General features: G+C 39.2%; 4 protein-coding genes and 1 long non-coding RNA gene across 7 annotated transcripts; 2 read left to right on the top strand and 3 right to left on the bottom strand.

Annotated features, from left to right (window-relative positions):
- Positions 1 to 25,099: 25,099 nt before the first annotated feature.
- On the bottom strand, positions 25,100 to 25,927 carry LOC145422494 (uncharacterized). Its single transcript, XR_013903792.1, has 2 exons — positions 25,675 to 25,927; positions 25,100 to 25,517 (listed from the first exon to the last, which is right to left on the bottom strand). It is a non-coding gene; the product is annotated as an uncharacterized LOC145422494 (long non-coding RNA).
- A 3,762-nt stretch (positions 25,928 to 29,689) lies between these two features.
- Positions 29,690 to 34,711, bottom strand: pcare1 (photoreceptor cilium actin regulator 1). Its single transcript, XM_026153037.2, has 2 exons — positions 31,226 to 34,711; positions 29,690 to 30,279 (listed from the first exon to the last, which is right to left on the bottom strand). The coding sequence occupies exons 1-2, from the start codon at positions 34,555 to 34,557 to the stop codon at positions 30,156 to 30,158; spliced, it is 3,456 nt and encodes a 1,151-aa protein (XP_026008822.2). The 5' UTR covers positions 34,558 to 34,711; the 3' UTR covers positions 29,690 to 30,155.
- Positions 34,712 to 35,635: 924 nt separating this feature from the next.
- spdya (speedy/RINGO cell cycle regulator family member A) lies at positions 35,636 to 38,861 on the top strand. 2 transcript variants are annotated; one of them, XM_026151667.2, is made up of 7 exons: positions 35,636 to 35,814; positions 36,430 to 36,691; positions 36,778 to 36,836; positions 36,917 to 37,002; positions 37,146 to 37,317; positions 37,539 to 37,749; positions 38,359 to 38,861. In XM_026151667.2, the coding sequence occupies exons 2-7, from the start codon at positions 36,478 to 36,480 to the stop codon at positions 38,415 to 38,417; spliced, it is 801 nt and encodes a 266-aa protein (XP_026007452.1). In that variant the 5' UTR covers positions 35,636 to 35,814; positions 36,430 to 36,477; the 3' UTR covers positions 38,418 to 38,861. The 2 variants fall into 2 exon arrangements, with proteins under 2 accessions (XP_026007452.1, XP_026007453.1); XM_026151668.2 differs by having other exon boundaries at positions 35,638 to 35,756.
- Positions 38,852 to 42,521, bottom strand: trmt61b (tRNA methyltransferase 61B). 2 transcript variants are annotated; one of them, XM_026151666.2, is made up of 8 exons: positions 42,412 to 42,521; positions 41,505 to 42,328; positions 41,307 to 41,409; positions 40,185 to 40,375; positions 39,968 to 40,059; positions 39,213 to 39,415; positions 39,066 to 39,137; positions 38,852 to 38,973 (listed from the first exon to the last, which is right to left on the bottom strand). In XM_026151666.2, exons 2-8 carry the CDS (start codon positions 42,255 to 42,257, stop codon positions 38,939 to 38,941), a joined length of 1,449 nt encoding a protein of 482 aa, XP_026007451.1. In that variant the 5' UTR covers positions 42,258 to 42,328; positions 42,412 to 42,521; the 3' UTR covers positions 38,852 to 38,938. The 2 variants fall into 2 exon arrangements, with proteins under 2 accessions (XP_026007451.1, XP_026007450.2); XM_026151665.2 differs by having other exon boundaries at positions 39,066 to 39,134; positions 41,505 to 42,515.
- A 2,257-nt stretch (positions 42,522 to 44,778) lies between these two features.
- On the top strand, positions 44,779 to 62,995 carry wdr43 (WD repeat domain 43). Its single transcript, XM_026151663.2, has 18 exons — positions 44,779 to 45,066; positions 45,965 to 46,099; positions 46,295 to 46,416; positions 48,390 to 48,510; positions 48,704 to 48,822; positions 48,933 to 49,035; positions 49,325 to 49,389; positions 50,953 to 51,112; positions 53,200 to 53,286; positions 53,439 to 53,564; positions 55,133 to 55,279; positions 55,545 to 55,631; positions 56,000 to 56,031; positions 56,637 to 56,700; positions 57,169 to 57,282; positions 59,063 to 59,132; positions 61,667 to 61,725; positions 61,985 to 62,995. The coding sequence occupies exons 1-18, from the start codon at positions 44,860 to 44,862 to the stop codon at positions 62,117 to 62,119; spliced, it is 1,953 nt and encodes a 650-aa protein (XP_026007448.2). The 5' UTR covers positions 44,779 to 44,859; the 3' UTR covers positions 62,120 to 62,995.
- The last annotated feature ends 7,920 nt before the right edge of the window (positions 62,996 to 70,915 follow it).

The raw sequence follows: 70,915 nt of genomic DNA, 5'->3' as shown, positions 1-70,915 counted from the left end.
GCTATAACTTCCTAAAGAAAATCTCCACACACAACCTCACATGACACCCTGAAAGTGGCAGCGAGTGGTGAGGAATGATTCACTCTCCTAAGAATGTTTCATTTGATTAATTAGACCTGGAGGCTCAAAGTGACTCAGTACCAGAGAAAAAGCAAAGCTGATACATGATAATTCGGTGAAGCTAAAATATGATCATTTCTCTTCCGTTACTCATCTCATGACCCCTCGGGCTTATCTTTTAACCCTGCAGGGATTCTTAATCCCCCGCTTGTCTACCAGTGATTTGGATGCTTCCAGCTTTCTTTAGAGGCCCACGCCAAGTGACAGGTCTTTAATTCCAGGTGCCAATTTAGTTCCAATATAGCTAGAAGTCAGCTCTCACTGGGTAAGCAGGAGAACTGGAGGTGAGAAGTGCCGAAGTCTCCACTTTCTGGACTCAAGTAGACTTTACTTAATTTACCTATGCTACATATAGTTATTAGGTCCATTTGTGCACACCACAACAGTGGATTTTAAATCAATCATTAACATTTAATATTCCAGTAGCATTTCAAATATAACATATATACTGTACTGTACTACATACTGTAGCATGCCTACAAGGACAAATATTATTGATTTGATGATTTTTTTTTAATCCTACATTTTGCTAGTGATTGAGTGTGTAGAAGAATTTGAAAACAGAGTAGACACAGTTTAGAGAAACTAACACCTTTTAGAAGCGTTAACAGCTTTGACTACCAAATTACTCTCCATTCAGCTGTTATAGTTGTGGCAGATCAAATGTAGCACCTCGGCTACTTTCAGTGCATATAATTAGCTGTCATTTTAGTTCCAGAAACTTCAGACACAGTCATTCTTAACCTAAAACCAACTACCTACAGAAATTCAACCATTACAATTCTTTCAGTGTTTCATGTTTTCACTTGAACCTTCACTGCTTTTAGCATTTTCGCTTTGCCTTCGAGTTTTATAGCTTATAGAAGGCTGTGAAGTTTATTATTACTGTAATACATGGATGAACAAAACCTATGCTTTACTGACACCCAAAACGATAAAGGAAAACGTCAATATTTCTTCTCCTTTGATGGATGAGCTGCCACTTAATGACTTTCAGAGTGGAAGTGTTGATGGTTCAACTTTATTTCCCTTATGGTTCCATCTTTAGTTATTACTTCAATACAATGACATTTCAAAGTTTCAGAAGCCGCAAAATGTCAAGACATTTCGAGTATATATGTAAAAAACTGTATATATGTAATATGCTGAAGTTAATACACAGTAGATTTCCGTAATACACAGTAATTCACCAAGACTTGAATGAGTTTAACAATATTCTGGTGTATTCTAGATCAGTTTTACAGGCCACTGGATACAACCCGACAGGTCTGTCAAACAAACAGGGCCAAACATACATTTAAAATCTGTATTTATCTGGTGACTTGTTCAAGCAATAGGAGTGGATTTATTGATTCACCACTAGCAAAGCAAAGAATAAGCACAACAAAAACTGCATGCTTGCAAAACCGTGACAACCCTGAAGTAGTGACTTACTTCCGTACTTAAAAAGAATACAAAACATCTGCACACACAGAATAAGTCAGCACAATCAAGTTGTCTCCAGGTGCCCACAATGGATCAACAATGCATCAGTGTTGAGCTAAAAAGCAAATGTCTTAAGTTTGAGTTATTAAAGTAAAATATCCTCACTGGCCATGTTGTTATATACATCCCTTCTGCTAATACTCAGCTCATAATAAAGCAGTTACTTAAAATGCATTTCGGCATGTAGACATGGCCAAGAGCACCTGCTGAAGTTCAAACTGATCATCAAAATGGGGAAGAAAGGTCATTTGAGTGACTTTGAAAGTGGCATGGTTGTTGGTGCCAGGACAGGACGGTGTTTTTAAAAAACTGGTCTACTGGGATTTTCCCACAAAACCATCGTGAGGGTTTGTAGAAAACTGCCTGAAGAAGAGAAAAATGAACAACAGCTCTCTGGACAAAAAAAATATTTAGCTGATATCGAGGTTCGAGCTGTTAGGAAGGCAAAAGTAATTCAACCTCGTTACCTTGTCCGATCAGTTTCGATTTGTGCTGCTACATTCAGATGTTAGGGTCAAAATGTGGTGTCTCAATAGTCAAACCTGTTGGTGGAGGTGTAATGATGTGGAAGATATTTTCTTGGCGCATCTTGCAACCATTAATACGAAATTAGCATTGTTTAAATACCACAGCCTTCCTCTGTATTGTTGCTGATGATGCCCAGCTTTAGAACTATCAGAAGATGGGTAAACATCTTCCAGCAAGATAACACGCCATGTCAGAAAAGTCAGGAATGTTTCCAGAACCCTGTTGAATCTATGCCTTGAAGAGTTAAGACCGTTCTAAAGGAAAAATGATGAACATCCTTTCCAGTGTTTCAATGATCATGGTCTTTAGGCATGTCAGGTCATTGGTTCAATTCCCAAATCCTTCTGAGTGTAACAGTGCATAAGAAAAGGATATACAGTGGAGGGCTTATTCCAGTGAAGTAACAAAGTGTCTGATATCAGTATTGGTGATGTGTTTGTAAGGGGAAATGTGGTGAACATCATCCTTTCTCACCACCTATGATGCTATTGGTAGTCCAAGTGTGTTTGTCCTCATCTTAGTCCCCAAGCATCCTGGATCTCCTTAAAATATTTCTAGGTCAGATGGAAAATGCTTTCTCAGCTGCTTTGACTCTCTGATATTATAAATATCTACCCAATATCTTTCAGATGCATACTGTATAGGAGGATCCAAGGTATCCTAGTCAGCTGCACAAGCCTTTACATCTTTCAAGGTGGCTGTAAAGCAACTTCCTCTCAAATGTTCCTAACTCGGGGGAAGAAAATGTGTCTTTTTTATAATAGGGAGTCTCTGTCTCTGAGCTCATGAGAGCAGGTGTGGGTGTTAAGATCACTTCATTATACACGCACTTGTGAACAAGATCCTGAACATCCTTAGTAATTAATTTGTAATCGTTTTGCTCATATGCTTTGCTAATAGCAATAGACAATTAGAAATGATTTTGCCATTTAATCTGAAAATTGATGTTAATGCCTGGAACATGCATTCTTTCAAATGGAAACTCTCTCATTTTGTAAATTATGAACTTATTTACAGTATAATAAACAATAAAGCAGTGAGTGATAAAGGGTGTGGCTTTTTTTGTGATTGTATAAGCCTGCAGCTTCAGTGGTTTCTCAGTCAGAAACACCCTGTGCTTGTCTGGGTTGCAGAAACTGAGATGGCAACTGCCAAATTGCTCAAATTGAGGCTTTACGAACTAGCGGGTGGCATCCGGGATGCATTGTTGAAGCAGCAATATGCCTTTTTTGTGTTCAGTCAGAAAGTAAGGCTGTCTGTGGAGGTCAGGCTTGTGGATGGGTGTTCTGAGTTTCTTGGAAGAGATCTGCGTTCTCATAGAGATGTCTGCTCTAATGTTCTTGTCTGGCAGCAGGGTCATGTACTGAAGCGTGATTGATATTGGATGATATTTGCTGCTCTGGTAGAAATCTGTGTTTCTTCTAAAAGTCCTGGCTGAAAACTAAAAAAGTTGGAGGTTATGTTGCCTGGGCCCTGATGCCTAAAGTGCTCAAGAAGATAAAGTTTCTGAATCAGTCTTCTTTTAAGACTCTTCTCAAAAAACCTTTTAACTGAGGATTTTTTGGATTAAAGTGCTTTGCGTTGACAAAGAAATCAGGAGAGCTTATCTCATCATCATTATGACTTTAATTACTAGAAAATATTTCACAAGTGGAAGGGCTTGTAATTATAAGAAAAGGTTGAGGTAGTTGCCAATGGGCGGGTGGTGTTGCTGCATGATTTACTGCAACGAATATAAGCTTAAATTAAATATTAGGTGTTTGTTTTTTTCGACACAATACTTTAGATTTTTTTCTTTTGTTAATGCAGTGTGTGTCTGTATTGTTCTAAATTACTTGAGGTTTATTTTCTTAAGCTATCCATCCGTGAGTATATACAAATCTGTCCATCCAGTAAAATCGAAAAACTACGACACTACAACCTTAGCATCATCATCAACTGGCAAAACATCCCCAAAGTGAACACTCTCACTTTCCTTCTGGCTACATAAAGAGTGCTCTACTTCCTCCACTGGCACTGAAAATTGATTTTGGACTGTGAGGTGTGAAAATCCCCAATATGGATGGAATTCCTAGCTGCAGGTCAGTACAGTCGCTATCTTATGTAGAACTGGCTACACAGACATATTTACCCTTTATTCAAACACATCTACTTTTCCCCTGGACCTCAATGATAAAGACAGCCATGGGTACTTGGACATTTGCGATGCTGCTGCAGAGTTGCCATAACTTATCAAGCCTCTAAGAAGATTTTTTGTGCTCCTGCGTTCTGTTCATTAGTCCACTGATGGCCATGGGCTGTGGGTGCAGAAAAGGGAGGGACACACTAGCTTGACAGCTTTGGCAGCACAGAGAAAAAGCTGACTGGAGCTCTGCTATAATGTCTACGTCCTCATTATATACATTTTTCTTTTTAAATGTAATTTGTCCCTATAGTTTTGAAATTGCACGTGGATTTAGTTTTTGGTTGTTTTTTTTTAACTGATACTACATATAGCACTGTTGTGCCATTTTGGTGTTTGTCTCAGTCAGCTTTTATGCATTCCAAATGCATTTCAATGCTGTATGCCACCCTCTGAGTCGGATCTCTCCAGAGTTGATTGGAAGAATACAGAGTTCATCTTAACTGGGATCGCACTGAGGAAAGACAAAACATTAAGGGGCAGCATGTAGTTTATAATTCTGTGTTAATCTGCTTCATGCTTAATCGATCATTCAACCAGGGCTTCAAATTGAGAACATTTACTGTTTGCTCTGCATGTATCTGTTATTATTATTATTGTTATTCTGGTAAGAAAAAAAAGTAGAGAAAAAGTAAAGTTCAAACAGGTTTTTAGAGGTTTTAATAAAGTCAACATGTGTCAGCAATTTTACACATATAAAGAGCATCAAGGGTCAAGCCCTCATTATAAATAACTTACTCATTTGTGATTCATTACTATTTATTAACGTAATATGTAATGTTTAAGTTTATTTTGCCCTCAATTCATTGGCAACATCTAGGTTTCCACTTGGAGCTAGTGTCAAATACTAGCACCTTAAGGCTGGGGCCAAAAAGTCATTCCTCTTGGACTCACATCTTACAGTGCCCAGCTTATTAAAGAATAAACAGCCTGGTACAGAAAATAGTTTGCTGTGTATAGCTAATTCATAACAACTCTAGCGTGCTTGCTAGCTGGCATTGGCATATTGCAAAAATCAAGGTTTCATGATGAACTCCATAGAAATCTTTGGGTGACATCACAGTGGCTGCAACCATCTTTTGTATGCATATATGTTTTTGATATTGAACTGAAGCCAAAGCAAACTGCTGAATCTTGAATAAATAACATTTAAAGCGAACATTTAGAGCTATGTAACTGTGTTATTAGCCTGTATCTGCTGATGCCTCTATTGCTATTGCTATTGCTGCCTCCACTACCCTTCTTGAGCCTTGGGTTTGGTAGCAGTTGTTTGTCTCACATAGTGAGGTCACATGGGAAGTCATTTTGGCAGCTCCTGCCATCAGAGCGTGCCAGTCCTTTTCTCTCAGCCATCGGTACATGGTGCCAAACTGAGAAATGAAGCATGTTATCTGTAACTAATACAGTCCATCTCAGCTATGGGATTATCTGACATCTATGACTGGGCTTTCTGCTGTATTGCATCCACAGGCAGGGTGAAACTCTGCTCATTAGTGATGCGTGGGTCAGCCCATAACTTGCAGGTCTCAAGGGTTATGGGTTATAAAAAACAGAAAACATTGGAATACTCTAGGCTGTGACTACTAGTCCACCTTCACCCTGCCCTCCCCTCTGTTTCAAACACACACAACTACACACACATTTACGCACAGTATACTGCAAATCCTTTTGTGCCGTGGCTGTCAGTAATCTGCATTACTGAACCACAAAGCATCCCAGTGTTAGCTGGGAGTGAAGCAACAGCAGCATATGAGTGAGGAAATTAACCTACACTGACAGCACTGTGCTCAGCAGTTACATTTGTACATGATTTGAGGTCATGTAACGTAAAATGCCCCTGCTTGTAGTGTACAGTGAGAGGTATGACAAAATCCTGCCCGAGTAAAAATGAGGCACATTTCAAATGTTTTTAGAAATTATTTGAATTTATAGAGTTACAAAAAGACTGTGCAGGGGGTCACAAGTTGTTACAGGCTGCGTTTGTTATAGTGGTGTAACTAACTTAAGTGTGGATGTTAAAACATTTGGACCTGAAACAGCACTGCAAGAGGAATAACGTCAAAGCTAGTACATGCAAGACAATGCTTTTTGATGACAGCAGCTCGAGGAGAGATCCCAGGTATTTTTGCTTCTGTCAAAGTGTGTTCTAAATGTCATATTTAAAATGTAAATGAATACAAATATTAATCCCAGTGTTTGTTCTCACTTACTCTTTGATTCCAATTTTCATCTAAGATTTCAAGCCTTCTTTCATCTGCAAACTACCACTTACTCACAGGCGGCTGCACCAACACAAGTAATATCCCTATGGACAGCAAACAAACAGCAAATGCTTATATCTTCCAGGCATGTAGTTGACAAAACTGCAGAACAGTAGGTGTCAATTCATTGACCAAACACATCTAAGTTAAGCTTCGAGTCAAATAGAGCTTCAAAACTTCCACTGTGTTGACGTGTGTGTTCCACAACGCTGTGCCCTGGGGAAGGCTACACCGCCCTCTGTCATTCCTGCTTATATGGTGGCTCTTTCAGAGCTGAAGACAAGCTGAGAAGAACGCACTAAAGATGGTCTACTTTCACAGTATTATGCTTTAAAATTCTTTGCAACTCATGGAAAAAAAAAACCCCAAAACAACTATGACCTAAAATTAAAACAGAATCGTTTGCTTGACGCTGATAAACTGCACATCAACTGAACTGAAAACAAATCTGCTTGTATTGTGATGCAAATATCCAAACAATAATCTCTTGTGAATACACACCAGGAGTTGGGTCATTTGAGCAGTTTACTGCCAAAAACAAACCAAATAAAAATCACATTTAAACACTGATTAAATGCGTGGCATACTTTTTAAATTCCATAAGCACAATCTGCATAATTATTGTATAATCAATATTCTGATTTAATTTGCTGCTGTTAATCTTACTTTACGTTTAAGTTTTCGATTTAATGAATTCTTTTATTTACAAAATATTCTAAGATAATGCATGATATGCAGTTAAGGCCATTTTTTACTTTTTACTTTTAAGTAGCTCCACTCCTGTTTGTTTTGAAAACATTTGTATGCTTGACAGATCATGTTTTATATAAAGACCTTCCAAGACGTTATAATTGAAGAGATATTTGAAAGGAGATAATTCTTAAGGATCTGGGAACAAAGATGAAGATGATGGCAGGATTTACAATACCACAATACATGTAATTAAAACACTTTATTACCAGACACTGGTTTACAAACAGCATGATTCACTGCCACCATGTTGCTCTAGCTAAAATAGCAGTTCAACACAATAATTAGTTAATACAGTTAAAGACAGGCCACTTGGGGAGGCAACCTACAGGGTGGAGTGCTACCAGTTTCTCACCCTGGACGTCACAATGCAATTCTCACTGCAGCTTAAATGGTGCTTTATACTCATATCATGGTGTTTACACCCATATGCATAAGAGGGAATCTCACCAAACATACCTCACCAGACTGTGTAAAACAGGGAGGTATTTAAATTCATTTTTATATTGATTTTTGGCTGACTTTTTGTGTTTCCTGAAGTTATTTGGCTGCAGAATTACCAAAAATATCAAGAAATGGACTGTAACTTGTTCCCTTATCATGTTTTACATTTTCTTTCATGTGATCTTCAACATCCAACATTTAATAGTTTGATTATTAAAATCTGACAATTCTACATTTTTCCATTCATCCAATAATCTCAACAATATTTGATGTCGATGCCAATAGTAGTTCTTGACACTGGTTAGAAATATGATAGGCTTGCCTACAGGGAATTGTTTATTCTGTCAATGTTCATCTGCAAACATGTTCTTTAAAGTTTTCTTAAAACACTTTTTTTCCCTTTTTATTTTGGGGTCTACAGGGACGTATTGTTTCAGACTTGCGCTTGCATACGTAGAACAAAGAAAGGGCTGTTTTCCAGGCAAATATCAATCTCTGGGGAAATTGCAATGTTGCCAAAATGATTGATGAAAAATAAAGAAAAACAACACCATAGAATGTATTTAAGGCACAGCACTTAGTACTTCACTGCAGTGTATTATACAGTAATCCAATTCTAATTAAAAGTTTTGGTTCAGTCAGAGAAAGGTTTGAAGGTGCGGTGGGGTCAGATCACTGACCTCTGGATAGAAACAAAGCTTTGGGAGTGGAAAGAGAATGTGAAGTTAATCCTTTTCTTAAATATGTTGAAGTCATGAGCATAATGGTAACATAACTGAAAAGCAGCTATAGGATATTAATTTTATTTTTTAAGCATAAATACAAAAACCCTTCCAGTCATTTCAAAGTCTATAGGAAAATGGCTTTCTGTCTTCCTGCTGAGTTCATGGGCTCACTCACACATTATGGGTCATACTGACTCATTTATTTTTGGTATGAAACTGCATGCTCATTGGATAACGACGTGTTAATCACGCGCCTTTAGCCAATAAGCGCGTGGTTTCACAGTCAGGCCTGCTCATCTCTCATCACATCTTTTTTTTTTTAACTAAATGGCAACGATTGCAAAAAAAATCTTGAGCCTTCAGCAGCTTCAGAAACCAGTGGGTGATGTCACAATGACTGTGTCCATCATTTATGCTGCCTGTGGTAACTAGGCTCTCTTGTCCATGACAGTAGGTTGCTTTCCATCCAGATTAACTGTATGTAGTGAAAGCAACTGACAGTGTATGCCTTGCAGCTATCGTCGATTATTACCACACAGAGTGCACACTTGACAATGAAGGCTGTATACCTCCCAACAGATTTGTATTAATTAAATGCCCTGAGGGTAGGTACCACCACAGTGTTATTCCTTTTTATTTTCCTACTTACACATTTTTATCTCTCTTTCACCTACCTAGAGATATCCAGTCCTTAAAGTAGACTTGGTTTAAATGGATACCATCGAATCTGCCTAGGGAATGCAGGGGGGACAAAGAAGCGAAGTCATGTAGTGGAACATTGTTTTAATAGAGCCACTACAGACAAGAGGAAGCAAAAGAAGCACAAAGGGTCAAGAGCTACAGCAAGGCTAAAAAAAGACAAGCTGAAGGAGGAGGAGGAGGGAAAAATAGGATATGCTGACTTCATTAACGCAATCTGCAAATGTACACCAGAGGCCATTGAAACTCTATTCGAATCTATAATAATGAAATTCTTTGTAGCATCAGGTCTTTCAGTGGGTAACTCTCTGGATTACATGGGGGAAATGTAAGATTACAGATATGCAGATTTAAGCTTTTGTGTTTTGCTACATGTTGAATTTCATTTGCAATTCTGCTTAAATGTTTAGTTTTTAATGTAATTAACATATCTCGTTTGATTTTAGTATGTACTTGGTCAAACCTGATGTATTCACAAAAATGTGTATTAGGAGAAGCTGTTAACATGAACAGATATTCACTCATTCCATCTTTAAGTCTGAGATTATCTGGCTTCACTGATTCTTGTGAAGCTGCTTGTAAACTCTGGGTGTATTGATTGGGTTTTGAGCATTTTCATGTTAATGTGGAGGAGTTGTTGGAAAGCATGAAGAGTCAACATCAGAACCATGAGTGATAGTACAGGTTAATTAAGCTTGACTTTAGTTATATTGAAAGTGATACTCCAGGAGGAGAGCTGTTGGCTCAGACAGTAGTCTTTCTTGTTAGTTATTTTGTTTAATAAAGTCTGTTTTATTTAAATAAATCTTTTGGGTCAGCTCCTTTTTGTCACTTTCTTTGAGCAAGTTTGTTGCAAATTTCACATAATGAGAACAGAAGAAGATGCAGAAACCGGAGACCTAATTTCCGAATATTTAGGATATAAATAGAGTGCTAGAGTTATTAGAAAAGGCTAATAATGAACAAATGTGATTTACTGAAAAGAAAAAAATGTCATGTCAGACTGTTTCTGCTGCCAAAACCCAAAGTAGAGGAGGAGGAGAAAAGTAGTTAATACCAGACCTTGTAATCCTGGGATAATACAAGACAACCATTTCCAGTTATCATCACAAAGACTCCTGGTCTTATTCTGAGCTTTCTCTGAAGAAATAAGAATGTAAATGCTTCAACATTGACAGGTACAGAATTAAAGTAACTGAGCCTAGAAGACTGGAACAACAAAAGAGTTTAGCTGATGAATGAAAAAGTCACTTTATAAACTCCTGTTTCCTGTCAGGGTATTTTTGAAATGATGAATTTGTATTTGAGGGTGAGTTGTTGAGCTTTATAGATGTTTTAATGGGATCTTCTAAAGATAGCTGCACAGCACGGGTCAAAATGAAGATCTGTACCAAAAGTGTGAGTGAAAGTTAACCTGAATAACCTGATTGGGTTCGTATAATCGTAAAGTTCCAATTTCAAGCTATACGTTGAATACTGCAGGAGGCACAGTGGTGCACTGTTGCCTCACAGCAAGCAGGTCTGTAAGAAGGCTGTATGAATGGTGGTCTGTCTCTGTGTTAGCCCTGTGACAGAATGCCAGCCCGTCCAGGCTGTACATTGTTTCGCACCCACAGAGATAAGCTCCAGCCCTCCCGCAAAACTGAATTTGATAAGCAGAAGGAAATAGGTGGATGGAAATTGTAGACGTATTGTAGACATCATCATCTTGTTTCTATAACACTCAGACAAGAATGAAAATGTGTTGTGGTTTTGACTGACAGACTAAGGATACTGCAATTTGTCATTAACAGCCAGGCCCTGAAGCATAGTTTAGAAGATGGCTTTAAATCCCAGATCCATGGAGTTATGTCCATCCTTTATATATGTCCAAAAATAGTTGAATAGCCCACTGACTCTTTGTGCTGCTTCTGTCAGACAGACACAACGAGTCAGACATTAACAACATATATTCCTCCTTCATACTTCCATATTAACATCACTTGTCACTCTGCAAAGACTAGAAGCTAGTTAGCATATACTCTGCATGGGCTTTAATGTTCCCCACATTGGGCTCGCTGGAAAAATGGTAATGTATTAGTGTTTCTGTCTAACTCGTAGACATCTCCTACAAAGTAGGAGCTTTCCATCAATATCTCTTAGACTGCAGTTCAAATTTACTAAAGAAGTATGCCACCAACTTGAGGCTATGTTTAGTCCATACTTCTCTAGATCCTGTTATCTCTCACTCCAGGACCAATGACCCTTGCCCAGTCCTCCACCACTAGTGGCATTATCCCACCAGATAAGGTCCTCTGTCAGTCGCATCAACCTGTGCGACATTGTGACATTTGGCGAGACGATCAGTGCCGCCGCTTTTTTGCTGACCTTTCACAAAGGCTTCAGCAACACTGTGTCACAGGAGTTGCCCTCGACTGCATTTGTGGCCGACACAATCCTGAACTCAATTTGCGCTCTTGCTAAAGGGTGTAATGATTTTGCAGGTCTAAGAGATGTGCTTCTTTAATTCTCCACTTGCAGACAGGTGCATTCTAATCTTCAACTATAAACATGGATGAGTGAAGGTATTATATATAAACAAGCAAAATATCCATCTTCACATCTCTAGCATTAGATTAAATTGTGCCTCTTATTGCAGCATAACAACAGCGATGGTAAATTTGAGCTTCCTGTAAATAATTGCAAACCTTTATGAGACGTAAGGTATCGCGACAAGAATGCCTTTGGTAACACTGCCACCCAGTGTGCAGAAGAACAGCTGCAGCTATTTACTGCTATTTTTCTCAGTATCAGTGCCTAAATGCTAATGCAGCTCCTTCATAGTGCCAAACTGAAGTGACTTTATTCATTCCTTATATGAGAGCTACTGCAAACATTACACAATAAAAGACTTTTAACTGCATTTATCTAATCAAGTCTGCTCCTAGTTTGTTGATATTCTCAGTCCAGCAGAGTTTACAGACCTTGAATGCTAATGGTACTATTAGAATGCAGTGCATGTCCGCACTGTGCAGGGACTCCAGCCTTCTTGCAGTGAGCAAAGCCCTGACATGTATACACACGCGCTGAACTCATAGTTCTTTCTATAACATATAAACCCACTATTTGTCTTAAGAGATGCTTGGGCATCTTGAAGCTTAAAGATCTATATTTCCTTCTTTGCTCACCCAATCCCTATAACAGTGACCTGTTTGCCCTTCTCTTTCTCCTCTATGTCTTATTTTTATTATTTTATTTTCATTATTGCTTGTTATTACAACGACATCTGATTGAACCTGTTCCTGTTAATCATCAGTTTTCATCCAATCATCGCTCAGACACTTAAGCAATCTGAAAATTCTAACTCTCACATTGTTGCAGATCTTTGATTGCGCTATCTATATGCAAATGATGTGTGAAATTCGACCACAGCTCGTATTTTGCAGGCTTTTGTTGGGAACCTGTGTAACTCAATATCATCTATTAAAAAACCAAGTCACATATTCGGTAAGTTATAAAGAAGCTTTGTGGGGGGGGGGTATTTATTTGCAGCAGCCTTGGATAACTGTAATAACAATTTTCAGCACCAATCCATTCAACACATAGTGTGTATGTGTGTTTACAGTTGCCTAGTTGCTGAATGTGCACAGCCTCGCGTTCTCTCCCAGCAGCTGCGTGTTTCCCAAGGCTATCGATTTTCTTATACAGCACATAGCAGAACAGCATGCAAATCTTCCACATGATCAACTCTCAAATAGGAATGAGGTAAGTAACGTTTAATGGAGTTTAGTGTTCTGATTTCAAACTTTCATGAGGCTTCATAAAAGCAATTATGTTAGATGTCGGATACAAATGCAGAAGATTCAAGAGAATCAAATTCATATAACAGGATAACATGTGCTCACATAGACTTAATTCAAAATGGTTTAGTGTCATCATCATGTTTGAGATTTGTGTATTTGGAACCAGGATGTATCTTTATTAAAATGCAAACCAAGCTATTTTTAGAAGACTACTTTGATTTAATAGAGTGATTGTCTAGCGCTGGTGTGATTATACCAGCTTCAGTTATTCTAGAGGATCAGATTAAGTAGTAGTAGCCAGTATAGTGTAGTATATTACAGCTTCAGAAGTAAAACAGCAACCCTCATCCTGGTGCTCTGATGATGTGGACAAGGAAAGGAAACGTGGTTTTTTGTTTTGTTTTGTTTTGTTGCTTTTGCTTGTTTGTTTGTTTTCTGACTTTTCCTTATCCATACAGCCCAGATTTGTTCATTTTGGCTTTACAGTGATGGAGCTTTCTTAATGGACTTGAGGATAAATTGTTCAGAATGAAAACTCTAAAGTGGCCCAGTGCAGTTAAGGGACTGTACAAACTCATTTGAGTGGAGTCAAGTATAAGACATTTTAATGTTGTATCTGGTACAGAAAGAGAAAGCTAATTAAGACAGTAAGATTTTTTTCTGTATTCTGTCAACTAATATCCCAAACCCAGATTACAGGGTATATAAGTAACATAGTTCCAAATTTTAATTGCAAATGCCTTATGTCTCCAAATCTAGCTACTGTTTACCACAATATTCTCTAATATAAACAGTAATAAGTTAATCAAGTTAATGTTTGCACCCTAGGCACCAATATGTACATTAGTAAGATTAGAAATGTCCAAATATATGGTCAACACTGAAAAGTTATGCATATTCCAGTCAGTCTAATAACTTGTTTTTGCTTTCCAACACTATTAAAACTCTCATTTGCTCTGCCTTTTTCTGACACCTGGTCCTTGCAAGAAATAAATCTGATAATGAAGGTATTTACATAAATGTCAACATGTGGAAACTGATGATGAAGAAATGAACATTGCGAGACTTGCTGTAAGTGCCACTGTTGATCAGTGAAAAAGAATCAGTCTGAGGCGACACAGATTAGATAGGAAGGAGCAGCTGATGTACAGTAGCTACAGTAGCTTCTCTCTTGTGTCTTTTTTACATTGCAAAGCTAACAGCAGCCAATATGTCAACAATGTAATGCTCATGTTCAAATAGATACCCATTCAGGTAACTCTAATAATGTGTATATATATATATGGCTTATACCACTAATCTTGAGCATACATATGGTTTCCTCCAACTTTGAGGAATAATCTAAGGATAAATGCAGTACTATAGTGGCTTTTAGCAGTGTAACAGGCCCTTATAATCATATGATTATGTAACTACAGTTTAGCAAGAGTGAAATTTAGAAGAAAGAAAATTTAAACTAACATGTCTCATCTGCTTAATCAAATTATAAATGGTTTAGTAATTACAATGCCTAACATAACAATGCTACATCCATGTCAGTCAGGTGGTGCTACACGGGCTTGTAAAGAAATCTCAAAAGATTTAGAAAAATATTTAATCTGTTCAAAACCTCTTAATTAGTTCACTTGCACTTCCAAGCAGTTCAAAAAAACAAAGTGTAAAGGTAAGGTGATTTTTATTTTAGGAGGTTAACAGCTATTATTTATCATACAGCAACATTTTTATGCAATAACATATCCGTGAAATAGGCTGGAGATGACATCATATACAACCATATATCATAGTCTGACTAGTTGCATTGTGCAGCAAGTGCAGATACTCAAGTATATATAGGAGTTATTTTTCAGCTGGAGCTGCATTTTTGCAGAACGTATATTTGCATCCGTTTGCCTAAAATGTGAGAAACCACATTCATCTTTCTTAAAATGCCAATAACAGCAGCAACATTGCCTGTGCCTGCTATTAGTCAGTGATTCAGGCATGCAGATGAGATGTCTCAGTGAGCCGTCTTGCCACAAATCTCTGCACGCTTGTCACGCTCATGCTCTCCCATTAGACCATGTTTTCTACATCTCTGCATCTGCATCGGTGCGTCGCAGCTTGATCTAACCTTCAGGTTAAGGCCGTTTGACACAGACGGTTATCAGATAGTATTATCATGGAATTGCCATGTCCAGACGAGCACTGAGCACATACAAGGTCTGATAAGAGGCATCCATGGCAGTTGGTGGGTCGTGTTTTTTCTTGAGCCCCACCGGACCAGAGTGTTCTGTAGTTGTAAGCCAGGTGGAGGAGGCAGCCTGTGTAAACTGGATAAAGAGAAACTCTGTTGACCTATGTATTTGCTTTGGTCTAGAATTTTGTATAATGATTAGGCTCTGAGGCCAGTTCAGCAAGATAGTAAGAGCTTTAAATCATGATAGTGGGTTTGCTGGTACAACAGCTGGTGCCATCTTGGAGTACTAATGTGTCATGAGTGTAGAGTTGCCTGGCAGGACTGTATGTGACATTAAAACTAAATTAAAAGTAAAAAATACCATTCATTTTTGTTTGTTATTCGTTCAACAAACCTCCAATAGCAGATGGATTACAGAAATACTTGTAGTTTCAAATATTTTACAGTTATAATTGTTTTAAAAATTCCTGTTTTGACTGTTTTTGTACCACACTGTATTGTATTGGTCCCACAATCTGGAAGGTTCTCATTCTTTAGCCTACATCTGAGCTATGATTTTGTAGCAGTTGGCAAATTTTGCTTGTGTGCGAGCATTCATTTCCATTAGTATTCATTTCAACCCATGTTTCAAGCTACTAAATTGATATAGCTCCGACTCCGAAAGTTCAGCTCTATCCGTGCTAAATTCCTCGTTGTTCACTAGCTAGCAGATGTATAGCTGTGTGTGTTAGGATGCCTGGGTCGTTGACCCAGGGTTTTTGAGTTTATTATATTATTTATAATTTCTAGTCTTTGGGTTTTTGTTAGAGTCATGTCTTATGGTTTGTCTCTGTGTAATCCTTAGTTGCTGTCTCCCCTGTCCGTTATATCCCCGTGTCCAGTCAGTGTTTGTGTCTGCCCTGGTCCCACGTCTCTGTTCCCTCTGTTGTAGTGCCTGCATGTGAGTCTGTGTCTTTGTTCAGTCTGTGTTATGTGTTTCCTGTTTTACTTTGAAGGTCTCTGTCTTATCTCAGTGTGTTCAGTTTATGCTTCCTTGTCTCGTCAGTTCTGATTTTCCCCAGCTGTGTTTCCCTCCTGTTGTCCATTCCCTGATTGCTCCCTCTATGTATTTAAGCCCTGTGTTGCAGTTTGTCATTGTCGTGATCTACCCTTATCTTGTTGTGTGTTCTGTGTAAGGTTATTTTGTAGTCTCAGTTTTGTTACCCTTTTTAAGTTGAGCATTAAAGCTGTTTTGAGTTCAAGTTTTGTTTCTGGAGTCTGCACCTTGGGTCCTTTTCCTGCCTGCACACAGCCGTCACATAACAGTGTGTGTCTGTTGCTTTGTTTGGCAACTGGCACTGATGGGTTTTTTTTAGAACTTTTATGCTCGATCAAAGCTGCTGAAAGCAAGCAAACGATATTAAAAAAATGTGCAGTCTGTAAATATTCAGGTTGAAACTACAACTACTGTAACAGTCAGAAAATGGACCTGCTCGCCCATGTGACCAGACGTTCGACGGATACTGCAAGTCCTGTCTTATAACACTCGTGGCTATTTTCACTATTGCAAAAACTGTTAACTGATATAAAAATTACCAAAAAAAAAAAAAAAAACCTATTATATAAACTAAAGACTAATATTTTAATCATGTATAATATTTGATATTTAATATTTAATCTAATATTTTTAGGCATCAAGCCATTAAGTGATGTAAAATTAGAAATACCAAGGGTGGGTGGAGGAGCTAGAAAGGATACGAAAGGGGAAGCCAACAGTAATAATTGGAGCCCTCGGGGCTGAACTGGTAGAGTGACTCCAGCAGGTTCCAGGAACGACATCCGAGAACTCTGTCCAGAAGAGTGCAGTCCTAGGAACAGCTAAGACACTGCAAACTCCCAGACCTCTGGCAGAGGAGGAAACAGGGATCAAAATACTGACGGTCTCATCTTCTCACAGTTCCTTCATTCTCTTGCTCTCCAGTATTTTTTACTGTTCTCCTCCCTAATCCCCATCCCAGATTCTCTATTCCACAGATAAAGACTGACTCTCCATCCCTCACATTAAATTTTGGGGGACAAAGATGTCAGTGCTGTTGTCCTGACTCTCTAGAAAAGGCTTTCCTCTGAGATCACCAGAACTCGATCTGTGGACATTTTCCAAAAAGTAGTTGAAATAATAGTTATTCAAGCTTTGGGGCTTTGACTTGTTACTTTGTCATTATTATTATTATTATTGTTGTTGTTGTTGTTGTTGTTGTTGTTGTTGTTCATATTCGACAACACATTCTACCTCCTAGAACACAGCCGCCATGAAAAGACTTGGATTGCCAACTGATAAAGAGGGCAGGACTTCCAGATATCTGCATGTGCAAAAACCTCTCTGAAAAACTTGTCCATAATTATACTGAGTTTATTTATCGAAATGTACATTTTATAAAGATATAAAGCTTCTCCATCACCTAGTGACCCTGAATTGAATAAACAGCTAAGGGGATGGATGGATGGATATGTTTTATAAAACTACTTTAATTGTGTGGTGCCTGTATGTAAAGTAATTAACCAAGAATAACCTCAGGCAAGGTTGTACTTTTCCATCTTAGGGGAACTATGAAGCTGCACCCACCAATTATCTTTAATATGAAGTGATTTTTAATTCAGGTACCTGAACGTAAGGAGGGGAAATAAAACTCAGCATAGATTGTAAAGTTCACAGACAGATGGTTAAATAATCAATTAGAAAAGATGCAGCATATTGGAGAGCAAAGAAAAGTAATGTGCCTCATTTTAAACATAAGTTTTATGTTATATTTTAAGAAGTTGCAAATGATGAAGAAGAAAGTTTCAGAGCTGATGGGCACTGACTGAAAAAAGCCTGCTCACCTCTAGCTAAAAGAGACATCGCTGTCCTCAAACACACCTAGCCTTTTGGCTGCTGGGCTGAGATTTTATAGACAGGGACCCGAGTTGTTTTGCAGAGAGGATATGGGCAGAGGGCAGGAAATAATTGTATCAGATTTATTTCCATTTTGCTGGAGGGAGCTGTGGGACATCTAGTACTTGATTTCTGAAAGAGCAGACATTAGCTCCTGGAGGTTGCTTTAATCACTGTTTTCCAGTGGGACATAGATCTGGGTGCTGTATGCATAACAGAGATGATAAGAAAAAACTGTGCTTGCATATAATGTGTTCTAATACTTATAGGCCTGGAAAGGTGCTTTGAGCTGCATCGCATGCTAATTTAAAATGAACCAACTACAGCATGTTAATGGTGTTAATAATTGATTATCTTAATCAAAGCTGTGTATGTGCTGTTCAGAGATACATCAAACATTAAAGATACAATTTATTTTTCTAAACTTTTGCTAAAAGCAGTCATTTGAAATTCAATCAGTTGAAGAATGAAGAATAGCACTGGAAGAGGTCATAGAGGTCATTTTGCAAAGTAGTAATAGACTTATTGTTTAGGTTGGAGGGCTCATTCTCATGATGGATTCAGTAGAACTGCACCTTATTAGCCATTTACATTCATGAACCATCTTACACAATGGTTGCCAGAAGGCATTTAATCCCCCAACAGCTTTCTTGTTTTACATATTAATTGTATAACTGTTTAGTTCTACAGCTATCAGAATTAATTTTCAGCTAGATGACATCATTAATGGATATTTCTGAGTGTGTCTACTTACTGTCTGTCCTCTACTTGTTTAGCCAGCGTGGGTGCAGCCCTATGTGAGGTGATGTGAGCCAGTCAGATGAAGACATCAAATGCCATTGCTGGAACCGTGACACCCACTGAAGAGCTGGAGAGCAGGGCAAATGTTGATTTCCCTTCCTGACGGGCTGAGCAAACATGCAATAACAATATGGAGTAGGTAATTATGATGGGAACTCATTCAGTAAATATCACTTTAGCTCCATCTCATTAACAGAGGAATAAACCACAATGTTGAACAACATTAATAGATTGTTTAACTCATCATTAACCTCCAGTGCTTAACTTGCCAGATTCCACATTGTTTTTGCGCTGGAAGGAGAACCGGCGTGTCGGTCTTTCAACACAGCAGCTTCAGCAGCAAAAGGTACTGTCTGTACCTGGTTTTCTCAGCAGAGGAAAGCTGCCCACACATTTATTTTCAGATCTAGAAAACACCGGGTGCACTGGCAGTGTGTGTTTAACATCCCCTCTCTGTCATCGCCCACAAGAGATAAGAACTGTTAAACATTCAGGTGCTCATTTGAGTCTTCCAGGCTAGCTAAAAAGAACAGCTTTGTAACAGCGCATTGCCTATTTGCTAAATATACTGCTGTGACATTTGTTGTCATGGATTTTCTCATTACGTGTGATAGCACGTGAACAGAATGCAAATCCACTTTGTCTACAGTATATTTATTTATATATGATTTCTAAACTTGTGGGGATAGGTTAATTGGATAATCCAAATTGCCACTAGGTGTGAATGTGCGAGTGAATGTGAGTGTGAATGGTTGTCTGTCCCTATGTGTTAGCCCTGCGACAGACTGGCGACCTGTCCAGGATGTACCCCGCCTCTCGCCCTATGACAGCTGGGATAGGCTCCAGCGCCCCCCGCGACCCTGAAAAGGATAAGCGGAAGCGAATGGATGGATGGATTTCTAATATTCTATATAACTTTAATTTATAGTTACAACACTGGAGCTCATTGTGTATACAATATGTTATTTAAAACAAGTTTCACTGCATGCAGGTGGAATGTACTTACTGTACTCTTACTGTAAATCTATGTGCATGAAGCAATCAATTTGATGCTGGTGAAAATTATACATCAACCCATGCCTTCATCGATTGTTGGGGGGAGGTAATTTTCTCTAATAAAAAGTTAAAATCAGTTAAAATAAAAAATTCATAGCACAAATTAAAGCCAGTGATTAAAAATGTCTTGTTGATTAGAGGAGAATAGCCAGACTGTTTTGAGCTGATAGGAAGCCAATGGCAACTGAAATAACCACTCATTATAACTAAGGTATGAAGAAAGGAGTCTCTTGAAACACAGCATGCTTAACCTTGAAAGCAACAGAAGACCTGCATTGGGGCTTCTGAACACCATCTCCAGCGTCTTGTTGAATCTACGCCATGAAGACTTAAGGCACTTGTGAAGGCAAAAGAGGGACTACAAGCGAGGTGTAACTAACAAAGTGGCCAGTGAGTGTATTTGATTTTGACAAATTCATACTCTATGCCTGGCTTCTTCGCAGAACAGTTGTTTTTGTCCCTACATTTACATTAACCATTGTTAACTTTGCAGGTGATGCAACAGTAACTGGGCTTATGTCCAAAATAAATGAGTCAGCCTACAGAGCGGAGGTACAGAACATGAAGAGCTGGTGCTTGGAGAACAACATGTTCTTTATTAAAACAAATGCCAAGTGGCTTATATTAACTATAGAATGTCAGAGAAGGCCTTTTCGTCAGAAGAGACAGTGTAAAGAGAATGCCTAACACATCTCACAGGGTCTCACGCAGTCTACCAACACTGTTTCAGTCTAGAAACTACCACACATGAGCTACTACTCCTGTAACTATACTGAGGACAGCTTACTTCATAGACACATGTTTACTACAGCATCACAGTAGTTCTATGGTATGAATTCTCAACTCGTCTCAATATCTAGATCTATAACACAGTGACAAACACTGTTATCATTATACCACAGTGTACAAGAGCTAACACATTTTATAATATTTACTTATTTTTTTACTATTACCAAATACTATTTTTTTGCTAGTTATTTTACAACAATTGCTTGGCAAACTTAATGTTGCTGAACGTGTGCAAGATTATTGAACTTTCTGTAACAAAGCTATGCTAGTCCCTTCTATCTTTATGTTCACTTCTATATGGAAATCCCTGAAACATGAATCATGGCACACACCAAATCATTTGTGCTCTAAGCAAATTTGCAATGTCTGTTGTTGTATTGTAAAACTCAGAATCTAAGATAACGAGTGAGAGAGACATGAGTTTGAATTATGCTGCTGAACTGTAACTAATATAAGCCAGCTGAGTGGAAACAAACAAAATAGTTCTCCCATTGTTAACTGTATTTCTACATGAAAATCTGTCCCATGACTGTAACTATGGTGAGTCAACATGTTCTTTAAGACTTGTTGTTAAAGAAAGTGTTGCACTTTTACTTTGACCTGTCATTTCAGGTTCTTGCATATAGGCCCACTGTCCCAGTAAGTAACTTCCCTTCTTCTGTATTCATAAGCCATGAAACAAAATGGATACTCCTTTCAATCAACTTATGGATTCTTGATGTTCACATTGTACTGGTCTAGATATTGTTATTTCTCTTGTGAGTCTTTTGTTTTTTTTGCCTGTCCCGTTTGGCTCTTTTGACATCAGAATTATTGTCTAAAGGCGAAGAAAGATGCCCAACGTATTTGCTTTACCAAATTTTTACTTGTTAAATACGGGACAGACTGTGGAAAAGAAAGGGGAGAAAGAAAGAGGGAAAGAAAAACAGCGGAGAAGAGGGATGGGGATAAAGGGCAAAAAACAAAAAAAACAGCAAAATAAGCAGACAAAAAATACATATATCAATCACCTGGATCACCTGTTGAGAAAGAAAAAAGAAAACAAGCAGACGAAAGAAAAAAAAGAGCAAGATAATAAACAACATCACGATGATCTATGGGAATGTAACAGTAAATGCTAAATATTAAACATTATTGTGCAGCACGTAAGATCGACAGCGCAGTGTGGTTTGAGGTAGGAGCCAAAAAGGGTGTAGTTTGTGTGTGTGAGTCCCCGTGTGTACACCTGTGAGCATGAGCGCACTTGTATTTAAAAGGTTCCTTCATGTAATGATCTGCTAGAGGGTGTGGGGGAGCCACTGCCCCGTCCTCCAGGGCATGAAGCAGGTATGGAGGAGATCAAAACTCCAGACATCCAGAGGCCCCCAGAACACAAGAGACCAAGGAAGACCAACAGAGGGGCAGCCGCGCCACTGTCCCAGAAAGAGCTGATGAGAGCCCCAGATGAGGGGTCACTCAGTGGCCGCGGAGCAGAGGCCAGTGAGCTCTGCCGGCTCGGTCACTCTGGCAGCCAGCTGTGCCAGAGTGACCGAGCCCCAGGCCGAGAGGCCGAGGGCATCCCACCCCCAAAGTGGCCCGAGCGAGCCCCAGGCTCCAGGCCCCGATAAGCAGCCACCAAGGAGTGAGCCGGTGTGTACCTGGACGCCCATCCCCGGACACAAAGAACCACCGGCAGGGGAAGTGGTGGGGGAGATAGGCCTCCAAACCTTGGAGGGCCTGAGATGTCCCTAGAGAGGTGGCGTCTGACACCCAAACTGACATATAGACACAGACATACAAGCACACACAGATACAAACATCCATTCCCACCCTCGTGCTCTCATATGCAATTACTCAACACTCTCCCAACGCGGAGACAGACATAAAGAGACACTGTACACACAATCACACTCCCCAAGCGTACTCTAAGAGAGAAGCAGACCGCCCCGACTCGGCAGCAGCAGGGAGGCCCCACATTCCAGACCCCATTCGGCCAACTTCTCCTCCCAGCCCCCCCCCCCCGCTCCAGCAGGCCGCAGAGAACGGGGGGGTGTGAAGACTCCAAACTTGTGAGTTTTCCTAAGTTGTGTTCTTACACAATGGCAGCATTTGTTATTTTTCCATAACTAATAATTATGCTTTTAATGGATGCTGTTTAGCTACGGCTTCATTATTTACATTTATACTGTTCAAAAGCTATAAGGAAATTAATAAACTTCATTTTGTATCCCTGACATGAACTTAAATGGTAAATTTACTGTGTTTAAAGAAAATTTACCAGGGTTTCTTAAAGGTCTAGTGTATTCTTCATCTCTTGACTTTGAGATACTATTTAGGAATTGTTAAAATGTATCATATCAACTGATATAACACCATCCTGAGAGTCTGGAACCAGCTAATCAGGTATAGCCTGAAGCTTATCCCAGCTATTATAGGGCGAGAGACAGACAACCATTCACACCTATGGGCATTTTGGAATCACCAATTAACATATCCCCATTAAGTGCACTGTGGACTGTGGGAGGAAGCTAGAGTACGTGAAGACAACCTGGGCAGACACTGGAAGAACATGCAAATTCCACATAGAAAGGCTCTGGACAAGTAGTGCAGTCAAACTAAGGACCTTGCTGTGAGCTAAAAGTGCTAACCACTGCACCACTGCGTTGTCATTTCCTTAAATCTACATTCATTTTTATGCGCAGCAGAAGGCAATGACTCTGCGAAAAGAAGCCGCTGGATGACAAAATGACCTAAAGACCTTAGCAGAAACATCTGGTTAGTTTATATTTTTAGTCACTAGTTTTAAATCTTATTGAATGCAAAATGGTGTTTATTATGTAAATTCTGATTTCTTTTAGAATCTAAAGAAGGAGTAACTACAGGGCTTTGGAGTTGACGTCACACCGCAATGCATTATGGGAGCGCAGCGCCATTTTCGGGGTCTACGAATCAAACCAAACACACTGTGTTGGAACGACGACTACAAGAAAGATGCTTAAAAGCAGCTCAAAAGAGAATGAACTGTATAGAGACCGATTTCATTCAGAGGCGAAGCGGCGGTACTTGCAGAAAATAGCGTGCATTGGAAATGTGGACCCGTATGAAATAAGGCCGTGGAGTAGAAACCCTGAAGACCAACCGCTATTGACGTAGCCTGACATATTCTCGTACCTTGTCTGTGGAGTCAGCGCGTACAAGTCGTCATTCAAGCAAAGGTAAGTCAGCTTGAGTACTGCGAGTGAAATGCGTTTGATTTCCCTGCAAACATTCAGATTAGTGCAGCATAAAGTCATTCATGAGGGGAAATGACAGTGAGAACATGTGGAGGCTGTTAGGTGGATAACATAATGAGTTCAGTGCACTGATGTGACACTGTCCTGAAGGATTGTTATTCTTTATGGTTAAAGAAATTGCACTAATTTATTAATGTTTATTATAAATAATCCTTATTATACATCTTGCTTCCATGTTTGTATCTTGTGTCACTAAAAATACATTTTATTTTAATTTTATATATTGATCAATGATCTGCAGAATCTCCTTATCATATTAAGTGATTCATAATTGTCACTTTATGCTTTCTCCATCTCTAAAGTGATGACATCCTTGCATTACATCCTTTAGGTTCATTTTCTGCAGGCAGGTTTCTGACAGAGAACAGGCAGATTTAGAATATAACATGCAGCGTTCTATAGATGGATACATAAAAAAAATGAAAAATTACATGTATGTGCTAACTTTCTAAACACTTTGTTACATTTATGATAAAGTAGATAAAACACATTTACGTCGGCCTTGGCTCATTAGTTCTTGTCTTTAAATGAACTTTGTCTGTGTGTGTTTCAGGTCCTGCACTCTCAAAGACTGAATGAACCAGCATTGCAGCCATGGGTCACTGTGAGCATCACAGGGAAGGTTGAAGTCGCCCACTGCAGCTGTATGGCCGGAGTCGCAGAGAACTGCAGCCATGTCGCTGCTCTTCTGTTTAATGTAGAAGCAACAGTGTTGATCCGTGGCACAAGGACTGTTACAGATGAACCTGCATACTGGGTTTTGCTGGGTAATATGACCAAGATACAGCCAGAGGTTGGCCATAAGATAGACGACTTCTCTTCAGCTGCCCAAAAAAAAGGCTCTTGATCAAAACATAAACAGACCATCTGTAGTGACAGGTAAAAGGAGGGGTCCTCAAAACAGAAAAATCCCACCTGCTACTGTGGAGGAGTTGTCACTGCTATTGGATACTTTGCTGGAACACAGTAAAGCTGTGGGTTGTGGGAATGACCCATAATGTTTTATCTAGGGGTCTAGATTTATGCCTGTAGTGCACTGTCATGTAAATAATTTGCATTTACTGAATATATACTGACTGAGTCCCACTGTTCAAAAGTTGAATAAAGAAACAAACTAATTTTTGCCTCTTTTTTTTTTTATTGAAACCACCTTATAGAACATCACATCAGTTACAATGTAGAATCCATGTCATTTATAGTTTACAAATGACAAAATGTTTACACAAAATCATGAGTGTTTACATGACATCACCCACTACTAACATTATTTACTGTATCTTTTGAAAAAATACAGCTATTTTAACAGCACAATACTTAAGAATATTTAACAGGAGCAGGTTTCATTCTTCCCTGGTTTTATTATCACACTGTTCATCAAAACGGCAGCAAACCTTCACCATCTTATCCAGAAGGGTCACCTCTTCACCCTCACATGGAAGAAGTAATCTGATTGGCATGGTGGTATGTTTGCAGCAGGTCCCTTGTGTAGCGCTGGAACCCAGTCACGATGTTTCATCCATTTCATCGGCTGGTTTGCTGCAATAATGCCAAATAATTAGCATCTGTATAGATAGAAGGTAGTTCTGCAAAATCACTCAGTAGGATGTTTGTTCTAATTTGCTATGACCTCAGAGCGCATCGAAAATAAAACTAATAGGCTATAAAGAGAGATATGAACATATTTAGAACTTACCGGAATGAAAATGTCTGGAGCACCAACAGATATTTGGAGATGGAAGAGAACTGCACGTCAGCTCGTCTCACAGCTGCTATCCAGGCTAGACGCCTTCGTTTGGTAACATCAATACACGAGCTGCCTCATGTTGCTTCCAGGTTGGGAAAGAATGAAAAGATAAACCATTTTCAACCTTATTCTCTTGCCGGTGTTGTGTGTGACTTCGCTCCCTTTTCACTTGCGCTAGACCCCCAAAATGGCGGATCGGGCCAAAATCCTTTCCACGCCCACCCCCGTGACATCACGCCCCAAAGCCCTACTGACTGAGCGTTCAGTGTTTCTCAGCCAGATTCACCCAAGACAGCAAAATCATTCAACACAAGGTGTACAGAGTGGATCTACAAACCACTGAATGGTATTTTAGATTTTTTTTATATACAGAGTATGTTCACAGAGTTCCTGATAGTAGTTTTAAGGAAAGTGGGTGTCTTGGTTGCATGAGGAGATTTATTCATTTTGCATGTTGATTTCAAAAGCTGTCTTTAAAGAAAGAAAAATCAGAGTGGGATTATTATTCATAATTCACACAGACATTAGGACAGTTAGACTCCCACCACTTGTTTTATATCATCCTCCTTCAGCATTATTTTTTGGCAATAAGCAATAAGTCAAGGCCACATGAGGTCGTTTTATGACAATGCTTCACTGTAAAAGCCATGTAAAATGTAAAAGCCAGGGAATACACAATAGTATACATCAAATCAACAGCAGTATTAAACTATACCATATTTTCACTGATCCCTATTGTCTTATCGGATATTAGTTTATTTGTATTATTAGGCATCATTTATACACAAAGCTGGTGGGTGCATTGCTACATTATTTGAAATAAATCTTACATAAAAGAGTAACACAGCATATATCTAAAAGCACTGTGTCTCACTTTCTGAGGGATTACTGAAAGATTCATTGGAGTAGGACAATGAAGACTAAGAGGATATAAACAACACCATTATGAATAAATCAACTATTCTTATGTCAGTGTTTGCTTATCAACATGAAGATTGTTTTATTTAGTCTATATCCTTTGGTATAATCTGCAAGTTTGTATTCAAGTTCCTTCAGAGAGGCGGGAATGAATTGGATGTAGCACATTTATCACAGTCCTCTGTGTTCTCTGTATATTTTCTCTACTGGGAAATTATGCTTCAGAGACTGTATAAGTCATTCATTGTATTGTCTAACACATTAGAGCATTCACTGATAACTCATAATCTAAGCAAAACAAACAATGGGGAGATTATGCTTCCATCTGTGTCTTTGAATCATAACCAGTTTCCACTTGATTGCACAGGAAGTGCAGCCTGATGGGAGACAGATTGTGAGGCGAGATGCTCCTCTGGTGGAGAACAGATGTCATTGCAGGCATGACTTCATGTAGCCTGTCCTTGATAGCAAGTGAGAGGACAGAGCGCTACTAATCCACCAATCAGATTACTGCAGCTCGTTAAAGAGAACATTTCCTTTAGTAAAGTGTAAAGAAAATGATTATTACACAGACATATGCAGTGGCCCTTTGTACTGTTTAAACATAACTTTAATTTGGATATTTTACATCAGTTATTTTCTATATCTACTAAAGAAAAAACAGAATTGTAGATTTTGTGTTACTGCCCAAGATTTTATAAAACAGTAAAAAAAATGTACATCCTATAACAATGTTTGAGAATAATTGATCTTAGTAATATAGCAATATATTATAATACAGTAATTCAATTTTATAGATATTCTATTTTATACTGTGCTGTAAAATCAAACGTCTCTAATGTATATTCCCCACTCACCCTGTAACCATTCGTTTACGCTTTTTGCCAATTTTCAAACAAACAAGTCATTACGTTAGCCTTGAAGACCTTCGTGGATGTAAGATGAATATTAATGGATTGTTGACATGACCCCACGTTACACCCCTTCAAAGTCTTATCAGAAAATTGTAAAAATCTTAAAATGTTTCAATCATGAAAAAAAAACATACATGGAATTGCACTCAACAGCCATTTCATTAGTTAAGTCCTGATTAAACCCTTTTTTGGTCTCAGTTCTTTGTGGCATAAAATCACCAAGAGACCAGAGACATTCTGCTGATTTGCTGGCTGCACATCCATGAGTTTCCACCACATTCTAAGGTTGCTCTGTTATATTGAGATCTGGTGAGGCCATTTGAGTACAGTGAGCTCATTGTCATGTTGAAGAAAACAGCTTGAGAATATCTGAGCTTTGTGACATGCTGCAATATCCTGCTATAAACACCCATCACTGTGGTAATCATGATCGGATGTGCAACAACAATACTTGGGAAAGCTATGGTGTTTAAACAATGCTCAGTTGGTACTAAGGATATAATATAATATAATATAATATAATATAATATAATATAATATAATATAATATAATATAATATAATATAATATAATATAATATAATAAAGAAAACATCTCAACCTCAATTTTCTGTTCTAAGCTGTTCGATGTATTGTGCATTCAGAGATGCTCTTCCATATACCTTGATTGCAGTGAGTGGTTATTTGAACTACTGCCTCCTCTACTTTAATTTACAAGGCATTTCTCCCCCTCGCTGAACTCAAAGCAAGATCAGTTTTCTTGGGTACATACTGACATATATACATATACATTACATACATATACAGTATGTAACTTTTATACCATCTCTACTTACATTTTAGCAATTTTATGCTGTGCTGTACAAGTCAAGCCTGTTTACTGTGTATAGCATTGCAAATCAACACTGAAGATAACAAAGCCTAAATAAGAAAACATATTGAAAAAAAGAAAGATTTCTGAAAGAAGTCACAGTTTCACTTGAGGTTGGTTTTAAGAAAATCGTGACATTATTTTAACCAGATTCATGAGGTCATTACCTGGATTACTTTCCCTTGTTGCACTTTGCTCATGCTTGTTTCAGTCCAGTTAGATTGTGGAGGCTGGATGAAGCACACAAATACGACAAGGACAATATTTTCTTAAAAGATCATTAAAAGACCATTTCTACAGGATGCTTGTATGCTAAATGTAAATGAAATGAACGTGTTGCAATGAAAGAAAAAACAACAAAAAAACCCTTCTGACTCATGGATGGAAAAATAAATGTCTATACATTTTTTTTCTTGTGGTTCCCATCTGTGTTTTTTCCCTCAACATTAAAATAGGCTGTTTTTTTCCTGATGAGATATGATTACAAAAGTATACAAAAAGTATTCTTTCCCTATTCTCTTTTCTTTTATCCTTACATGAAAGCTTTACTTAATTATCAGTTAAGAAAACAGAGGATTTTTTTCAGTAAAGGTATATGTTCCATTTCTAGCCAGGATTATGGAAAAAGAGAAAAACGTGTAGGGGAAAATAGGACATTTTTAATAGCTAATTTGGCATTTTTAGTTTTCTAAAGTGTTAACATACATAGAAGAAAAACTAAATATACATTGTAGTTACAATGTAACTACAATGTATATTTAGTATATAGTTACTGGGGAAGAAATATGTAGCATTCGATTTGTCTTTTTTCTCATTATTTTGAGAACTTGATTTAACATTCTTTAATAATAAAAATATGAAACTGGAACCTTGAAATCTCCTTATAATTAGAAAGTAATTCATAACTATAAGAAAAGATTTGTAACTTGTTGATCTTTTCTGAATACAGTGAGGATTAATGTAATAGATGCCGAGAGTGTAAGACGCTGTAACGTTAGGTCCAACCATTTCTCTTATTCTTAGTTGCATTCCCATTAAGTTCACCAGGTCGCAACTTCTACTTTTCCATTAATTACAGGACATTAATTTCAAATTACACATAAACATAATTTGCCCCCTAAAGATAAAATGCTGGCATCACCACTGTGAGCATAATAGCATAATGATGTTAGCAAGAAATACAGTATCCTAAGTCATTTTCAGGGATCATGAAACACCTAAATGCAGCATTATGACAGTTGTTATTGATAGTACATGCAAAGTTGGGATGGAATTATTTTTATTACAAAACAATAAAAAATAAAAGACAGAATAATAATACTACAGTTTAAAAAAAACATGAACATACTTTTTATTTATGAATTTTGATGCCGAAATGAACTTAAGGTCAATTTGTGAATACTTTGTGATTAAATACCAAAAACTTAGTCATTAGTGGGAAGACAATCTATAAAAAAAGAGGAAGACTAAATTGTGATGTAAACATGAAGCTCAGGAGCATGTTTTTTTTTTTTCAGATACAGTGCAGACATGAATGCAGTGAAAAACACCAATGAAAGAATTACAACTAATAAAACCTGAAATACATATAATTATAAACACTGTGGAGGTATGTTACAGCAGAAGAGTGGATAGAATTAGCTCTTCCTCTCTTCCAAGTGCAGCATCGACTTAAATCCTCAGTAAGGCCTGCTAATCCATAATCCTCCTGGCTCTGCATTGGCCCCTTTAGTCCTTGTGCAAGGCACGTCCAACAACACACAGGTCTGGGTGTGATGCAGAGCGTGTTGTCGTTCTGAGGTCTGATTGGCTACCCCATGAGTCATCATCTCTGGTTGGTTCATAGTTTAGCCTAAAAGAAAGAACAGAAAATGTTGTCATTAGCAATTAGGTAACTGGGCCAGGTGAGTCCGAGTCACTTGGTGCAATACTGACTCGTGAAGTACGAGAGATTAAATGTTTTATATAAATCTAACGTAATACAGTAATAACAGCAGGGGAAAATCAGTGGGAGGTTTGAGCGTAGCATTAAGTACAGAGAGTTATTTGTTGCATAATGTATCGCGAGAATGAGCTTCTGTTTGAGAGACACCTACAATGTAAGCATTTTTTATATTTAATATAATTACTCTTTGAGTGATAATGTGGCCTAAGAGTGGCATCACTTCATATCAGAAAATCTCTATGAACTGAAAAATAAGTCTACCAAAAAAGACAAAAACTCTGTCATTATATATGTTGCTGCTTAATTTTCTTTGTAGCAGTTTCTATCTGAATCACCAAAATCTGCAACGCTTGTGAATCTTTGGTCATGTCTAACTTTTCCTGACGGTTACAGAATTAGACAGACCATCATTTAACTTGAATAAAAAGCTGTCCCTTTACATGGATTAGGTAAAAGCCATGATTTAGAAAAGTGCATAACCTCCAAAAACATTCAAAATAGGGAACATTGTTTCAAGGTGTGGGACAGGAGGACAAAGAAAAGAAATCCTGTGCAAGGAAATCTTGTCACCCTGCTTTTATTATATTGTGATATTCAAAAATCTTTTAATTGCTTCCCAAGTGGACCCCATGCCACTTAATTGTTATGTATGTTATTAATACTGTTTTCTTTCCAAAACCATAACCAAGTAGGTGTTTTTAAAATAAAATAGGGTAGCTCCTACCAAAGAGGGGCATTTGTCCAGAATTTCTCTCAGAACGTTATATAAATTTAAGGTAAAAAAACAAACAAAAAAACAAACAAAAGTCATGAATAATCATTTAAGAGAAGTACAAATGTGGTAAAATCTCACCCCTGTGAATATATCGCTGGTTCACTCCCACAAGTCTCAGCCACTGAGGTGCGTTGTGATTGTTGTGGTAGACTTAGACTCTGCCTCCGGTCTGAATGGCTACGTCTGATAAAGGGTCGTGGCCCATGGACAGATGCAGGAGTCCTCCCACGTGTCTCAAAAGTATGTAAGAGGAATGAAACTTTGGTTGAGGTCCATGCTTGCGGGGGCTTGCTTACTGAACAAGGCTGGGCTTCAAACATGGACAGAGAAACGGGACAGAAGACTGAACGTGCATTACTAATTGTCCTAGCACTTGATGAGTCTTCACTGCTATTTTCCCTTGACCATCTTTGTACTTTTGGCGAAGCTGGGGGAGATGGTGCTTTGAAAGGGTATGAAGCGACTGAGTTTGAGCTCGAAATGTTCTGCTTTGATACGGGTGGGCTGGGGAGTCTCCTCTGAAGAGCAGGTGGTGTAGGAAGTGTTCTGTTAAGAGAGGGGCTAGATGAAGAGGGTGGAGTAGGCTGATTTTTGAAATTGTGGGGACTGGGAAGTCTTCGATGTAAGCTGCTTGGAGTAGAAGGTGTGGAAGGCAACATTCGCCCTCTAGACACAGGTGGGGTGGCAGGTGTTTGGCTAGTCTCTACCGAAGCAGGCACAGAAGATGCTGTGGTGTTGAATCCAGGCACTGAAATGTTACCACCATCTTGTATGTCTCTCAATTCTGTTTGAGTGACACACGGTCCTACGTAACTTGTTGACAATTTCTCTGACTGAGAGTTTGAAGAGGGTTTTAGTTGTATGTTCTTTCTGAGTTGCTGATATAAGGAATCCTTTTTGATTTCCGAATCTGGTTGATTGACCTTAGACAGAGGAAATGTCTCTTGTTGTTCCACTCTAACAGGGGAAATGTGTTTGGAGGTTTGTGGTAAGCCTCCTTTGCTTGGCAGTACCGTCACTGACTGAACTGAGGCCTTCAATCGTTGTGATATTAAACCCCTTTTCAACAAAGGTGATCTTCCTACTTTTGTTGCACCATCTGCTGCTACACTAGTTGATGTACTCTGAGCGCTTTCAAAGGAATTGTCCAATAATACTTCCATTGCTGGTGGAGGAAGACTATCCAGGTCTAAATCTGTTTTCTCACATGTTGTAGATTCAGACCTACAGCTAGTTATCCCAGCAGTCAGCACAGCTTCTACATTTCCTAAACCGGGTAACACTGGAACACCACATTTTCGCACACCTTTGAGAGGCCCCAGGACTTTGGGACCTTCTAGTTCCTCTATTCCTTGACTGAATGTATCAATCAGTTTTTTGACTGAATTCCTACCTCTGTGAAGGCCAGAAGATGGTTGGGGTGATAAAGGGGGGCTAGGAGGTGGAGTGGCTTTTATAAGACCCTTGGGTATATTCTTGTCTTTTTGTTTATCATCATCAACTTCACTGGTTGCCTCCTGTTTTTTACTATTGGACTTTGTAGGACTTGCCTTGTCTTTAGGTGGTTGGGGGTTGTTTTTCTTTTCTAATGAAGGCTGTCTCTGATTTATTGCTGGAGATTGTGCTGGTGAGTTTCCTTGGTTTCGTTTTAAAGGATCAGTCCTTGTTTTTCTTTCTTCTTTGCTTTTATTTATGCTCTGCAATCTCCGGTTTAAATCTTTCTGGGTCCTTTCTAGTTCAAGAAGAGTAGGATCTTCCCCTTTGCTCCGAAGGGAATCTGCTGACCGGGAACGCTGACCCCTGTTCACCGGGGTCTTTTTCACTTGTGCCTTTCGTACAGCTGCTGCTGTTTGAGGCCTCCTTGGAGATCGTACCTCATCATCTGTCCAATCCTGTGTGCTAGTTTTTGTGCTCGTTGATGCCTTTGTTTTAGAACTAGGGTTTTGTGACGATACAAACTGTATCCTACCACTTATTGCATTTTTCATTTTCATAGTCATTTCTAGATTTTGAGGATTTTCTATCCTCTTTGGGGGTAAACGTCGAGGTTCTTGTAGCTTACAGTCTACAGGAGAACAATTAAATTGCTTTTGAACTGCTTCTTGGATATCTCCTATATCTCTGTCCACCTCATCATAATCATTGACATCCTCTTCCCCGTACTCTGTGGAGACAGATCCGAGCAATGAGTCTCTTTGGTCATTAGCCATTATGGTACATGTAGAACCTAGAGAGTTGAGTGAGGTAAGGGACACACTAGGACTTATTTGACCCCGAAGCTTTCTCCTTGACACTCTTCGCAGAGGACTGACAGGAGTAGCTCTATTTGTCCCGGTAGACTCACAACTCTCTCGTCTTTGGCGTCTCTCAGATCCAGCAAGGGATTCATTCTCAGCCCCAATTCCACTGTCCTCACTAAAGAGAGCTGAATCCTCTGGGCCAGGCTTGTGCAGAGAGGCCATTTCAATGCGGGATAAGAGTTGCATTAACCTACTCTCTGTTGCACGTTTGACTTTAAGTTTCTCCTCTAAAAGCTCTGAAACGGAGGCAAAATACTCCACTGCCTCTTCTAAAGCACAGTCCCCAATTCTTCCAACAGTCTGGCTCACATTTCTCATTCTCTGTGTGGTGTACTGAAGCAGCTGCTGCAACAAATCCGGTGGGGGTTCGATATTGGGAGAGCCAGACTTCAGAGGGGTAGAGGATGAGAGATTTTTCATTTGGCTTGGCCAAGCAAGATGTTCGCCATTTTCTTTTAAAATTTTTTCTCCCTCCTCCACCATGTCTTCTAGTCCCTGAATTATTTCCTCGTAACGTAGAGCCATGAAGGCAACCATAGGCTGAACAGAAACCTGAGTTTCAGCTGCTTGTTCTAAGAGTCCAAGCAAAACATCATATTTGTTTATGCTAGGATTCAAAAAGGCATACGCAGCTTGGTGAGCTTTTACCAAGGGTTCTGGAAAGTCCACTTTGTGCTCTTCAGATAGCTTGTCTTTGTCCTTCTTTTTAAGAACTTTTGCACCTTTGGCATTTTTCTTTGGTTTCCTGTTAAGCCTTTTGTCTGCCACATCCTGTTTGTCATTGTGTTTCTCTTTCCTCTGTGATACTGTGCTTTTTTCTGTTGCTTGATTCCCCAGCTTATCTATGTTAACTGCTTCCATATTCACTTGCTCAGTATCAAGCCTCTTTTTCTGTGGTGTCATGTGTGACTCTTTCTGAAGTACCTGGGTTTGTCCACCTGTCTTCTTTTCCTTTGTAGCTCCATTTGTAGCTCCAGATGAAACATGATTTTCCTCATCTTCAAACTGTGGATCTCTGGGGTTGTCTTGAGGTGCAGGGGGTAGCATTCTCCCCTTCCTCATAGCACCCAGAGTGCCAAAATTGTTACCTTTAGATGGTGAGCAACCCATTTCTGCTGTACAGGGTGTTTTTTCTCTCTTCTCCCTAGATAACACTAATACAGACAGTGCAGTCAATTGTGTAAAAAAATAGCAAAGATTCTTAGCCACCAGCTGTCATTTTCAGATGGCTAATGTCGTTGACTCGTTGAGTAAGATCCCTTTCCGCAAGTAGACTGCCAAAACAAAACGTGGATAAATCCATTTTACGAATTGCTTCCAACTGTCACAGACAGACAGAATAAATCCACAGTTTGGTGGCCATGTTTAATAAAATTTCCTTGGAGCATGTTCGGAAAAAAAACATCCCTCTGCACCTTATGAAGGACAAGCAGCTGAAAGGATTAGTGAGTCTTTCAGTGAACTCCTCAGCCTGCACATATGTCACGTTAAGTCATATAAAACTCACCTACTTCTAAGAACTTAAGCTCATTTGGGTAATGAAGGCTGGCTTCAGGTGGGTTTTTTATAACCTGCAAAACAATACATCCTAACTTAGCCAATAGAAAAAAACTGAAAGAAAAACACAGCATTTTGTTTTCATCAGAATTAGAAAATGTGCTACACTGATTCTATTTTATCCACATTTGACAACATTAAATCAAATATAGTTGCGTATTACACATCTTTCCTTCAGCCACTTTCTTAAACAATCAAATGAAGTGAGAACAAACCACCAAAACTAACTACTACACTAAATAAATAAAGTAAGAGTAAATAAAGTTCATGATTTACTCCTTTGTGATTTTGCCTCCTACAAATTAACTTGCAAAAGTTTCCCTTATATAAGATCAGTTATCCCCAACGTAAAATAATCATTTGTTACAGCACCTTGAATGTAACTCAAACACAATAAACAACCACAATACACAGAAAAATAGCATAAATAAGTAGATTGGTAGCCTTTGTTGTCTATTTCAACAAAATAAAATGAAATATAACAAAACAAATATCTCATTAAGAGAAAAAGTCATTAGAAACTGATATGTGATTTTTACACTCTAAGTGCTTGGTGTGTTTTTAATATAGTATTCTTCATATTTAAATTGTTTGGCTTGTTAATAATAACTCCACACAGAGATCGCCATAAGCAAAGAAAACGTGGCGCCAGTGCGTGCTCGTCCTCGTGCGCAGGTGCACCGCTGGCACAGATCTCGAAGCGCGCTCCAGAAACTGCCAGAGCTGCCAACAGCAAACTACTATCTCGTCTGGTCAGCGTCCTGAAGCGACTGCTTTATACTCACTTTCATCCTATAAAACGTGTTGCTGGTTAGTATGAGAGTTAAGCTTCTCATAAGAACAATACTTATTTAATTTTTTAGCGTCTCTTTGTGCCGCTAAAAACAGTCGTCACTTAAATTGAGTGATTTTTTTTTTTTAGTCAGTTTTCTAGCTAGCTGATAGCTCGTGTTGCTGAAGAGCTGCGGGCTTTCTCTTTCTTTTACTGCCTATTGTTAATGACGTACCTGCCTAACTTTAAACACTTTAAACTCTTTAAACTTATTCGGAAAAATTCATTATTAAATAATGTTCCCATTTTTCTACGCGGTAATCCAAATCATTTAGGGAAATTAAGCATACGTGTCATTCTAGTTTTGCTTTAGTCACGCTCGTGAAAGTTCGTATTGATAGAGACACTATAGCAGACCCCTCCCCAAGGCCTTAGTTAAAGTAATTTTTGAGATAATTTAATTTTTACATTGCCTCTTGAAAAATGTCTGAAAAGAGAGAAACATTTAGCTCTTTAAATGTGTCTTGAGGGCAAATGATGGTAAGAAACTCGAATTTGGCACAATTTAGTGGACCCCTTTGACCCCCCCTCCAAAAAAAGTGACAGTCTATAGTGATGATGCTCACTGCTCATACTTTTTCTCTCATTTGCAGTGATAACATACCAGAGGACTCCTTTCTGCAGATGATTCAAGCTGAAGCATGATGAAAACTCCTCCCTCTGTTACCCTTCGGGTCAAACGCAAAAATGTTCGCCCAATCAGAAGAAACCTCAGCCTCAGCAGACACCGTGGTCAGAACACCCGGGGTGTGGTGTGGAGTATCCAGTCAAACCAGGGTGACCTGTATTTTACCAAAGTGCCTCAGTCAACTGTTGTCCAGCGGCAGGAAATGGCAGCATATTTCCATCTTTTTGGTAGATAGATCTAACAAGAAAGCAGGATGCGCTCAAGAAAATGTGAAATTTGGTTTAAATTCTCATATATTAACATCTGTCTACAGAGGATGACCTGATAAAAGACTTTCTAAGGGTGGATGGTTGCTATAAATTGACAGACAAGGTAAAGTTATTACTTTGATGAAAGCTACAAAACTTTGTTATGCTTTAAAGTGACACCATCTTTTCCCTCTATTTCATCAGTACCTCCTAGCCATGACCTTTGTGTACTTCAAAAGGGCCTGCTTCACTAGTACTGAATACACCAGAAAGAATTTTTTCATTGCACTGTAAGTTCAGAGAAAAGCCTGAAAATCCTGCTTCTGTATTATATTCTGTCATGAAAAGGAAACTTTGTTTGCTTCTGCTTTTATATGTGATATTTCTTGGCAAACCTACAGCCCTGAACTCGGCTTTCGCTCTCCTCCTGTAGGTATCTTGCCAACACCATGGAGGAGGATGAGGAGGAGAGCAAGTATGAAATTTTTCCGTGGGCACTGGGCAAGAACTGGAAAAAACTGTTTCCCCGCTTCCTTGAGCAGCGAGACAAGCTGTGGGCTCGCATAGAGTACAGAGCTGCTGTCAGCAGGCGCTGCTGTGAAGAGGTACACACAAGTATAATTGCCTGAGGAGACTGATAAATGGTGCTTCTCTGGGAATTTTTAAGGGTCTTGTTTTTGCTGCGCAGTGCCATTTTTATTGCTTGGGTTTAATGCCAGACATTCCATCTCTAGTGTCTGTGAGTGTGTTTTGCAGTGATGTGATTTATTTATTTTGTTATTTTTTTCTGTTTGAGCTGTATTTATTTCTTCGACCTGTCTTCCAGGTGATGGCCATTGTGTCCTCTCATTTCGTGTGGCAGCGGCAGCGTTCCGATCACCATGGCGGTGCCCAGCGGCAGTATAATGATGGCGACCGTGTCCGTTTTCCCCGTGGGCCCTATGCCTCACCTGTGTCCTGTTCCCTATGTAAGCGTGACACCAGAATAGGCCACACCTCCTCCCTCCAGAGGCTCAGCTGTGCAAATCCCAAAGGAGGTACCAAGTATATATAACTAATGCTGGTGTCTCTGTTTACTGTGTGGTTTATAGTGTAAAGAGCTGGTCAGTATAGGATGCCCAGTTAAGTTTAAAACCAACGTTCAAGAAGCCCTGCAATCCAAACTGCAGAAATAATTTCCTCTTCAACAAAAACGCATAATGTTAGTATTTTTTGCACTTGAACCTATTGTCCCACTAAGTGGATTAGTGGGATCATTCACTCACTCATCCAAATAACTGAATTCAGATGTTCCAATCACTTCTATTGCTACAGCTGCATAAAATCAATAGCCCCAGGCATGCAGACTGCTTCTATAAACATTTGTGAAAGAATGGGTCACTCTCAGGAGCTCAGTGAAGTAGTACTGTGATAGGATGCCACCTGTGCAACAAGTCCAGCTGTGAAGTTTCCTCGCTACTAAATATTATATAGTCAACTTTTAGTGGCTTTATAACAAAGTGGAAACGACTGGGAACGACAGCAACTCAGCCACAATATAAGGAACACAGGACACGTATTTACAGTGCTCATATGTATACAGATAAAGCTCTGCAGTTAAGATTTAAACTCATACCTAACTACATGTTTCCATCTTTTTTTCTTAGGGAATGACTCTTCCTGCAAGTCGACATTGAACACCTTCATGGACTGGATTAATGAGTAGAGCATCAGCGACTTCCTGTTTAAATCAACCAAGCAGTTAATGCTTCCTTTACTGGATTTAATAGCACTTTACTCTGAAGTAAAAGTCTGAATCCCCAGTTTGTCAGTCGCCTCAAAAGTCGCCCTGTGTTGGTATTTATTTATTTATTTAACTTATTGTGGACTCTGTCACATACTATTTTTCACAGATGTAAATGAGTTAAGCACTGGATGCTGTCAGTTACACAGAAGGGTTTGTTTGTAGTTTGTATTGGTGTTGTGTTGCCAGTGTGCTGTTTGATGATCCAAGACTTTTGAATTTTCATAGTCTTCATTGCAACCTGCTTCAGTACACTAAACTGTTCTGTTGCTCTTTACTCACACACAGATTCTGTATATTCACTATGCCACAGAGCCATTTTCACTAAGAAGGCAAATTTTGCATTAAAGGACAAATCAGTTTTGACTTTTTATTATCTTCTTTAAGACAGTTTATTTGATGTGTAACAATCTGTGTTCAGGGTTTCCCCACAGGTAGAAATGTTACTGCACACACTTCCTCAGTTTCACCAGGAAAGCTGAAAAAAGGCAAAAATTACACATTTAATATTTTTAATTATATCATCATACAATAACTGATACTGGGACTAGATGCGTGGTAACATCTGACCTGTGTGGCTCATTTGTTCAGGGTGAGGTCGAGCAATGTAAGGGATACTCCCAAAAGGTGGGTCGGGGTCTTCTGAAATGACAATCAAACTTGAGTGGAAATACTCAAGGGGACTCTGTGAGACTCTGCCGTGTTACTTTTAATCACCTTTGTCACTCTCCTCCGATGCCTCGCCGTCCTGACTTAGGTTTTCATCCAGGATTTGGGCTTTCTTGTTGCAGTATCGTCCATCCTTCTGAAGGGCTGGAGCCACCACCCATTCCCGGAGTGGAAGCTCTATGACGCGTTCACACAGTAAAGGGAGTGTTGAACATCGAACTCCTTCCAGCAGGTCGGTGACTTGAGTTATGCTGTGGTATATAGACACAGTTAACAGAGCAGAAAAGACCAATATTTTTAATTTCTGAAAGGTTATTTTTTCCTCATGGCACAGAAGCTGTAGCGTATTTGGTCTCCAATAAATTAGCTAATGTGTGCTGGAAATACTAGCAGGTTAGCTTTGGTACCTTCAGACAGATCAAGGCGGGCTGTTTTCTCCTGTGTCTATTCTTTGTGCCAAGCTAACATTCTCCTGGTTCTGACTTGATATGAAACATACCGATATAACAATAGTAGTATTGTCTTCATCTAATTTCAGCCAAGAGAAAAGTGTTTCGCTTCAGAAAGCAAATAGCTGTTTCCAATGGGCCCTTCTTGTGCTAAGGCCAGTTTCACAGCTAAACTATAGAAATCTGGATCTACAACAAATTTTTCTTCTTTTGCAAGTTTTCCACTTCTCTAGAAAATGTAACCAAGCAGGTAATATTACATAGTGACGAAAAAAAATGTCTAAATCTGCTGGGGTGAGAGGAATAAACTACATTTAGTTTATAAGTAGAAAATGACACGGTCGAGCTTCATACTTGGCGAGGTAGACGGCACACACAGCTCCGGGGTGGAGATGTGGAATCACAGTGGGTAAAACCAGGTGAGGGTTGATCAGATCAAGAGCAACCTGCAGTAGAAATTATCCACTTGATAATCAGATCTACGTCTAACCAATGATGTGTTCAGGTGGTGTTGTACTGATAGAAGGACAAAAAATGTTACAAATGAGGAACATTTCAACCCGACACTGACCGCATGAAATCCCCGACCAGCAAGGAGCGAAGAGGCTGTGCAGAGGTCAGCCTTGTGAAACTGGACGTTATCGGGCCACTCCTCCCCTCGTCGCAGACTCCATGATGTCCTCCAGCGGTTGTAGTTAAGCACAGCTCTCCTGTGATGATCCTCCCTGACTTCTACGCTCAGCACGCTGCCCTTAGAGCCGACTGGGGAAAACAAAAACATAATCAGGCTCCACAGCAAGCAGTTACACTTTGTCTAAATGATTTTTTCCCTGAGGAAATGTGACATCCACCACTTTCCTTCACATCACAGATTTGACTTTTATTGGTTTTCATAAAGATTAATGAGGACAGTCAGCACTTGAGAAGTTGAGTCGTTCCCTGGACAGCAGTTCAAATGGAAATTTGATCCACGCTGTCACCCTTCATCTTTGCCTTATTATAAAATCAGTTCACATAAAACTGTTCATTTAATATGTGCTTTGTGTTCATTTAATGTGTCAGTCTGCTGTAAATCTTCTATTAATTTTTACCTTATGGAAGCACAAGGCCATTGTGTTTACTTTTTTTCTACTTTTTTTAAATTTTTTTTATTTTGGGGTTTTGAGCAGAAATGTACAGTTTATATCCTCTTGTGATTAGTGTAATGAATGGGCTTATTTTGCTTAAATTTGAGATGTAGCTAAATTATTTAACCATTTGAACATTTAGTCTGTTTATGTGGGGGGGATAAAAGAATTTGAATAATAACTGTAGCTTATGTTGTTGATTTATTTTAAGTAAAGCCACTTTGAATTTATAAAAACAGACACTTTTGGGAGATCATTAATTCACATTCCGGTTTGCTTTCATTTCCAAATCCCACCCTCCCCACGCCTTTCTTAGTTTTCACCTTCTCTTATCGGAACCAGACCCTCACTGAGTTCTTTGCTCACTCCAACTTCCATTCTCTTTCAAAAAATTTTGCCCAATCATATTTGAGGGTGTGGTCCCGGCTAGTGAAATTGAGTGAAATTCTTTCATTTTATCACCTGCCTGCATATCCAGATATGTCAAATGGAAGAGAAAAACAATCTGCTATCAACTTCTGTGTGTAGCGAAACTGGTGATCGTGCTTCCATATACGAGTTCAAACCTGCTTTTGACAGGAATAGAGACATGGCCCCCGATCCAGATCCTGACTCCAGGACACAGTCTCCCGCTGTGACGTCCATCATCATTAACATAGAAGCTGCATCCTGAGGAAAGAAAAACATTCAATAGATTATCTGTCAGAAAACTCTGAAGCTGAAAGGCAACTGTGTACATATATCATTCATTTACTGCTCTCTACCTTAGGGTAGGCAATTGCAGGTCCCCGCTTCATACACAGCACATAATCCTCCAAACTAGCTCGCCTTATAAAGATGGGGACCCCCCGGTGGGTCTTCAGAAACAGCCCTGCTGGCTGCCCTGCAATGTCATTGTGCAGTATGACCCCCCAGCTGCTCTCCAGACGGGCCCCTGTCTGCAGCTGGAACATCTTCCTGAATTCCACGCGCTTCTTTCTGCGATACTCTGCAACAAGCAGCTCTCCACAGGTAAGCAACCTTTCCCCGGGCAGAGCCGCCCACACCTGCTTTTCCCGGTGATGAACTGAGCCGGTGTCCAACTCTTCTGCTCCAACAGGTGGACTGTGAGCCTCATGTTCAGACTTTTTAACGATATCCTCATCCCCAACTTCTACCTGCGTGCGATTTGGGACTGATCCTTGGATCTCTGCCCCCTTATCTGACTCATGCTCTCTCAGCTGCATCACCTCAGGGCTCAATGCGTCCTGGGGCAGCAGGCCACTGATCCTCTCCAGCGGGGACAGAGGTCTCCTCTTCCTGGATGTCACCTTGGTACTCAGGCGTGAATAGTCGGAGGTGCCCTCCTTATTATCGTTACGCTTCACAGCAGCACCTGAAAAAGTTCTTGTGTCTCTGACACTTTCACTGAGATTCACAAGTAAATCCCTGTGCCGGCTGTGTCTCTGACTGGATGCCCAAATTGTCAGCGTTCTGTGCGTAAACACAAGTCTGTGGAGCGCGACTTTCAAAGCCATTGCGACATTCAAAAAAGTGACAAGGTGGAAGCTGTGGTGTCGATCCCATCCAGTAAAGAAAGCAGAAAAACCTAGAATGACACAAACAGCGTGTAGACCTGCGGATTAAAAGCCAGAGCAAAGAAACATTAAAGGCTGCTTAAATGGAACTTACGCTGTAAAAGCTTTCAATCAGTTTACATCCGTTTCTCGATAACCAGGCTGTTTACAGACTCAAGGAGGACACCATGCTGGACACTGACATGTGTACAACGTCACAATTAGGCGACTGCTGTAATGATTAAAATCTACCGGCAGAGGGCGATGTTGTAACTTATATGCCTCATTCAACTATGATTTAAAAATGTAAAATAAAATGTAATTTTGTATCATCACACCTAATTTAATATTCCAAACTTTTCGATGAATAGACTTTTTATTACGGTGTGACTTTGAACTCTTTGGATTATCTTTCAAACCGTTTCCATCGACAGTTTTCGCTCTACTTTACAAGCATAATTAATTTCACACTAAATTTCACAATAAAAATGTTTTCAACAACAGGAGATTTATTTAAATGGAGAACGAGAATCATTTTAATGAATAGAAAAGTTGAACTTACGTTAACAATTTTGTTTTATTTGGAAAAAAAATAATTCACAAATGTAGGTTTGTCAATGATGTGTATAGTATGGAAATTTGTTTCTGCCACGAGGGGATGCAATCCATAACTTGATATTTGGAGTTGGGTATCTCAAAATTTCAAGTTTATAAGTCACACAGATGCGTGATCAGCACTACTTGATAAGTTATTTAAAGCTGTTTAGTCTAAAATGAAGCATCCCACAAATTATTCTCTTAAAAACGAATTAAAAATGTATTTTTAGTTTAGCTCTGACCCCTTTTACTGGTTTATTGCTTTGTACAAGTTGAATCTATTTTGGGTTTTTATCTTTGAATTTACTTATTATATATTAGCCTGTGTTATTGGTCGGTGCGAAATAATCTGCCATTTGTTGTTAATTTTTGAATACACATGATGTTCAGCACAATAAAAGGAGGAAAAATGGGCAAACAATGAAACTTAAAATAATTATTTAATGAAAATACAACGCTTGACTTTAGTATTTTAGTACTCATAAGAAAAAATTAAAAGACGTAAGTTAGTAATTTAATGTTTTAAGTAATAACCTAAAACATTAACATCATTGGACAGCCTGTTCTACAGCTGAGAATATAAAACTGAGTGCTTGAGAGCTGTCAGTTGTAGAATTTGCAAATTTGGAACAACTTTTAAGGTGAAAATAACTTCAAACAGTAACACGTCTAAAAGGAAAATTTCTGTCTTCTTGACATTTAATTTCATATGACATTAATATTTTGAAAATTTGTGTTGAGTTTGTGTTATTTACAGCAAAAAAAGCTGTATCATTATTATTATTTATGAACTTGCATATATAAACCTGAATGTGGACATGTACACTGGATGAGTTCATTTGTTGGTGATGCATTCAAGAGCCTTGGGAGAAATTTACAGTGTGGGGATATGAGGATCCTATAGGATGATACAGAGATAAGTACCCTACAAATTGTGTTATTTATAGGTAGTTGTAAAATAAATGGGAACACCCAAGTTACGACCTATTTTGTCAGTACAAGTAAATGCATTGACCGATTTAATTCTATTTTTTTTATACTTTTTCAACATGTTCAAAATAAAGATTCAATCAATCAATCAATCAATCAATTGTATAGGCTGATATTTACAACTAAGGATATGCTTGCTTTGGAGGGAAACATGAACACAGCATAAATCAACCTGCTTGTTGTCTGGAAGGAACAAGATTTCTGTATTTACGCTGCCCTACAGATATGTGGTGGCTAAAAAAAAAGAAAGAGCTATTATTTAAAATCATACATTTAATTCATTTTTATTCTATTTACCATTGATTAAAAAAGGAAGAGATATATTCTTTTTTTAATTATAAACTGAAACAAAATAGTTATCCCAGTGTATATATATGTCACTTTTTTTAATGTTGAACATGCTGTATTAATAATACAGCACAATGCTACCGTGGTTTGTCTCACAGCAACATTTCTGTTTTATCTTTGATCATTTTATACGCACGAAATCGAAAAAAATACTTGATTAGTACCACTAAGACACATGAAATACAAAATAAAGAGTAGTAAGAGGAAACAGGAAACCGACACGAAACAGCAAGGAATTCTAGCGGATAGATCCTGACTATTGCTGGCTCTTGCACTGATATTTGGCAAGAGAAATGACTGTTGAACAGAGCAGTGGTTAGCTGCAAAGATTAGGTCGATAAGAACAGGGTTAAAGGTCTACTTGACTGTGGAGACTCGGCTGATGAGAAGTGTTTTTTCGGGCTAATTGCTGCACTGTAAGAAATCATAAAGTGTGAACAGTTAGTTATTGACGACTAGGAGGCAGTAACGCAACCTGAAATGTTACCTGCTGCCGGGAAAACCCAAAGAAGAACGTAATACGAAGCGAGTGGGAGGTGCTGGGACAAAGTGCGCATGTGCTCAGAGGGCCACACGTGGGTTGTGTACACCACGGCGCACGCACGCAGACGCAAGTAGCGCTTCAGAAATGGCGGCTGACGGTGGCAGTTCTTCGCTGCAGCTACCCTGCGTTTTTTCACCTAAATCACGACAGTTCTTAGCGCTGTGTGCCCAGGATGGCAGACTTCGAATTTGGAACACAGATAGTAAAACACTTCACCAGGAATACGTGCCTTCAGCTCATCTGAGTGCCACCTGTACGTGCATAGCCTGGGGACCATGCCGGACAGTCAAGGTACGTGAGGCTGTTGTTAGCGTCAGCAGCTAGCGAGGCCCGAATAAAGCCGCATTTGACAACGTGATATAAAGGAGCAGTTGTTAAATCGAGAGAAGTGTTACTTTTCAAAGAGTGAAGTTTTTACTCAGCGCGGAAGGCCCTGGCGTTTGCCGTTTGAAATGCTTTACGGAGCTGACAGACGTGGTTAGCGGCGGAGCCACGTTAGCAGCTCGCTAGTTTTCCACAGCTGCGAAGAACGCACATGTTAGTCCCACATGGTGGTCCAAGCAAATGACGAACATGTCTTAATTTCGTATATTATGGCGAAGTTAGTCTGAAAAACTCTGAAAGTGGCGACTTTAACTAAAAAAGATGTTTTTCTTTGTTTTTAAATGGTTATTATGGTGAATTAACGAGTTATTGAAGTTAGCATCAGCTCAGCGGAGCGTGCCACCATGACACTTCTAGAAGCAGGGTCCGCTAGCTGTACCTCAGTTTATCGAGGGGTAGTTTGTTAAAAGTTTGTTACGAGGCCAAAGTAAACATAAATTGGGCGCTGAAAGTACTGCAGTTTTAAATCCACGGATGATAACTGAGATTAGAAAACTAGTTTTCTGTTCTCGGATTCAGTTTTATGATTCTTTTAAATGTCATTAAGACGAGAAATTGTTTGCAGTTATTCTTTTAGCAGTCACTGTGCTGCCGTAGAATTGGTTTAATATGTGGAACGTTAGTACTAGGCACTAATGCCGCCGTATTCAGTGATGCACTGGTCCTGTTTTCAGTCCCCATACAGATTCCTGGCTTTGATTATATGTTAGTGTTGACTTGATACCAGGACCTGAAAGAAATTCTATTAATTCTAATTGCTTTACATTATGTATAATATCATCACCTTAAATATGCTTTGTGTCAGGAGGGGCCTCAGAGGAAGAAGAGGAAATCGGAGGCGGTGCAGGTGGAGGAGAAGGCAGACCTGTTGGCCATGGGCACAGCAGCTGGAACTGTGCTCATCTATAGTACAGCAAAGGGAGCATTGCATTGCACCCTGGTAAGTTTGGGACCTTACATGGTTTGCAAAGAATCGCTTCTTTGCAACCTTATGCAGGATGAAAAATGTTATGTTTTTCTTTGTATTTTTGTCTTTTGTCAGAGTTAATTTTTTTTTAGTGTTACACTCACTTTTTTTTCCCAATATAATAGGACTAGTTGTTTACAGTTGCTAACTGTGCAATTTGTGTGCCAGGATGGAGCCCACAGTGGAGGAGTGAACTGTGTCCAGTGGCACCCTGAAGAAAGCTTATTATACAGTGGTTCAGATGACACAAACATTGTAGAGTGGGACTTGCAGACTGGCAAGACAAGAAGGTCAGTAACTACTTTCTCTTTGGGATAGTTTGTTTAAACCAAGAACAAATGACCAATCACTGATCAATACATTTCCTGTAATGATAACTGGTTAAAAACTGGTTTGTTAGCCTGAAAATTATTTCTGATATTTGCTATTTAGGCTCTCTTTATTTGTTCATGCTGCAACACAGTTTTTTCAGCTATAATACAATTAGTTGCCATTGTTTTATAAAAACCTGTTTTAGGTTGTTTAATAGATATCCCTTTAAAGTCACACAATGTTATCTAGTAATGTATTTGTCAGAAATTGTCTTTGTGCAGCCAGAACTGTTAGAAAAGAACAGTCCAACACGGTGGTGGACGGTGTCATGCTCACTGTCACAGGCTTCTTTAACACATTTGGACTTGAAGTGCTTCCTACATTTAAACAAGACAGTACTTTAGAAGCATAAAAAGACATCTGTAAACACTTGAATGTTAAGAGAAGTTCTAAATACATCTATGTGACATTGCAAGTTTGTTTGTGAGAAACACTTGAAGAGTTCACACCTGAAAATCTGTTTTTCAAAAAGGATGTCACATTCTGGGTATAAATCATGTCCTTCTTAAAGTGTTTATATTTTTGACACTAAACTATCCTTCACATAGAGCGTATATTGTAATATTACCTCTTAAAATTGCACTGTTTCCAAAAGGACATTGTTTTCTTGTTTTTCTACCTGTAGAAACAACACTGGTGGTGAGAAAAGTAAGAATGTGGTTCCAGCTTAAGCATGCCTGTCTTTCACAGACCCACCAAGGCCTAAAATACACCAGCATCATTGAACGTTATACCATCAGACATTTACTATCACTATATTTCATCATGAAAGCCTCTTGTCTGGTGACAGATATATTAGCTACACAGGCACAGTCAGCAGCAACAATCATGAGCACTAATGCCACCATGAATCTTCACTTGATGCTCAGTAAAGCCCATTCGAGGTGCACAAAGTGGGTTGGAGAGTGTTTGTTTCTTGCTGTTATTAGGAGAGAGCACCAGTAAATAGTATGCTGTTGGCCATAAACTTTTTAGGTTCATCACTTCAGTAGGAGAAAGAATAATGCAGTGATAGAAAACACCAAGGTGTTTCTCACACATCACACTTCACAAGTCATTATCTTCTTTTTGTTGGTGCAGTTAGTGGAGCATTTCGTTTAACTGCTTGCATCAACCAAACGAGTTCTACTTTGGTTGTTGTGTGGCCAGCTGTCTGAAGGTTGTCAAAGTGGTGCAAGTGCCATTCAGGTCCAGCTTTCCACATCGATCTTTGCTAACCTTAAAAAGACTTCAATTTCATTCAGACTTAAATGGTTTTTCACTCTGTGCTCACTAGAGCAGTTTGTGATTTAAGGGATAAGAAAAGGGTGTTGTTGTTTTTTTCTTGCTGTTTTTAAAAGGTTGAATGGGCTGCTGATATTTAAAGCTGATCACGAGGAAAGAGGAGAGGAAAGTGCTTTAATGTGGTTTCTATGACATCAAAAAGAAAGCATGAAAAAAACTTAAACTTAGGAGATGTAGTCAGCTGCCTCTCCAATGAGTCTTTCACCCTGCAGATGAGCTCAAGCTTCACTGCCTTGGACTGCAGTTGGTCTTGTTCTTCTCTTCAGCGAGCTTCACATACTCACACATGACAGTACTCTGCCTCATGCAGGTTCTGGTTAGTGGCCTTGCTCACAGTGGCTCTCCAGAGTGGATTGAGAACTAGAAGATGTAGTCCTAAATACGGGACTTGAAATATGTATGACTGCAGGACAAGATTCTCTCTGGAGAAGCAGCTGAATGAGGACAGCTACAAAACAAAAAGTCTAAGAAATGGAGGGGGGAGTGCCAAAATGAGCCACTAGATGTGTGTGGTAGATGTTAATATATCATGGAAGCCTGCCCCGATTAAGTTGTTTTATGGGAAAAGCTAGTAGTGAACCTAAAATTGTCATCGTCTCTCTCACAGTAAGTGGAAGGCAGACCATGCAGCGGTGACCAGTTTGTGTGTGAGCCCTGATGGTAAACTGCTGCTGTCAGCTGGACACATAATAAAGATGTGGGACTTGGACACCAAGGAAGTTTACAGGGTGAGCTAAATTCCAGATTCTTTAAAAAAAAAAAAAAATTATTATTAGACATAAGTCACCTAATAAACTTGGTTTTAATGCAGATATGTTAGTCACACTCCAGAAGAGTCAGTATTGTATTATAGTGTTATAATAGTGCTTTACTTAGACCTGAACTCAGCTGTTTTTTTTGTTTTTGTCTTTTTCTTTGCAGAAGTTCACAGGCCACTCCACGGCTGTGACGACCCTGCGCTTTGCCACCACACGACCCCCTGACAGCAATGGCCTCTACTTTCTGTCAGGTGCTGCCCATGATCGACTGCTCAGTGTATGGTAAGTGCAGAGTTGATTTTAGTATGTTTGATGTTGTGTAATTAAGTGCATGTATGAAAATGCACTGCAGTCAGATTTGCATGACTTAATTCAAAGCTATCTTACTGAAGGCAAGTACGAGAAGATGGAAAAGACAAGAACTCAGTGGTGTCCTTCACACTGACGGATGAGCCGCAGCACATTGACCTCGTTACATCCAACAGCAAGGAAGAGGTAATGCATTACTTCTCCTGTATGTTAAATTACTTGCAGTCGGTCTTTAACAGGGTAAAAGATAATAACTTGAAACAGAGTCGTAGGCTCTATGTTGATAATTTTCTTAATTAGGAAATGAGAAAATATTCATACGTTTTTTTTAGCAAACGCTTAGAATTTAATGATTCAAAGCATTTGCTAAAACGTGTCTTCTGTACTGCGTTTCTGTTAGAACTTTTGTTCTTAAATATTTTTTCATGTTAGTTCTCGTGTGTGAACATTTTGGGCTTTTTTGTGTGTTTTACAGGCAGTGAGGCTGGCAGTGGTGTGTAAGGATGGGCAGTTGCACCTCTTTGAGCACTTTTTAAATGGGTAGGTTTCTAAAACACTAGTTTTATACAAGACAATGTACGGCAGTGCAGGGTAATGGGATGAAATATTTCGGCAATAAGCATTCATCTTCTGCTCAAGAGAGGCTGTGTTGCACTTTTCATTGTTTATAACATTGTTTATTACATCCAAGTGGCTTCCTACAATCTTTGATCTTATACAAATGCAAAGTGGACAGGTTAAAAAAAAATCCTGACTGCATTTATCAAACCATAGACTGCAGTAGAGCCATGGGTAGGCAGGAAAGTATGGACTGACTGCAGCGTAATAAGACCAACATTTGCATGTGCATTAACACTAGCACTGAGATTAAAAAGCTAGTAAAAGTGAGACAGCCAAAAATAAAATGATCCAAAATGATGCAGAGAAAGCAAGAGAGAACAGGGTGAAACGGAAGGGCAGCATGAAAAATTAATAAATAAATGTGTGTTTTGACACGAGCAGGTAGCAGAGTGTCCTTGGCTGAAAGCAATAAAGAGAAGAATGAGTTGCACTGCACAAATAGTGCAAACTGGAGAGCTGCCAAGCAAAATTTAAGCATAAAAAACATTAAATTCTACTCTTTAGAAAGATGTGTTTTAAATGTTTCCGATCAGAAATTCTTAAACGATACAATACATGCATTTGTTCAGTTTTTCCTTCTGGCCATCACAGGAGAGCTCACATTGTCTCGGCCCCCTTTCTGCTAATAGTCATCAAAAAAGCAGTTAGTCACTCCGTGGTGGATGAACTTGACTTTTACTTTCAAGGATCTATCAAGGATCCACCAGCCCACAAGGTGTCAGTTTTACAAGAGCTTTTATTGTTCACTAAAACGAGCACAACAATGAATGGATTTACTGTAATCTCAACATTAAGTGTCCAAGTAACCCTCCAAAAGCCGGTTGCTTTCTTGCAGCTTGTTGTTGTCCAAGTCATTGGTTGTGATGTTTGAGAGAAGACTGGCTCACAGAGGACTTTGTGTAACTTCTGTTGCTAATTGTTCAATTACACCCGTCGGCGTCAATCTCCACCCTGCAGTTTTTCAAGGTCCCTCAAAAGGACCACTTCTAAAAGAGATCCTACAGCAAGCAAGCCAGACTGCCTAAATGGCCCTTTCAATAGAAAACAGACTGCTGTTCCACTTTATCTAGACTTTGTGGCACCAGTGCCATCCTTTTGAAAAATTAGTCTAGAACCCTGAAAATTGGTGCATTTGTAGCTGAGGAGCCCCTTTTCCATTAGTACCTACTTGCCAAGGTTTTCAGGGTTTTCCATTAGGTCATAATACCTGTACCAGGTACTAAAATAGTACCTGCTCGGCCAGGGTTCCAAGTGACCTGAGCAGGTACTAAAATGTGACGTCGTCAGACAGCACGCCAACGATTGGTTGGTCATTGGCACCCCTCAATGAGTCGGGAGAGTTCACAAAAAAATCTAATCGCAGTACTACAAAATTTAAAATGTATGTCACATGGATTTCAGGTTGTATATATTAAATACCACCAAGTACATGTTCAGCAATTTTGTATGCTGTCTATGCTAATGGTTGGTTTGTCCCCTCAGCCCCTGTAAGAAGCCCTTGTCACCATCATGTACGGTGCAGATGTCAGACACAAAGGAGTCCCCGATCCCAATCCCACTGCTAGCAGCGGTGCTTGGAGCGGATACTCGAACTGTGATGCTGGCGTACGGCAGCCACCTACAGCCAGTAATGGAGAAAGTGGTGAGTCTTCTGAAGGAAACCGAAATACACAATGTTATATAATAAGTAACCTGGACAGTCATGTGTTTTCTTTTTGTGTGTGTTTATGTTTGTTTGTTTTAATAGCCAATAGGACAGTTCTTTCCTCTTATACAGGAAAAATTTCAACTAATTTACAGTCTTTATTTAATCTGGGAAATTTAATGAAGTAAGTAGATGTCCTGGTATATCATCTTGTACAGTATAATTAATAAAAGATACTTTTTTTTTTTTTAAATCTACACTGGGTGCCCTTCCTGGCACAGCCCCAAAGAGATTTGTGTCTCCTCTAAGGATCAAGTTGGGGATCTCTCGTTTATTAGGCAAACACGTAAACCACTATACAGAAACTGGCAAAACATCTGAAGTGGAATTCATGCTCACATTAACACCACAGTCATGCGTGGGCTACCAGTAACCTGATAGGAGCTGCATGTTTTAATGAGCACCTTGATCACTTGAACAAGAGTCATGGTAGCATTCTTATTGGACCCCATTAAACTATATTAAAATATTACTTTAAAGACTACATCAGTATGAATACATGTACTAGAATTAACAGATACACACATGTCAGTACCTGCCTAGTGTCTCTACAACAAAGTTTCTTTAACACTAAAAACGGTGCTTGTTTTGAATAGGGCCATTAAGACCAATAACCTCTACAAATACCATTATATGTTGACAGCTCTGTTTCTAATTTGCACTGTGATGCATTTCATTAATTCCAAGTTTGGTCCTTCACTTTCATAAAGTGTATGTGAGGGACATGGGTAGGTCAAGCTTGGTGTCTATACCTTCTAAAGCCGTAGTCTCAAGATTGGCCAAATTCTCATTGGTCAGACAATCACTAGGATTAGTTTCAGAACAAGAAAAGCATGGCATCATTAGCCTTACAGGGTTGGTCAATAATTCTTTGGCAGCGCAAGAACGGAGCACCTGTGGAAACAGATTTGGGCTTTGTCCATCAACAGGAGACTGCTAGGGCTGATTTGGTTCATTTGAACATTTACTACACATTTGTCCAACGACGAGGAGGTTAACTGTCTCACAGAGTAGTGTAGTGAAAGATAAACTTATGCTGAATAGCCCTAAGACTAAATATGTCATTGTGCCCTTAAGATCTGCAAAGGCCACAAAATCCACACTTTACATAACACGATTTTCACCTCTTCATCATTTATCAAATATTTGTGTGTTTACATCCAACTGTTCTCTCTGAGGAAGCTGCATCAGGCTGTGCACTCACCGGGTGAATTTCTTTAGGAGCACAGTAGAGAGCTTTTTGTCGTGATTTTATAGTTGCCTTTCTTATTACCATTTTTTGTTTCTTTTAGAACTACTTTTATCCTTTGCTGTTGGTTGATCCTCTCCAAACAGAATTTCATTGCGTCTTTCTACAAATAGAGAATGTTAATTCTTAAGTAGTGAGCTCAAATTACAAACGCCGTCATCTTCAAAGAGAACATCTGTGTGGCTGGCCAAACAGCTGGAGTAAACTTTGCAAAAAGGCAGCAAGGCACATCTCGTCCGGCTCTAGGGTCCAATGAAAGTATTAGTTATGGCAACATTAAGCTGGATGATCAGTGTTCCCTCATTTAAAATAAAAAAATGATTTATTGATTAGAATTGTTTATTTTTGTTCATGACATGAAGTCCATAAGTTATTCATTAATATTTCATGTGCTGCTATCACCATTTGATGTAATTATAGGCGGGTGCACACATGTCTCTGGTTATCATTTCATTCTAAAATGTGATGTTCAAATGATTTAATACAATCCAAGTAATTGCCTTTTATCTTTGTTTATAAGTCCTTTAGGCTGATAAGGCTGCCGGTAGCATGTACCTCATACACTGGCACATTTTGTTAATTAAGAGATAACATATAAATGACAGACCACTGATTTAACAGATTACTGCATATCTCACGTCTGAAAAAAGGACTTGGAGGTGATGAGCGCCTGACAGTGTACAGCTGATAAATAATACAGTGTTGTTTTTGTCCGTAATATTCATCAGGTTTGCTCACACTTACCTGTCAACCTTCTTTCCTCTCATCTGTGCAGGAGATCAACACAGCAGAGAGACATGTGTGTTTGACCCGGGATGTTCAGACCACTTTGTCCCTTTCCATGGAAACCACAGTCTCCAAGGTAACAATCAAGTCTTCATTTTCTTCACTATGTCAAGAAGACTGGTCTGGACAGGTTATTTGCCAGTCCATGTGCACTCTAGATAAACTCCCAACAGTTCGAGCCACAGAAGTGGAGGGTGAAAAAAAAAATTATGAAATTGCTTCTTCCAGGTGAAAACTCCAATTGTGAATGCCAAGAGCAAAGTGCTGGTCCCAGGACTTCCTGGTCACAAAGCCCCACTTAAAGGAACCTCACAGGGATCAGAGAAGAGGAAAAAAGACACAGACACCAAAGAGGTAGGCTCAGCCTCCGGATGAGTGCATCTGTCAGTCTCTCTGATTCTGACAGCTTTTTGGCTTCGGCCCCAAAACGACTAAATGAGCATAAATGTCTCCACCACATTGTTGGCTCAGTGATTAGTCACACACCAATCAGTCAAGAGAGGCTGTTAATATGGGCTCAAATTGTGGTCATAAATATTTTGTACTTGTAAATCAGTTTTGTACTTGTGAATCAGGATTTGTATGTGTAAAAAGAATTTGTGTGCATAAAAAAGATTTGTGTGTGGACTTAGCCAAAACATACGTGTGAAACTCTGCTCTCAAGTTTCAAGTTACAAGTACAAATTTTGACATTGGTCAATGTCATGTCAATCACAAATTTAACTGTCCAATCAGAGAACAGATGGGTTTGGCTGTCGATGGGGCGCTTTTTTGAACTGCAGGTCCTTGAAGGGTAATACAGTTTGAAGCTGGATGATCCCTGTATAAATATCCGATAGCAGCTAGGTCCCCTAACTTTCAGTAGCTGTTGAAAGGATAAAGTTGTGGTATATCAGTGGTTAGAAATACCATTATTACTTTAGGATTAGTTTAACACAAAGTCAGGGCTGACCCGCGACCATTGCTGTGAGTCACAGTACGCAGCATAAAGGTACTTTCACATCGGACGCAGCATGTGCTGCTAATGCTAACTGCTAACTAAAAGCCAAGGATCCAGAATTTGTTGCGCTGGCTGCTGGGCTCTGTGGGTTTTTGCGGCAGCGCTACCTGTACTACATGCACCTGCTCCTTGTCGTTTCTATCTCTGACTTTATGTCCTCTACAAGAGTTTGTGGGAGGGTTTTTTTTTTTTTTTTTTTTTTTTTTAACCTTCAAATGTTCAATAAAAATAAAAACTCAGACCACCACAGACTGTTTTCCTTCGTGGTGATGAAGGAAAACGCTGGGCTGGGATGTAAAAGGGCATTTATTCCCTCAGGACCTGAAGCTCCATAAAGCACCCCTCCAATAGCCAAACCCATCTGTTCTCTGATTGGATTGTTAAATTTGTGATTGACATGACATTGGCCAATCAGAAGAAAGGAAGAAAAATAGTGTCAAAATTTGTACTTGAAACAACGTTTCACACGTATTTTTTGGCTAAGTCCACACACAAATCTTTTTTTTTACGCACACACAAATTCTTTTTACACATACAAATCCTGATTCACAAGTACAAAATATTTATGACCACAATTTGAGCCCATATGTTACCAGGTGATTTATTATGAGAAGGACATTGTTACAGTGAAAGTGCATACATCCTCATCCAACCCACTCAAAAGCCTGTTTGCATCTGATCATTTATCATTCTGCAGTAGAGGGTTTCTTTGTTTTTTCTTAAAGTTTTGCTTCCTCATTCGACATTGTTCATTCATTTGAAAGGTTCAGAAACTCTCTCAAAGATTAATCACACTAAAATTTATGCATATGTGGTATTTTAAGTGTTATAGATGTTTCTGTTTTTGATGTAGTTTTGGTACTAAACTCTGTTTTGAAGTTTGCAACCCCCCTGGCTAAAAGATAACTCTGCTTCTCTGCAGATGTCAATAGCAGAGCGACTTGGTGAAATTGATCTGTCTACAGTCTCTGAGAAAGGAGCATCTAAAGGGACGGCTTCGTTAACGACAGACAATTTTGCAGTTCTGCTGGTGCAGGGCCTGGAGAGCAATGATGCTAGCATCCTGAACGTAAGTTCTCCTTACAGAGTCTGATGAAAGGCTTAAAACTTTGAGGTTGAAAACAATCTCAGTTGATTCCGGTGATAAAATTCAATATCAATCCCCAAAACATCTTTCAAAAAAATCTTTGAAACCATCTGTGAAAGTGTTGACTTTGATCAACTTCCCACAGTAATGCGAGGTGAAAATAAATGGAGCCAATTCTTCTGGCACGTCTTGGGTTTTACATTAACTTGTTCTGTGCAAACTTCTTTTCCCCCCTTTGCTCCTAAAGAAAGTTTTCCAGACTCGCAAAGAGATGGTAATAAAGAAGACGGTGGCTCGGTTACCCCTCTCTGCAGTTCTACCATTAGTGGAAGAAGTAAGTGTCCCCTTTATGGTCAAAAAGCAACATTTTGTGTTCCTGTGAAGGGATGGGATGGTCAGGATTTTTCAGCTTTCATCAACTTTTTAACATTTATATCAGCACCAACATATTAGGCTCCACAATCAAAATACAAAAACTAGACAAATGTTGCACAACCTGTGTGGCATATTAGAAGTTTTTGGCTCTCAGTTTGTTTGTTTTTTAATCTTTGTGCCGTAGCATCTAAGAGCTAAGAGTCTTGAACTTCCCATTCCTACTACAAAGCTACATTAACCTGCATCTATGTTTTGTCCTGTTGTCAGGATTTGTAAGTAAACTCATGTTAACTGGAGTTTTTAATAAACCCCGTATCTCCTCTGCAGCTCACGAAGAGGCTCCAAGGGCACCCGTTTACGTAAGTGAAAGCTTGACGGATCAGCTCGGCATTTAATTAGCTTGAGTTCAGTGTTTGTCCACATCAGACATTAGTCACTGATGCAGTTATTTGTACCGCTGCTTTTTATTCTGCGTGCCTCTGGCATATGGCATCATAGTGAGTGCTGCAAGAATGAGGCCAAAACTAAGAAGTGAGCTAACATCTTGGAACTATGTTGGTCTCATTAAACATTTCATTAGATGATCAACACAAGCTTAAGACATTTTTGCTTTTGTGCTACAATACACAGAATGCACAAGTAATTCCTCCCATGTGAATTTTAAAGTTAAGGTGTAATACATTAAAGGTGTTTGCTATCAAACATCTAAATGAAACTATGGAAAACTGTTGGGAGAGTTATATGGAGGTTGAAGTATTTTGATTATAGCATAACATTGGCATTTTACATTTGATTATCCTGCTGAACAAAATATTCAAGTGAAACCTTAGTATCCCACAGAGCTTGTGGAAGAATTGCTAACTAACTGAAAGGTGAACAAAAATCACTGTCCCTGCCTCACTCCGAGTATGAAGCTGGCCTGCTCCCTTTGCTTGACAGCATATACATTTGTTCTTTCTTACAGGGCAGCCTTAATGGTACGGTGGCTCAAGGCTGTACTTATGCACCACACATCATACCTAGCATCGGTGAGTTCACTCTGCCTGCACTCGCTTTAATTCCTGCACTGTCATTTGTGTAGTGACACACGCCAACAGTGCTTATTGATGCATAAGGCCAGAAAGCAGCCATTCATATTTAATGAATGCATATTGGGATGTAGATTCGTGTTGTCTGACCATCAGTGTGGCTCTGACTAAAAATATCCTCACAAGCAGGAGGTGCTTTGATTGACATTCAGCTTTCCAACCTGCTGTTCATACCACTCTAAACAAGAGGAAAACTAGCTTTTTGTTGACCCTTCTGCTTCCACAAAACAGCTGGAATGTCATTATAATTTTAAATGTAAGCTGAAGCCTGGCTTGCTTCATGTAAATATCACCTGAAAGGAATGGTTAGCAGAGGAGACAAAGCTTTGGCAGAAGCCACTTTGGGTGCTTTCTTGTTGTCTGCTGAAATGTTTTTACCTTCAGCTGATCTATCTGTGTATCCAACAGCTGCCAGACCTTGTTACCCAGCTGGGAGTCCTTTATCACATGATTGAGAGCAGAGTGAAGATGTTCCACAAGCTAACAAAGCTGGATGGGAAGCTTTATCTCCTAATGACACAGGTAAGTGCCAACATATGCAGTGTTGTGCACAGTATCATTAGCTTTAAGTATTTTCAAATGACTGGATTTTGAGTGTTCGAGGGGTGAGTCGTGTGTCAGGGACGACTTGGATGGCTTCCCTCACGAAGCTGCTGTGTTTAGCGGCACCCTTAAAATGCAGAATGTCCTCCCCGCTCACTCTTGTTTGACGTTTAACTGTGAAATACATCAAATCCAGGATCCGGTGTGAGATAGAGGCATGGTTTGTATTTGAGGACAAGTAAAGGATGAATATAGTGAATTGTGTCAAAACAATAAAAGCCTAATGCTTTTCTGTTTAGATTTATTTAGAGAGGAAAGTTTGAATGGAGTGTTGTTGTTTTTTTCCCCCTTTCCTGCAGTTATGCTCCTGTAGGCAATGTCAGTTTTACATTATGTTCTTCCAGTAATGTGTACATAATGAAGATCCATTTTACTAGTAAATATTACAGCTTACTCCTTGAGGGAAAGACTTCTTTAAATAGGCTGTGTATAAATAACAAATGTGCCGATGTATGCAGAATGATTGTGTTATGTTTCAACCTATTATTGAGTAGCTGCACAACATTTGTGTGTAGATTTGTAAAGAAGCTTTAAACATTGGAAACATGTAACTGTAGTAACAAAAATGACATGATAAAATGGAGACTAGGCTGTCCAAAACAAAGGGTCTTTCCTTATACATACATTAGAAATGCGACGCATCATTCAAATCAGTGTTTGAGGACGACAGTCTGACTTCACAGGAGCTTTCTTTATCACACAAAGAACGCATGTCATTGTCTTCTCCCCACTTCTGCTCGTACACACCTGGGAGCTGTGAGGCTGTGAAGACGCAGGCAGAAAAGTTTGAATGTTGTTTCTAAACATTTGGTGACTGCTTTGAGAGCTCCAGGTGATCGGTTTTGTAAAACTGAACTCGGCTTTGTATTGTTCAGCGTTTGATCGTGAAAGATGCTCTATTTATCCCTCAGGAGAAATTATTTTGCCACAGCAGCCTTAAATGCAAACCAAAAATCCCAGAACTTAAATTACCCAAACAAGATAAGAAAGCAGACAGATTAGACTGTGTAACTACACTGTAACAAACAGATGTCACACTATGCATGTACAATTTTATGCAGATATGAAAAAATTGCATCCTTTAAGGCTATTTTTCACAGTCTAGTAAATAATCAGCCAACTGTAAGGTAGTATAAGAATAGGTTGCATATAGTTGAGATAAATATATCCATAGCAGTGTGACATTTCTCTCAGACACAGCCAATCAAGCAGTCTGATCTTGGATACACCAGAACAGTTTATGCTATTTGTATCCATAATAGCTCCTGAAAGTATATAATGAGCACTCTGGCAGTGTACACTTTCAGTAATAAGATGACGTTTGCTCATTATGGCAGTTTCTTTATGAGCTGAAATGGAAGGGTATAAATCCCAATGTGGCAAAAACATGTGCACACACTGATTTGAGTTTAGTTTGTAGGTTTCTGGTGCTGGGTGTGTTTGGTTCTTTTAGTTTTGTTTCTTTAGTAAAACCAATAACCCCCCCCCTTTTTTTTGTCTAGTTGTAATTACAAACTGCACACATAGTAATGCTGTATAAGTATGTGATATTGAAAACTGTTTAAGTGAAAAAACATTTTTCTTGCAGATAGAACAAGAAAACATGTTTCAACCATGTATTTTTAGTCATGTTTTTAATGTTGAGTTGAAAAAAAAAGTCTTGTGCTGTATCTAAAACTGTTTTCCCTTTCACCACCAGATGGCGACAAGTGACAGCAGCAACGTGGTTTCAGATGTTGACCACACAGCTAAGCTGGTCTATGAAGACGGTAAGTGTTTGTTCTTCTGTTTAGTTTCACTAACCTCCCCAATCCCACCTTTCTCCTCTCAAACTTACCTCTCTTGTGGCATCAGTTCCTTCAGATTTCATGCAGATCATTGTTACCTGTGAATAATGCAGTCCATCGAGCAGAGGGTGTGGTAGCTAGCTGTATTAAAATAATCATTGTTTTTTCAGCCTGTACTCTATCTCTTGTACATTTTCAATGGGTGATTGACTGGATTGACTTCTTGAAGGTGATGGAGTGCAACAGGTCACATCGATGCCCTGCTTGAGTCTCCGCACTGCTACACTATTGTCTTCTCATTATTTTGACTGGCATTCATTATCTTGTCATTTCACCTCAACTCATCTGGGACTCTGGCTGAAGACTGCGCTGAATCGGTTAAGATTTATGAAAACAGCGTTGGCCATCATGCAGCCACTCTTGGCAATGCATTGCACGGAAACATGACTCCTGTTGCCTGGCAACCTGACCGGCAGCGTTCAGATCCTCCCCTTTGAGGGAACAACAAGGCCCCGCTCTGTTCGCTCTCATTTCTCATTACCGTACTGTATAAAACGCTTTATTGAGCCACATAGAAAATTGGCTTTCATGAAATAATTAACCTGCGCCTTGAGTTCCAATATCCTCGTCAGTGGTCCAGGATGTGAAGGTTCATTGAACAAATAAAATAAAAAAAAGTTCATAAAAGAAGCCGCTGAACAGGAAGCAGAACTTTGTTCGTAGTGTCAGGAATGATGCTGTGCTCTGAGCTTATTATGGGTCCAACTTGGGAATCTGACAGGAAGCTTTAAACTGCCAGACTAGTCAGAAACAGGAATGATTAAGCCATCTCTCTGCTACCTAATTGTGTTAATTGTTGTTTGTGTGAGTAACATTAATTATACATTGATTAGTCCCAGGCACGATGCAGATAACACTGCCAGTTAGAAAATTGTATTTGTCATTTTGTTACATAAAATCTGCATTTTCACAAGTGGCAAAACTCTTTAAAAAAAAAACAAAACAAAACAAAAACAACTTTTTATCCCTGGCTCCAAACACACGCTCACAGAATGGCTAAGAGCAGCGGTCTCCAACCTTTTTTGCGCCACGGACCGGTTTATGCCTGACAATATTTTCATGGACCGGCTTTTAAGGTGTCGCGGATAAATACAACAAAATAAAACTAGTACTGGTGCAGAAAAAAATAAGATTTATTCATAACACACGTGAAAAGACCCAGGAAAACAGAGTTAACGATAAAAAACGATAACAAAGTAACGCTAAAAACCAATAAAAACCCTGAAAACCATACATTTCACACCCGAGCCTCAACTCTCGCGGCCCGGTACCAAACGGCCCAGGGGTTGGAGACCGTTGGCTAAGAGCATGTTACAAGGATGATCGTGCACTTCAATTTGTGTCCACTTTTCTTTACATGGTTTGTAAAATGGAGCTTTCTTTAATGTCAGCTGGCGTCATTACCGAAGAACTGACCAGCTTCTCTCACTACTTGGCCTTTTAGACTGTACATAAAAGATGGATGAAGCTAAGAAAAATGCTGCAGTACTGAATTGCCTTAACCCTTTGTTCTGGGCAGCTGGGGACAATGGCTCTTGAACTTTATCTTACTTAATCTGACCTCAGTGATATCTTTTCTGACCAGTTTATGGTCTGAGTTGTTAATTTCAGTTCATGAAACGGAATGTTTATCTTTTAAAATATGGTAATTGAGTCAAATAGGAGGATAAAGTCGGGTATGCTGCCCATTTGAGAACCCTTTGATGGACGGCTAAACAAAGGTATTTGAAACCATTAATCAAATTCTTCAATAATGCAGACTTTGCTGTGTAACTGTGCAGCATCTCATCGCATTGTGAATTGCAGGAGAGTGTCAGATGCTGTCTTGCGCTGTTGAACACTTACATACTGTAAAAGCATTTAATGGCTTATTTTATAAAATCCTGAATATAACTTGATGTAACCATGTTGACATTGTGCTGTTGTAATTTTTACTTACCGAGGCTTTAAAAAGCATCGATTTTTGTTTTTTAAAATGAGGCAGCAACCCTCTTTATGATGTCGCCCTCGCAGTGTCCCATATATTCACGGTGATTACTCCTGCCTGGTTTTACTGTTGGACAGCATGTAAGCATATTTACAGTTATGACATATAGCAGCAGAGTGTTTAGCGAGGTCTGTAACCAAGCCTGGCTGGTCAGTGTGCAGGCAGCAGACAGTGGCTGGCTGATATAATGGGACAGATAGAACCATCAAATCATAATGACCTCCAACACTCCTGCATCATAAAGTTCATATTGTTGTCACAACTAAATGGCCCTGCTGTAGTGTTGAAATGCAAATACCTTCCTTCACTCTGTATGAAATGTAAAGAACTGAAGCATGAAACACTTCCTTCCTTCTTTCCTTCCTTTCTTTCTTTATTACCTTTGTGGAAGGTTTGTGTTTGTGTGGAATAAAAACTTGTTTGGCTTTGTCAGCTGAATGATTTGTTTTCCTTTGCCTGCGCTTTTCAGAGTCATCTGATGAAGATGAGGCATCTGGTGATGAAGGTCTTCCCGATGAAGACTCTGATGTAAGTTAGACTAGAAATTTACATTCTTAATGAACTGTTTTTCCAGCTCTTCCTCGTGCTATTTTTGCACATTAAGGCAGTGTAAATTTGATGAGACACAGCAAACAAATATCAGCCAGTGCCATCTATGACTTTGTAGAAGCTTTGCAGATATTAGGCAACACTGGTGCTGGGAAGGAAAACAAGTAGATTAGTACCCCTCATGCTGTCAGGCTGTCCATTTCTGAGTTAAGCTGAAGTCTTATATTTGTGTCCTCAGCACTGGGAGGAGGATGAGGCGATGACAGAAGACAACCAGGAGGAATCGGAAGACGAGGATCCCGGCAGCAGAACAGAATCCAAAGCAAACGGCGAGGAGGATATGGAGCATGAAAACGAGAGTGAAGAAGAATGAGAACACAAACACCAATCAAACATAAAACGGACCTGAAAGAGTTACATATACTTTCATTTTATTTTCATGCATTTGATTTTATTATTGGAATAGAATGCAATTTTGCAGAATCAAGGGACACATTGAAACGAGGCCAGATGGCCCCCCTGCCTCGCTGCAGCTCGATTCAGCCGTGGGTTTGGAATTGTCGAGCTTGTCTCTAAAAACTGAAAGTTCCTCGACTGATTTCGTCCATCTGCACTCCGACTTTACACCCCGATGTGTTTGCATTGACTGCCAGGCTAATTTGGTTGTGTTTAGTTGACCTACGTTCTTGAACCTGCATTCCAAATTTGATGTCATAATGTTAAAATGGTATAAGTATGCATGTTCAACTTTTCATTTACAGCACTGTGCGATCGGTTTATTTTAACTCAACTCTGTAGGCTATTTGAAACACCTGCAGAAATGCAAACACGGAGCAGGAGTGGAGTTTGGATGTAGCTCCCCCCATCCCGGGGTCTGTGTTTGTGCAGCATACCAGAGGTGGCATTGCCAGGCAGGACCATACATCATGTCCCCCGCAATGTAAATCTGTATGTACAGTGAAGTGTTTGTATGAGCTCTTCCCTCTACAGCCACCCCCAGAAAACCTTGGGATTAAATGAACTCCTGTAAAGTCTCCTAAATGCTGTTTATTTTTTCTTTTTTGTTTTTTTACCGCCTTCAGATTTGTTTCAGATTTGCAGCCTTCTCGTTTTTAAATGTGTTCTTTTTGTGTTTAATATCAGGACATGTCTTTATGTCCACTGCCTACCACCCATAGTGACAGGGGCAACAGAGGACAAGAAATTGTGAACTTTGCTCGAGTGGGTGAATAAATGGGTTTTCAAAGTGGCTTGTGGTTTCCAGGGTCATGGACATATTTTAGAAATGTAGGCAGCTTCAGAGTTGAGATGGGTATCTTTTATAGACACTCATTAAGAAAAGATTGATGTAGCCTCTATTTCTGTAAAATGAAGCAAATATGGAAGTGCCTTAAACTTGCATTTATTTATTTATTTTTTTTCTAATGGCCAGCCTAGAGGGGGGGCAGCAGCTCCGGTTACAAAAAATTGTCTGATTCTATAAAAGTCTAAGAGAAAACGGTCCTACAGCTCACTTGATTTATGACCCAAGTAAAAATTTTCTGATGGGTTTACGGTCTCAGTCGCTAGTTTCAAGTCTTATTGAATACAACATAATTTATTTTTGCCTTTTAAGGCATTTGTTTGACATTTATTTGAAAGTGGGAAGAAAGTGAGGGAATGACGAGCAGCAAATGGCCCGGGGCGCACAAACCAGAGCAGCTACAGAAAAGACTTAAACCATCAGTACATGCTTACTCTCCCAGTTTAAAGAAGAATTCACAAGTATGTGTTAGGCCAGGGTTATAGACAGTTTTTTTTTCTTTTTTTTTTTTTAAGAGGACCAGAAAGTAAATGAAGAGCTACACATTGAATAAATAGAAACATGACAGACTGCAGAAACAAGACAAAGCAATTCATTTTGATTGCCAAAAAAGTGCTTCAAAAGAAAAAGGAAAAAAAGGCCTGGATCATGAATCACCTGAGATCGGTTTCGCTCAGTGAGAGTAACTATCACACGTGATACCATCACTACAAACCTACATCATTAAAAGCTATGGTACATGATAGATTTTAATTCCCACTGGAAAATTCCTGTGCCCTTATTTTAAAATCTCACCCACAACTAATTACCTAGTAACCCCTCCCCCTTCTCTATTTCACTACTGGTATCCTGATTATGTCACTATCGTAGAAATCCCCAAAGGCTCTTACCCTGCTGTGTAACAGAGTTCAGCTACACCACTGGCCTACAGCTGATGACGGTGTTTCTTCTGTTGTGGAGAGATCTACTGTGAACTGGAGGGTGACTCCAGAACCTGCAGCAGGTGGAGAACTGTTTCATGTGTAGCTCACAGATGCTGCAGAACAAGGTCTGACAATGCAAACCACAATTATAGACAGCGGAGTTCAAGCTTTTCCACGTAATGAGAAACTTACTGGAGAAAGTTGATATGCCTTTATTTATGGTCACAAAGTATAAATGATTTGGAAGTGCTACAGGCTGGTGGATTGTCCAGGGTGTACCCTACCTCCTGCCCCACTACTGCTCTTGTGTATTTTGTCTGTACTGGCAGGGCTGTGGTGTTTTTTTTCAAGATCTTCTTGCGGATAGAAATTTTTGTGGTGCTAAAGGTACATGTGGATGACTGACAATGAATATGACATCTGAAACAAATGCAGAACATCACATTTGCAGAGGCATGATGCAATTTACTATACATCTGAAAATCTAAAGATTTGGGATTTGTTTTAAAAAAAAAATGTTAATAGTTGTAGTATGTGTGACGATGCTAATTTTTGTTGAGCTCCCTCCACCCATTACAGAGGAGATAGAATGCATATATACATACACTATGATCATTAAGATCATGATCAGCAAGATGCTGTGGTTACTTTGTGAACAGACACTACTGTGTGTTTAGTGTTCTTAGCACCTCAGTCACATCTAACTGACCTATGAGGTCTGCTTTCAAAGCAACAGGATGGCTATAATACTGAGCTTGAGGCCACAAAACAAGACTTCACAAACAAATGACATCACACTGGCTACATCCTCTTTATGTCCAGTCCTTAGCTCGGTGGTTCGCAGTTGGAGTATGTGATGTTGAGAAACATCCTATCCTGTCTAAAATTTCAAAATTGATGTATTTATACTTTTATAAATATTTAAAAAATTTCATGATCTGGTATATTTTTTGGCTAATCCATTGAAGTGAATATCTGAAGGAGATCTTTACTTCTCTCAAGAAAGAATGACAGTTGACAGTTGCCCCGAGGTAGTTCCACCGCCCTGTTCACAGTGGCCTAATATAACCTGAGGTATTATAAAGATAGAGATGTTTTAGTGGGTCACATGTTTACACTTACAGTGTACTGTTCATATCACCATGGCCCCTTGCAGTATGAATGGAATAAGGAATATCAGGGCTATAAAGATATCCTGGTTCTCCTCTATTTGGACAGGTAAAACCAAACTACTACAGCATGACTAACCTTATGAGAATGGATAACTTTCACCTCTGGAAACTTCTAACTACTGTGAGTGCTCAACTTCCAATTTTTCTTCTCTTCAGTCTGTATGACGTCATAGGGATCTCACCATATTAAGGATATCATTAATATGGTGCTTTTAGCCACAAAGCACTTCTGTTTGTGAGGGGAGCTGGAAAAAGGTTGGCTTAAACAAAGTGTCTTATTACTTTAAAACACTGGAAATAATGTATAGTGTACTCAAAATAGGTTTGACTTAAACTCAAGAGTAAATCTGCATTTTTTAAAAACAGAATCTCATTTACTCATTTCAGATTACTAATTTGTCATTACTATTATTATTATTTACTCCACCTGTTAGTGTTCCTCCTGATTACTTCTGGTAAAAGTGAGACAGCTGAGAAGCACGTCTGTTATTTGTTTGGCTATATTGGTTTACAGTAACAACCAGAAAGAGGTCTCTGTGGTCTTCTCTTGTGGCCCTAAGGTACAATAAAGAGAGTGAGCCATCTGATTGTGCCAGACTTTAACCGCTTCTTCCTTTGGCCTACTCATGCTCTACCTTTCCAGCAAGTTTCATTAAATTAGGCCTGGAGGAACAACAGTTGTCCAAAGAAGTTTCAGGGAAAGCAAGAAGGAAGTGGTTTAATCTCATAAAAACCTTCCGATTTATTGTCGTGGTTGTATTATAACATCAAATAAATCAACGGTGAAATAAAAAGTGGTATCTTAAATATTTATAAGCCGACAGATCACATGGTTTGGATACGTGTACCTGTTTTGCATTTTTGTTGGCCTTCATTTTGCTCTTATTTCTTTTTTATTCCTAAGTTTTATCTCTCTGTTTCTTCTAAATGTACCTCCCTTTTAGAGACTGTGTACAATATCAGAGTTTAATTTGGAAAATGGAGTGAATTTATGATGTCTGAAGTGGAGGACGCTCTCTATTGCCGCAGTCACTTTGTGATTTAAGCCGACAAGACAGGTGGGATGCTCTGAAAGTCCCCCAAAGTGCCTCTTTTGTCTTGGTCATATTGTACACCACGGGAGGACTATCCATCATAAATTCACCTGGTGTTTTTAGTTCTTCTGTGAACAGGCTTTGAGCTGCATACTGTACTGTATATAGCCTGTATAAGCACAAAACCGAATATGAGAAAGTGCAGCCATGTCTTTTGTTGGATACAGGTCAGGTCTTATCCTTTCAGTGAAGGAGCCTTTGATTAGGCAGAGAGAATCTTGCTGTTGTAAAGACTCCTCTCAATAAAAAAAAGAAAAAGGCACCATTAGATTGTTTATACTAGCAGCTCATTAACAATCCATAATCCACCATTATGCTTAATTTTTAAGCAGTTTCTAGTGGTTGTGGGAAACAGCATCAAGTCTTTCAGAATAAAAGGTCAAACTTTCATAAAATGTCTTTTGTTTTTAAAACTCTGCTCAGACTTCTGTTGCTTTTATTTGTACTGGTAACATTTAAGAATGATACTGGTAGATGGGATTCTAAATATCACACTATAATTTACATCCAAATATTATGTCACATTTGACCTGATCTCACTTTTACATTTAAAATATGCCTTTTGTTAAAGTTGATCCCAAAATGTGTTATTTTATTGCACTACAGACCTCGTAAAGTACGTCTGAAAGGAACAAAGAAAACAAAATGTATATTTAAATAATATCATATTTTTCCCTTAAAAGTAAAGACTGAGTGAGAGTCAGCTGCCATGGTGGTGGTTTGTGCTTGTTAGTCTGGAATTATTACATTTGGATTTATCACATTATTAAATGTATCTTAAAACTCAATGGACCATCTACCAGAGTCCTCTAAAAAATAAAAATTCACCTTCTCCTTCACATTTATTTATTTGGGCTCTTTCATTTATTGAGATGTGTGTTTTCTGTTGCCGCAAATGACCTTTCCAGCTAAGGAAAGGTGGAACAACATGTTTACTACAGGTAGACACTTTTATTTATACTCACCAGTGACTTCATTAGTACAAGTACAAGGTTGGGTCTGCTTTTGCCATCTGAACTGCTCTAATTCTTTTTGACACAAATTCAAGGTGCTGGAAACAACAGATGTTTGTATGTACTGACATGATAGCATCCTGCAGTTGCTCCTTATTTTTTGGCTGCACATCCATGATGGGAATTTCTAGTCCCCTCAAACTGAATTGAGATCTGAGGACAGTGGAGGCTATTTGATAACAGTTTATTCATTTTTGTGTTCAAGAAACCAGTTTTAGATCATCTGAGTTTTGTGTCATGGTGTGTTATCCTGCTCGAAATAGCCATTAAAAGATGGGTACATTCTGGTCATAAAGGGTTGGATATGGTCAGCAACTGGTTGCTATACTGGTGACCAACTTGTGACTGGTCAGCCTGCTTAAGTAGGCTGTAGAATTAAAACAATGCTCAGTTTATATTAATGGACCCAAAGTATGCCGAGAAAATATTCCCCAAACCATCACACTATGTTGAGTGTTGTTTACACGAAATTCTGAGCCTGGCATCCAAATGTCACAATGAAATCGAGACTCACCAAAACCAGGCGATTTTCTTCCTTTCTTCTGTTGTCCAGTTTTTGTCAGCCTGTGTGAAATGCAACATTGTGTCAGTCTTCTGTTGTTAAAAGAATTTGCTGGCTTTTTTTTAAAATCATTGTTATGCTGATGATATTCAGCTTTATATCACTATCTTTAAATCTCAGTGTGTTTCTAAAGTTTTATCTGTACAGAATTGTTTTAACTGCATAAAATCGCGAATGTCAGATAATTTTTATTCTCAGCAGAATGAGAATAAAACACAGATCTTTAGTTGCATTTCCCAAAAACCTGATGCTGTTCATCAGAACATAGTGTTTCTCCGACTGAAAACGCCACATTCAGATGAACAGATGAACCTGGATGATTGAGCATGAAAGCATCAAGACTTAGTTGTGTTTCTTTCTCATTCATCTCAGTTTGTATTTCAGCAGTAAGTAGTTGCAACATGATCAGATAATTGTGTTAATGAGTGACTAAATGCATGTACCTAATGAAGTGTCTGGCGAGTGTATACAGTAGTTATAATAGTATAATAATAACATTATATTCATCATTCTACACTTAGGCTCATCATGCGTAATTGGGCAAATTTCCAGTTTGAAAATGAATTTTGAAAAGAAAAAACCAAATAAATTAGAAAACAAAAACAAATCAACACAAGAAGTGTACAGTAATACAAAAATATTGACAGCAAAAATATTAACCTATAAAATATGTGTGTATTTAAAACTGAAAACATTGTCAGCCATTATTAGAGAGAACTGTTTTAGAACCCAGGAGCAACACAAGAGAAAGCACAGGGTCCTCTGAGGAACCAAGAGCAAGAGGAACCAAGGTGAGTTTTTGGGAAGGAACCATAATAGTCACAAAGATGGGGTTAAAGAATCTGCCGGTTCAGATAGAGGGGGAGGAGGTGGAGGTGGTCAACAAGTACAAGTACCTCGGGCTGTGGGTGGACAATAAACTGGACTGGTCATGCAACACAGAGCACCTGTATAAAAAAGCCCAAAGCCGACTGTACTTCCTCAGGAGGCTGAGGTCTTTTAACATCTGCAGGAAGCTCCTGAGGATGTTTTACCAGTCGGTGGTTGCTGGAGTACTTTTCTATGCTGTGGTGTGCTGGGGGAGCAGCACAGCAAAGAGGGACTCATCCAGGCTGGAGAAACTGATCAGGAGGGCTAGCTCTGTGGTCGGCATGAAGCTGGACACTCTGGTGACAGTGGCAGAGAAAAGGACACTAAAGAAACTGATGGACATTATGAACAATGCTGGGCATCCTCTGCACACGGCCATAAACAATCAGAAGAGTCTGTTCAGTGACAGGTTGCTTCTCCCCAAGACAAGAACTAACAGACTTAAAAACTCCTTTGTCCCACACGCCATCAGACTGTTTAACTCCTCTCTGGAGGGGAGAGGGAGGGGAAACAGGAGGACAAAGGAGGGGGGAACAACTAAGCTGTAGTGCCTCTGCACCTCACTGTACAATACCTTGTGCAATACTTTTTGTAAATAGTCAACAGTGCAATAGACTCAATACTTGAAATGTGCAATTCACTTGTATTTTTATTTTTTATTCCTATTTATTCTATTTATCCCCTTTGTATATTTTATTTATATTTGTCTCTGTATTTATATATGTGTGTGTGTGTGTGTGTGTGTGTGTGTGTGTGTGTATATATATATATATATATTTAGATAACAATTCTGTAACTGTAACTTCGGTCGTTGCTGTGCTTTTTTTGGAAGTCGAATTTCCCAGAGGAACCCACCCGAGGGATTAATAAAGTTCTATCTTATCTCTCTTATCTCTTAAAATATACTGAACTTTAACTATAATTTAGTTTTTTCTGCTCATTAAAGCAAAATCCATCTTGGTGGAAGTCACCATGGGTTCATGTGATTCTTTTTTTTCCCAGATTTACTGGTTAGTAGCCACACTGCTTTATCCGCAGGGTCTCTAAGATGTGGGAGAGCTGTTCAGTCTGTTCATTAAAAGCTCCCAAGAGAGACGTCTTCCTGTCGTGGTATTGACACCACTTCAGGCCTATAAGAGTGTAGATAATTCAGAGAGGAGATGTTAGCTCATTAACAGAGCTTGTGGTTGAACTGTAGATGGTTGCAGCTGGGGAAAGAGAAAACCCCGTCCTCCTCTCAGTGATCGTTGATTGCTGGTTACCCGGAGTCATCAGTACTAGTGGTTAACCATTCATGAAATGTTATATAAAATGTCATTGTTCCACTAATGCTTTAATTGTGTGAATGAACACTAGGCTTTCTGCACACTGAATAATGTATTTATGAGTGTGCATTAATAATGAATAACATGCATAATTCATAGCTACAATAGTTCAAACTTTTTAACAGCACAGCAACATTTTAAGCAATGAAAACCAGGCAGCCAGTGTTTTGTCATCTCATTATCTCCCACTGTTACAGACTTTGGGAAAGGTGTACCGACAAACCTGCTTTTACAGGCACCGTGGGCGCTGACCTGGAGTCAGGGCTCTTGACATGATGCAAATGGTATGCAGGAATCAAAGAGCAAAAGTACCAGTCCACCCACTGTGTTGCATCTGCTCCACCAAGGTAAGAAAAGAGAGGTTGGTCAACCACTTGAACTGACCTGTATGTTATGTAGAAATATGTGGAGAAGGTTTTGAATAGAACTCGGTGGGAAAACATAGATTTGGTCTGTTAAAGAAATTCATATCATGAAAATAATGAAATTGTTTGTGTTAGGTATGAGGTGTCTGCTGAGAATTGGGATTGACCGGATTTGAGGAATTTTAAAACTTTAAAAGAAAATGGATCAATTAAATTTTAGCCTGTGACCCCACTTCTAACTACTTTTGACTCTGCCTGCTCTGGCTGAAGAACTATTACATCATTAAAATGTTGCCAACAGGTTTTTGTTAGCTCCCTTATTTGTTGAGGGAGTTTCGCTTCAGTGAGAAAATATGTGTTCTGTTTTCTTTTTAATTGAGAAATCTCAGGCCTCCCAAGACACCTTTGGTTTAATGGTATTTAATAGGAATAGAACATTTGGCTTTCCTGAATGTGAAAAAATATAAACTTAGGCTTGTATTGCAGCTCCATTACTGCCCGAGTTTTTTCCTGGCTCAGATGGAGTGTTTCGGGGGTGACTC

Source organism: Astatotilapia calliptera, chromosome 19 (genome assembly GCF_964374335.1).
Source record: "Astatotilapia calliptera chromosome 19, fAstCal68.1, whole genome shotgun sequence".
Taxonomy (NCBI): domain Eukaryota; kingdom Metazoa; phylum Chordata; class Actinopteri; order Cichliformes; family Cichlidae; genus Astatotilapia; species Astatotilapia calliptera.
Note: the sequence above shows the minus strand (reverse complement) of the source record. Positions and strands in the feature narration are given on the sequence as shown.

Bases quoted from the DNA above. Each gene is read 5' to 3' on its own strand.
- pcare1 (XM_026153037.2), bottom strand. From the start codon at position 34,557: ATGGGTTGCTCACCATCTAAAGGTAACAATTTTGGCACTCTGGGTGCT. The intron at 30,280-31,225 runs GTGAGATTTTAC...TCTTTCTTTTAG, and splicing joins CCAGCGATATATTCACAGGG to GCTAAACTATGAACCAACCA.
- trmt61b (XM_026151666.2), bottom strand. From the start codon at position 42,257: ATGGCTTTGAAAGTCGCGCTCCACAGACTTGTGTTTACGCACAGAACG. The intron at 41,410-41,504 runs GTAGAGAGCAGT...TTCTTTCCTCAG, and splicing joins CTGCAATTGCCTACCCTAAG to GATGCAGCTTCTATGTTAAT. The intron at 38,974-39,065 runs GTCAGATGTTAC...GCCTTTTTTCAG, and splicing joins TGAACAAATGAGCCACACAG to CTTTCCTGGTGAAACTGAGG.
- spdya (XM_026151667.2), top strand. From the start codon at position 36,478: ATGATGAAAACTCCTCCCTCTGTTACCCTTCGGGTCAAACGCAAAAAT. The intron at 36,692-36,777 runs GTAGATAGATCT...ATCTGTCTACAG, and splicing joins AGCATATTTCCATCTTTTTG to AGGATGACCTGATAAAAGAC. The intron at 37,318-37,538 runs GTACACACAAGT...CCTGTCTTCCAG, and splicing joins GCAGGCGCTGCTGTGAAGAG to GTGATGGCCATTGTGTCCTC.
- wdr43 (XM_026151663.2), top strand. From the start codon at position 44,860: ATGGCGGCTGACGGTGGCAGTTCTTCGCTGCAGCTACCCTGCGTTTTT. The intron at 48,511-48,703 runs GTGAGCTAAATT...TTTTCTTTGCAG, and splicing joins ACACCAAGGAAGTTTACAGG to AAGTTCACAGGCCACTCCAC. The intron at 57,283-59,062 runs GTAAGTGCCAAC...TTTCACCACCAG, and splicing joins TTTATCTCCTAATGACACAG to ATGGCGACAAGTGACAGCAG.